This window comes from Benincasa hispida, chromosome 3 (genome assembly GCF_009727055.1).
Source record: "Benincasa hispida cultivar B227 chromosome 3, ASM972705v1, whole genome shotgun sequence".
Classification (NCBI taxonomy): Eukaryota; Viridiplantae; Streptophyta; class Magnoliopsida; order Cucurbitales; family Cucurbitaceae; genus Benincasa; species Benincasa hispida.
In genome coordinates this window covers 15,857,463-15,929,551 of record NC_052351.1, presented here as the reverse complement: position 1 = coordinate 15,929,551, position 72,089 = coordinate 15,857,463, and the positions used below count along the sequence as shown (strand labels likewise).

At 32.4% G+C, this 72,089-nt stretch overlaps 4 protein-coding genes across 4 annotated transcripts; 3 read left to right on the top strand and 1 right to left on the bottom strand.

Annotated features, from left to right (window-relative positions):
* The first annotated feature begins 35,966 nt into the window (after window positions 1–35,966).
* LOC120073777 (calcium-dependent protein kinase 28-like) lies at window positions 35,967–41,149 on the top strand. The gene is made up of 12 exons (XM_039026615.1): window positions 35,967–36,740; window positions 37,628–37,758; window positions 37,969–38,010; window positions 38,218–38,329; window positions 38,416–38,494; window positions 38,611–38,780; window positions 39,035–39,161; window positions 39,308–39,423; window positions 39,519–39,626; window positions 39,703–39,765; window positions 39,924–40,097; window positions 40,631–41,149. Exons 1-12 carry the CDS (start codon window positions 36,345–36,347, stop codon window positions 40,760–40,762), a joined length of 1,650 nt encoding a protein of 549 aa, XP_038882543.1. The 5' UTR covers window positions 35,967–36,344; the 3' UTR covers window positions 40,763–41,149.
* Window positions 41,150–44,563: 3,414 nt separating this feature from the next.
* Window positions 44,564–48,075, bottom strand: LOC120072846 (transcription factor bHLH121). The gene is made up of 5 exons (XM_039025366.1): window positions 47,597–48,075; window positions 46,543–46,664; window positions 45,821–45,948; window positions 45,271–45,738; window positions 44,564–45,194 (listed from the first exon to the last, which is right to left on the bottom strand). Exons 1-5 carry the CDS (start codon window positions 47,728–47,730, stop codon window positions 45,042–45,044), a joined length of 1,005 nt encoding a protein of 334 aa, XP_038881294.1. The 5' UTR covers window positions 47,731–48,075; the 3' UTR covers window positions 44,564–45,041.
* A 716-nt stretch (window positions 48,076–48,791) lies between these two features.
* Window positions 48,792–57,140, top strand: LOC120072845 (DNA-(apurinic or apyrimidinic site) endonuclease 2). The gene is made up of 10 exons (XM_039025365.1): window positions 48,792–49,162; window positions 49,237–49,348; window positions 49,604–49,822; window positions 50,075–50,160; window positions 50,285–50,400; window positions 50,531–50,611; window positions 51,090–51,290; window positions 52,473–52,624; window positions 55,709–56,406; window positions 56,858–57,140. Exons 1-10 carry the CDS (start codon window positions 49,055–49,057, stop codon window positions 56,927–56,929), a joined length of 1,845 nt encoding a protein of 614 aa, XP_038881293.1. The 5' UTR covers window positions 48,792–49,054; the 3' UTR covers window positions 56,930–57,140.
* Window positions 57,141–57,287: 147 nt separating this feature from the next.
* On the top strand, window positions 57,288–58,361 carry LOC120072847 (RING-H2 finger protein ATL79-like). The gene has a single exon (XM_039025367.1). It carries the CDS (start codon window positions 57,662–57,664, stop codon window positions 58,229–58,231), a length of 570 nt encoding a protein of 189 aa, XP_038881295.1. The 5' UTR covers window positions 57,288–57,661; the 3' UTR covers window positions 58,232–58,361.
* Window positions 58,362–72,089: the final 13,728 nt, after the last annotated feature.

The following is a 72,089-nucleotide window of genomic DNA, read 5'->3' as shown; positions in this document are numbered from 1 at the left end:
TTAAAAATTATAATAGCCCCAATTAGCCAATTTTGATAAAAAAAAAAAAAAAAAAAAATCTAAATCAGCACTAATTCAATTTAAAACTTTTCCTTTTCAACGACATACAAGTTAAACCTGAAAAGCATTAAAAAAGGGTTCAATTGTCGAGACACACTACAAGTCGGACAACCACATCTTATAGCATGATTTATTTGGGAAGGATTATACTAGGGCATACATGAATTTAGCCAAAAACAGTCTAGACCCTAAACATGCAATCCTAATACATGCAACTTAATCAATCAATTATGCACAGGCTATAATGATTTTGCATACAAGAAATTTAATAAATTAATTTGTCAAAAAAAAATTATCAAAATTTTATTAATAATAAATCAAATCCACCCAAAGGGTTCACAACCATTAAATAAATTAAACTAGTAAACTTCAAGAATTAAGACATGCAAACTATCCCAAGAAAGTTATCTAGCCTCTAAAAGGCATATTGGAATTACAATGATCAAAAGAGAGTCGAGGTTGACTATGGCGATGATCACCCGAAAATTTGGCTTCAATGGCTCCCAAAACCGAACTAAACTCTCAAAATTCACTCTATTCGGAAGTATTTTATTGTAGGAATGCGATATTGAGTCTCCTTTTTTCTACTTGCTGAAGGTTGAACCCCAACGCCTTATTTATAGGTTGTGTGCAGCGTCGCAACGCTGGAAAATAGCATTGCCACATTGCGGCGCATATTGGAAGGCATTGGGCAGGCGTTGCAACGATGCGTCCAACGCTTGCTTGCGCGCGTTGAACAAATTAATTTTTTTGACCAGAGACGACTGCCTTTCAAGTCGTATATCAGATAAGTACTTTCGTTTTAATTGCTAAACTCTTTATATAGTGAAGTTTTGTTCTACTGGGCACATAGTCCCCTAGACGCTGGTGATTTTACTCCAAACTGGATTACCGATCTCTGTATCATTATTTCTCTGTTTTCTTTCATGTTGCTCACTTATCATACATATTGTTTGTGACATCATGCTTGACATTGTATTCTATGTTAGATCCATCCTAAAATTTTCAATTGGTATCAGAGCAGGTTGTCTGTTATTCATTTAATATTTAATGGAGTCGATCAGTGAAGGTGGATCAACTACTCGTCCCCTCATGCTTGATGGAACTAACTACTCCTATTGGAAAGCCAAAATGACAGCTTTCCTTAAATTCATTAACAGTAAGACTTGAAAGGCAGTCGTCTCTGGATGGACACATCCTCAAGTTGCTGACAAAGATGGCAAAATCCCTCTCAAGCTCCCAATCCTTCTGGAGCTTGAGAGGGATTTTGCCATCTATGCCATAACGTAAGAACTACTCATGAATGTTTTATTGAATGAATGAGATGAATCTTAATTTTTACATCATATGAACTAAATTCTAACTTAGTCCACATCATACAGACTAAATTTATAATTTAATATAATTTTTTTAAAATTAAAAAAAAAAAAACAGAAATTGGTAGAAAATCCATCACATAATTCAAAATCCAACCAACAAATGCTCTGTCATGGTCCATTTTTCCCCTAGGTGTTTGCCTTAACTTTCGTCACCAAATTCATGTTTGTTTAACATGGTTACAAATTTTATACTGAAAAAAATGAAAAAGAAAAGAAAAAGGGGTGAAGTTCATTTAAATTTGGTGTACTGGCATGTACCCAAAAAAAGTTTGCCAAGTACACAGAAGCTTGTGAGTACAAGGAACTATTTGCCATCCTTTATTTCAGACTTACGTCTTATACCAATATATTGAGTTTTATTCCATTTTAGCACTTCCAATATATTTTAAATTTAGGAGTTAAAAGTTCAAGAATAATGTATTTTTTTAAAGTAACGACAAAAATAGGATACATAAAAAATAAATTACAAAAGTAAGGTAGAAGAGAAAAGTATTAACAAAAATAGGATAACAAAATCGTATATCCGGTACACGATTGTTGTTAAACCGAGTCATCATCGTAGGGGAGTCGGCGGACCCACGAACGATGGGAGATGGCGAGCGTATTGGGCTGGGAGAGAGAGAGTTGAGAGGGAGGAAGAAACTTATGGGAGAGGGTGGGTAGAATTTGGGACCAAGAAAATCGTGGACCCGATCCATGATATTCTTGTCAATGTAGCATGCTTGACATGTAGCTCGGTATTCGTGGACCTGCTCCACGATTTCACAACTCTATTTTTGTCAATACTTTCAAATCAATCTTATTTTTGTCAATAAATATTAAACTAATATTATTTTCTTAAAAAAATCCTCATCTTAAGTTTTTTTTATCGAAATTGGTTAAATGGTAATAATATTTTCATAAAAAAACATTATGTGAATGTATTTTCATAATTTATAAAGAAAATATTAATATTTTTTATATAAAAATATAAGTATTAAAATTGAATATTTCAAAATACATTGACAAAAAATAGAACTAAAAATAAAATCAGAGATCAGTATAATATATTGACTTGCACTATTTTTAAGAGTGTTTTTTAATTGAAAAGTGAGTGTTTGATTTCTGTTATACTGTTTGTACAAAATTAATTTATATGATCGAAATAAAGAAGTACTATTCATGCGAAGTATAGAGATTCAAAGACTAAAAATAATTAAATAATTAAGAAGAGGCCTAAGTATATGATTTAGGTTTTAAAATTTTATTTACTATTATTTAAAAATTTTCCATTCAATTTTTTTATATTCCAACATTTTCTAATTTAAGTCCATGATAATTGGTATGACCTTCATCTACCTAGTATTGTTATAGTAAAATATATATTTTTTTAATTTAGACTATTGCTACATATGAAAATTAAAACATAATATATAGTATATTAAATGAAATTTAAGAGATAAAAATGTTTTCGTATACCCTCCCAATTTCAATTAAAATTTTAGAAATTTGTATATGTATTTTTATATGTTAATTGTATGAACTTTTGTTATTGCACTCAAGAAGAGAACAAAGCAAACCATGATTAATTTTTATTCAAAGACTGGATTAATAATAGGCTAATACTTGGCTATCTTTATGCACAGATCCAAGATTTTATATGGAACACAAGTTCATATAAATATAATTTTAGTTACATCGATAAAATATTCAAATCACATAATATCGTCAAAGCGAGCATAGCTAATTGGCATACAAAAATGGTAGATCCAGAAGTTCATATTAGGGGACACAACTTTATATAAGGGCAAAAAATTTAGTTCATTAACTTCTAAGCTTATATCATATAAAGTTCTTAACTTTAAAAACTATATACTAGACCATTGACATCTCGCTTTTTGAGTCTAATACGTAGAATTATACATTTAAAAAAATAATGTAACTATTGGTTACAAAACCAAAAATTTGATATTCAATTAGAAACAAAAACATTTTTTTTATCTAATACAACGATTAATTTTTAATCACTTTTAATATTTTATAAGAGTTTTAGATACTAAATTGAAAATTTATATATCTATTAGACTTCTTTAGGAATTTAGTAGAGTTAAAGTTGAAAGTTTAGATATTTATTAATCATAATTTTAAAAATTAAAGATTAAACTTGTACTAACTTGAATGTTATTTTAAAATAATTGTAAAGTAAATAAAAAAAATATATAGGTAAAAATGGTATTTAAAGGTCTTGATTTTCAAAAATTCAAATTAATAATCAAATAATCATCAAACGAGCCTAAAATTTCAACAAATATTTGTACATGTACATATGTGAGAAAAGATAAAAATGGAACTAAAATTTTCTAAAACGTTGCAAGTGTATTAAAATTATATATATTTGATATTTTACAATAAATAGATTAATATAAAAAAAAAAACCTGCATTGCCGCAGTTCCGAAACTAAGACGTCTGTTGCTGAACAACATTTACCTTTACCACATGACGGCTGAAGCAAGTTACATTATTGTTACCTGACGGCACAATTAGTATATATTCTAATATATATATAACAAGACGAAGTGTGGGCACGCGCCTCCCCTATTCCTTTATAGATCCATCTCTATTTATGCATCTTCTCTCATCATTTATATAAATTTCAAAACAGAAAGAAGAAAATTTTACCATATAGTAAATTATATTTAGACAATTTGAAGGGATGCACAAACATAGATGCTGCCATGAGATGTACATAAGTATTTCTCTTTATAATAAGTTTTGAATAATATTTAGATGCATCAAGGGTGGCTCGAGATCATATGAGACCTTAGACAAACCTTTGATAGAGAGACCTTCATATAGAAAATATTATATAAAATTTATTTTTCTTACTTTTTGAGATGGAAAATTATGTATTAAATTTTGATAATCTAAGTTCATTAATATATTCTTTTTATTGAGATTTGAGTTTTGGATAAAATATTTCCTTATTTTATTAAAGTGTACAGGAGGCAAATATATACTTAGATACAGTTGAGTTAGAAACTAACTCTAGTTAAAATACAAAGAGTAAAACTAACCCTAATACTCCCCCTCAAGATGAAGTGAGGAAATTAACAACACCTATCTTGGACAGTGGAGGAAGAAAAATAGAAGGAGAAGGTGACTTTGTAAAAACATCAACTAGCTGGGAAGAAGACTGAATAGGCATGAGCTTCACAGTCCCTTTGGCAACATGATCACGAACAAAATGACAATCTAGTTCAATGTGATTCGTACGTTCTTGGAATATCAGGATAGTGGCAATGTGAATAGCAACATCATTATTACAAAAAATCAGAGTTGGCTGAGTTAAGGAGATTTGTAAATTGGACAGCAGCTGATGTAACCAAAGCAACTTACTAGTGGTGGCAACCAACACGCGATATTCTGCCTCAGCTGAAAATCGAGAGATAGTACTTTGCTTCTTGACTTCCCAAGAGACAAGAGACTCTCCAAGAAAAATGCAAAAACCTGTAGTGGACTTTCATGAATCAAGACACGAGGCCCAATCAACATCAGAAAAAGCTTTTAGTTGAAATGATGATGAAGCTTGTAAGAATATGCTTGTCCAGGAGATGACTCGAGATATCTCAAAAAAGTGTGAACAGCATTGAAATGCTGGCTTGGTTTAACAACGAACTGGCTAAGCTTATGGACAGCAAACGTGATATCTAAACGAGATATGGTCAAATATAAAAGCTTTCCAATCAGGCGACTGTATAAGCTTGGATCTTCCAGCAGTGTGCTTCCATCAGTACTCAATTTTACATTAGGATCAATAGGAACAGAAGAAGGCTTAGTTGCTAGGAAGCATGAATCTTCTAATAGATGTAGTGCATAGTTTCTTTGGGATAAAAAATATACCTTTTGTTGATCGAGCAATCTCTAATCCAAGGAAGTAGTGCAAGGATCCCAAGTCTTTCAACTTAAACTTGGCATTCAATAGTTGTTTTAAACGAGTGATCTCATTAGTAGAATAACTAGTGATGATAATATCATCTACATAGACCAAGAGTGCAAGAACGAAGTACCACTGCCACGAATAAAGAGAGAATAGTCACTTTTGGATTGCTTGAAGCCAAGTTGTAAAATAGCATGAGAAAACTTATCAAATCATTGGTGAGAAGCTTGTTTCAACCCGTAAATTGATTTATGAAGTTTGCATACAAGTTTCTCCCCCTTAGATGTAACATGATCATGCTTATAACCCAAAGGAATATCCATATATACCTATTCAAGAAGATCACCATGTAAGAATGCATTATTCACGTCGAGTTGGACTAAGGGCCAATTGAGTGAGGTAGCTATTGTTAGCAGGACTTTGATAGTCACAAACTTTGCCACTGGTGAAAAGGTTTCAATATAGTCAAGCCCCTCTTGTTGAGTATACCCTTTTGCAACTAAGCGAGCCTTATATCTTTCGATAGTTCTATCTGATTTAAACTTAAATTTGTAAGCCCATTTGCACCTAATAGAGTGTTTGTCAGTTGGTAGAGGAACTACAAACCAAGTATTGTTAATTTCCATGACTGTGAGTTCTTCATTCATTGTTTTGCGCCAATGTTCATGAGGAACAGCCTGATGGTAGAAATTAGGTTCAAAAACAGAGGAAATGAATAAGGCAATAATCAGGGGAAAGCTTGTCATACACTAAGTATTTATGTATGGGAAACTTAGTTGTTGAAGAGGTAATTGGTTGAGACTGTAAAAAACTGCAGTGATAGTCTTTTAGGTATGAAGGAGGATTGATAGTTTGGGTAGAACGTCTAAGGGTAGGTGGCTGGTTGTTGATAACTTGGGAGGAAATGTCTGGAGAGATGTGGTTTTGGTCAGGATATAAGGTTGTTGTTGGGGCAATAACAGGCTGTGTAGGAGAATGACTGTGATTTGAAGGAGAAGGATCATTCTGAATAGGAGATGGATGAGATTCATCCACATTGGAATTAAAAGAATGACTGGGACATGTTTCAACTGGATGATCATATTCATTAACTGTTGGAGTAAGAACTATATAAGTACCAGAAAAATCAAAAGAGGTAAGTAAAACAAGATCTGGAAATAATTCAATGACATGGTCTTGATGTGTGATCTTATGAAAGGGATATATAGTTTCATGGAATACCACATCTCTTGAGACAAAAAATTCTGATTCCAATATCATAAAGCTTGTATTCTTTCATGCTAGGAGGATATCCCAAAAAACTGATGGAATAGCTCGTGGGTGAAATTTAGATCTATGAGAAGGCAGAGATGTAGCAAAACAGAGATAACCAAACACTCGAAGCATGGAATAATCAACATTTGACTAGTTGAGACGAAAATAAGGAGTACGCCAATTCAATACAGGGAAAAGGATTTTGTTAATAAAAAAGGCAGTTGTCAGTAAGCATTCCCCCCAAAACTGAATGGGAACACGAGATTGAAACATCAAAGCCCTAGCCATATTTAATAAGTGTTGATGTTTCCTTTCGACCATTGAATTCTGTTCAGGAAGCTCTACACATGAAAACTGGTGAATAACTCCTTTGGATGAAAAGAAATCTTGAAAGGACAATTTAGAAGCATTATCTGATCGAAAAAATTTGATCTTGATTTCATATTGAGTTTCAACTAAAGCAAAGAATTGTGGAATAATTTTCAAGGCATCAGATTTGTTCTTCATTAAGAAAACCCAGGTATACCTTGAAAAATCATCAACAATAGTTAAGAAGTAATGATAGCCAGCATGTGTGGGAGAGGGATAGGGACCCCAAGTGACACAGTGAATCAATTCAAATATTTTATTTGCTAAATGCTGATTACAATGGAAACTCAAACGTTTTTTCTTTGCTAAAGGACAAATCAGACAAGGTTCATGTGCGAAAATTCTAAGAGGATCAACAGATATCAAGTTCTTTAAAGCAGTCAAATATTTATGAGAAGGATGTCCAAATCTATCATGCCAAATAGAAATTGAGCAATGAGATGTATTACAAACAATAGCATTTATGGGAACCTGTTTATTTTGATGTTCAATGTGAAATAGGTAAAGACCTTGCCACAAGCTAGCCTTGCTAATCATCTTCAAAGACAACTTGTCATGAATCATACAAGAAGATTCAACAAAATTGACAACAATAGGAAATTGTTTACTGAGAACATTGATAGAAATCAAATTGAATGAGAAATCAGATATGAACAAAACATCTTGAAGGATAAAGATGGAAGATAGCTTCACAGTTCCCATATATTGAACAATAATCTTAGATTGATTTGGTAAAGAAACTGAAGCATTAGTAATAAGCGTAAGGGATGTAAAGGCATCTTGTTGATAACATATGTGAGTTGTTGCTCTAGAATCTAAAAACCAAGCACTAGACGTAATATGAGAAGCAGCGGAATCAGGACAGATACCTGCAACATGTGAGGTAATGGCAGTTGAGTCAGTGTCAGTCTTGGACTTGGCCAAATGAGACTGTAACAAGGACAATAACCCCTGGCACTGTTCAGATATCAATGAAGAAAGTGAATCAGATGGAACTGCCTTCTCGAATGAAGGATTTTTTTGGTGAAGTTGATGACCTGGTGGATAGCCATGGAGCGTATAGCAACGATCAACATGTGTCCATGTATGTTACAATGTCAACAAATGGGCTTATCTTTCTTCTTGGACATATTTGAACAATTGGATGAGCCATTAGGAGTGCCACTGGTTGTGAAGAGTTCGACCGTGAGTGCAGTAGTGGAAGAAAGGGATAGCGTTAAGGTAGAAGATAGAATTGCATGTTATTCTGCTTCTTGAACAACCAAAGAAACCACTCGATTAATGGTAGGTTCAGGCTCCATTAGTAACAACTGAGCTCGGATTTGACTGAAAGAGTCATTGAGACCCATAAGGAAGGCCATTTCGTATTCGATTTGGAAATATTGAACAAGGTCTTTGACACCACCACGGGTACAATGACCACAAGAACATACTGGTTGGTAAAAAGCTAATTCATTCCAGAGAGGTTTCAATTTTACATAGTAAGCAAACACAAAGGTTTGATCTTGAGAAAGATTCAATAACTCAAGTCAAAGTTGGAAGACTCTTGGACGATTCTTGTGTCGATATCATTCTTAAAGATCAACCCAAATTTCACGAGCAGAATCAACGAAATTGATGCTTGCAGATATCTCCTTAGATAATGAATTGAGAATCCAGGCAGTGACTATATCATTGCAGATAATTCAAGAACTGAGCAAATCACCTGTTAGACATGGAATGGATCCATCAACAAATCCCAATTTGTTCTTCACAATGAGACCGATGACTTTGGCTTGACTACAAGATGTGTAATTCATTTCAATGAGTAAATTGGAGACAAGAACAAGATTGGTGCTATCGAAATGATGAAGAAAATAAGGATTGGTGTATTGTTCAAGAACAGTAGGATTAAGTGGCATTGATGGAGGAAACGACGAATCAAAGGTAGAAGAGGTAGTTGGGATGTTAGGGTTTCGTGGAGAAGGAAGGGGATCTTCATCGGCCATGGTAGAAGATTTCAAGAAAGAAGAGAAGAGGAGTAGGGCGCGGGAAGAAGGAACTCAAGAAAGAAGCGCGAAATTTTCATCTGATACCATATTGAGACTTGAGTTTTGGATAAAATATTTCCTCATTTTATTAAAGTGTACAGGAGGCAAATATATACTTAGATACAGTTGAGTTAGAAACTAACTCTAGTTAAAATACAAAGAATAAGACTAACTCTAATACTTTTCAATGGGTAATATTGCCAATCCATTTAATATTTCTTATAACAAAGTTGACCTTAAATAAGAGTTAATTAATTTTAATTTTGAAAAGCTTCTTTTTAGTAAATGCAACTGTTACTAATATTGTTAATAATATTCTATAAACAATATATGCATCTGAAAAAGCATTTACCTTTTTATATATAAATGTAATTTAATATTTTAACAGGACAATCAATTTCATTTTGCAAGACTTCTCTTAATATTTTTAATTCAAAAGATAAATCTAAACCATTAATGTCAGAAAATGTATCATATTTTAATGTACTTTCAAGATTAATACAATATCTTTTCAAATTATCATCATCTAATGACTTTAAAATTTTCATATCAAATAAGAAATTAAAGATAAATTCATATACTTGAAATTGTTCAAATCTATTTTTAAGTGAAGAAATTATTTGATCTATAATATAGTAAAAGTAATCGATTCTAAAAGAATCTTTAGGTGGTTGTGTTTCTTCATTGTCAACATTCTCATCAACTTGTTTTTTCTTTGAATCATTCTTTTTTCACGAAATTGGCGAATCTATTTTCTCTGTTATTTTCTAAAAATGAAACTAAACCTTCCAAGTGATCTAAAGCAACATCAATATGCATATCTTATATCTTTATGTTGTAAGACTTTACTCACATAATTTACAGCAAATAAGATATTATACCATATAGTCATGCCTAACAAGAATTCAAAATTTTCAAATTCATTAGTTAAACAATTAGCTTCGCTTCTCACTTTAGGATCTTCACTAGTTTCTCCTAATTTTAATGAAGTGTCCCTTATTTGAGGCGTTTGAAATCTTATTGCTTTAACACTTTCAATTCTACTTTCCCATCGTTTTGTAACAATGGTTTGATAGTCAAGTTAGTTATGTGATCTTGCAAAAGTTTACACTGCTTTGTAGACGAATAAAATAAAGAATAAATACGTTGCACAACTCCAAAAATAGCATAGTTGTATGACATGAGCTAGCCATGTCAGAAAATACTAGATTTAGATTATGACAACCACAAGGTATATAAAATATTCTATGATTTATTTCTAGTAATCTTTTTTGTACACCTTATTGTTTTCCTTTCATATTAGACCTATTGTCATATCTTTGTCCTTTTATATTCGATATATCAAGTTTAAGATTCTTAATGGATACTATATATATATATATATAATGGAACCATCTTTTTTTAGCCTCCTTTCACACACGAAAACAAACCTCAAACATATTTTTAACCAAAAAGACAAAAAGAAATTAAAAAAAAAAAAAAATCACGTGGCAAACGTGGTTAAATAATTTTATTGGCTACAAAAAGATTTCAGGATGCATCAAAATAAAAAAGAAAAGAAAAAGCCCTAACTATTATAAATACTATAATAATAATAATATATACTCATTAGTGTCATGCTTAGTGTCCAATGCCAAGTGACATTTTTTCATTACCACGTGTATTGGCCATGTGTCATTAACCACCTATGCATACTGGCCAAGTGTCACTTTCTACTTGCCAAAATTCTCTATAAATAAGTGGTCATTTATGGATTTTGTAGATACACATATATTGGTTGAAATTCCATGAAATTTGAAGAAAGTGGAGATTTTTTGAAGAATTTTCTATTTTTTTATAATTTTTCTTATTTATTCCAGATTTAGTTATTTTATTTTATTTATTTTAATATTATATTTTCTCGATATCTATGTTTCCATTGTGCCTCGTTTTTCTCCTTAAATTCACAACACGTTATCAGCACGAGCTCCTATCGTTTTCCCCACTAAAGGTAGGTCATAAAGATATGTCAGTTTTTTCCTCTTCATTATAATTAATAAATTTGATGTTATTTTGCATATATAATATCTATTAAATTTCTAATATAAATACAATATTTTAGGATAGTGCTACCATGACAAATCTCATAAAATTAGAATTTGTCGCCCTTGATATTAACAGCAATAATTATTTATCATGGATGCTTGATGTCGAAATCCACCCGGATGCTATGAATCTTGGAGAGACTATTAAAGAAGAAAATATGACATCCCATCAGAACAAAGCAAAAGCTATGATTTTCTTTCGTTGTGATCTCCACGAGGGATTGAAAATAGAGTATCTTACAATAAAAGATCCCTGTATCTTGTGGATAAATTTGAAAGAGAAGTATGATTATTAAAAAAACAGTTATTCTTCCTAAAGCTCGCTATGAGTGGATGCATTTGAAGATACAAAATTTCATATCAATAAGTGATTACGACTTCGTATTATTTAAAATCAGTTCGAAATTGTTATTATATGGAGAGAAAGTTGATATGTTAGAAAAGATATTTTCTACATTTCATATCTCGAATATGCTCCTGCAATAGTAATATCGAGAGAAGGGTTTTAAATAATATTCTGAACTAAGTTTGTCTTCTCGTGGCTGAACAAAGTAATGAGTTGCTGATGAAAAATCATGAATCTCGACCAACCGAAACGACACCATTTCCTGAAGTGAATGCTATGAATTTTAATAATAATCGTGATCGAGGTCGTGGTCGTGGTTGAGATCATGACCATGGCGGAGGAAGAAATAATTCTTATTTTCGTGGTAATCTTTCTAATCATTCCAATTTCAAAAGAACCACACAAAATGATGATCACAAAGGAAAAACTTCACAAGATAAGAGTTCAAAAAGTGTTGAAAATAAATGCTTCCGATGCAGAATGACTGGCATTGGTCACGTACCTGTCGTACGTCAAAACAATTAGTTGATCTCTATTAAACCTCCTTGAAGGAAAAAGAGAAAAATGTGGAAGCAAATTTTTCATACAAAGATAATGACATATTTGACCCATCCCATATGAAAATTTTGGATGTGACGGACTTCTTTAAATCTTCTGAAGAGAAAATCGGTAGAATTGATGGAACATCAAGTATTTCATTTGACTTTGAAAATATCTAGATTTAATGTTGTTGTTTTTTCATCTTCATGTTTTTTTTCTTCTCTTAGTTGATGTTAACCTTTGTATATTCCAAATATTGTTTTTCTTATTGTAATTATTTTCTTTTAATGAAAAAACCTGGATCATTTTCATATGTTAGGTGACTAAAAAATGAGTAAAGAATATCTATGTCTGGCAGACAGTGCAACTATATATACAATACTTACAAGTAGAAAATATTTTTCCAAATTGACAATATTGGAAGCAAAACGATATCAAGTTCTGCAAACTTGATTGAAGGCTTTGGAAAAGTAAATATTATTTTACTTAGAGGAACAAAATTTACAATTGACAATGCATTGTTCTCTAGTTAATCAAAGAGAAATCTATTTAGTTTTAAAGATATACATTGCAATGGTTATCATATTGAGACTAATAAGAATGATGTGGAATATCTATATACCATATTTACTATCTCAAATGAAAAATGTATACTAGAAGAGTTGTCTGCTTTATCTTATAGATTATATTATACTCATATACGAGTAATTGAAACATATGCAATAATGAACCTGAAGTTCATGAATCCAGACATATTTACAATTTGGCATGACCGATTGGGTCATCCAAGATCTATGATGATGAGAAGAATTATTGAGAATTCAACTGAACATCCATTGAAGAGCCAGAAGATTCTTTAATCTAAAGTGGGGTTTGAATCACCTGCATTTTTAGAACGAATTCATTGTGATATATGTGGACTTATTGACCCACTAAGTGGACCATTTAAATATTTTATGGTATTAATAGATGCATCCAGCAAATGGTCACACATGTGCTTATTATCAAGTCGAAATCTTGCATTTGCAAGATTACTTGCTCAAATAATTAAGTCAAGAGCACAATTTCCTAATTATACAATTAATACCATTCATCTTAATAATGCTGGTGAATTTACATCCCAAGCTTTTCATAATTGTTGTATGTCAATTGGGATAAGTGTTGAACATTCTGTAGCTCATGTTCATACACAAAATGGTTTAGCAAAATCATTCATAAAACGTTTGCAGTTAATTGCTAGACCATTGCTTATGAGAGCTAAGCTTCCTACATCTGTATAGGGACATGCTATTTTGCATGCAACGTCACTTATATGCATTAGGTTAGTATCTTATCATAAGTACTTACCATTACAAATAGCTTATGATCATGAGCCAAATATTTTCCATCTGAGATTTTGTTTTGATGTGTAGTATATGTTCCAATTGCTCCACCACGATGTACTAAGATGGGTCCTCAAAGGAGGTTATGAATATATATTAGATATGATTCCCCATCAATTATCAAATATCTTGAACCCCTAACGAGTGATGTATTTACTGCATGATTTGCTGATTTTCATTTTAATGAGGAAAATTTTCCAACATTAAGGGGAGGAATTAAGAAGTTGGAAAAAGAAATTATATGGAATGCATCGTTATTGTCTCATTTAGATCTCTGTACAGATCAATGTGAACTTGAAGTTCAAAAGATAATTCATTTGCAAAATATAGCAAATCAGTTATCAGATGCATTTATAGATGCAAAGAAAGTAACTAAGCCACATATACCAACTGCAAATGATCCATAAAAAATTGACATCCCAACACAGCAAGTTGTCACTATTGAGTCTAGAACACGCCAGAAGCATGGTAGACTAATAGGTTCCAAAGATAAAAATCCTCGAAAAGAACAATAATCAATAGTCAAGAAGACGTGGTTGAGGATGTAAATACCCATGAAAATCATCGACATGACTAGTGAGGAAGGTGAAATACCTAAAGATAATAATGAGATTTCAATAAACTATGTCATGACAGGATAAAGATTGAACTAAACTAATATAGTTATTGACAATATTTTTGCGTATAATGTTGCTCTTGATATTATATATGAAAATGAAGATTTTGAACCAAAATATGTTGAAGAATATCGACATAGAAAAATATTGGCTTCAGTGGAAAGAAGCAATCAAGTCAGAATTAAACTCACTTTAAAAACATCAATTTTTTTTTACCAATAGTCCAAACACCAGAAGGTGTCAAACCAGTGGGATGCAAATGAGTATTTAGGAAGAAAAAAATAAAAATAATGAGGTCATAAGATATAAAGCAAGACTACTTGCACAAAGTTTTTCACAAAGATCTGGTACTGATTATAAGGAGACGTATTCTCCGGTGGTGGATGCAATTACATTAAGATATTTAATTGGTTTGACTATGTATAAAAATCTAGGCATGCATCTTATGGATGTAGTCACAGCATATTTATATGGATCTCTTGATAATGATATTTATATAAGAATCCCAGAAGGATTTAAGATGCCCGAAACATATAAATCAAATTCCCAGAAATTGTATTCATTAAAGTTACATAGATCGCTATATGGATTGAAACAATCATGGCAAATGTGGTATAATCGCTTGAGTGGATATTTGTTGAAAGAAGTGTTGGGTATGTCCTAAAACTTGCAGTTTGTAAACATTAAACATATTATATTCACAATAAAGTTGTTGTTGAAGTATTTATCAACAAAAATGTTATTGAATTACATTCTTTTATAAAATCTAATAAATGAACCCATGGCTATAACATGAATACTTAAATTTTATGTAGAGACATAAAAGATGATCAAGTTTTAATATATAGCCAAAAAGGTCTATAAGTATATGGATGAGATTGTGTACCTTATCCTGGGGACACTATGGATGCGATCCACTATGTATATTGATACAAACGATGTGATTCCAAAATCGTTCATATGGAGACATGCGAGTGGGGGCGTCCTATGCAAAAGATGTTTGTATAAGATCGAACCACGAAATAGTCACTTTTCTTTATAACAATTGTTTACTGTAAAACTGACTATTTTAAATTGACGACCTAAGGTAACTCGATCTTAATCTTCAGCTAACTATGAACTTCTATTTATTCAGGATTATCCTTTAATCTGCATAGGTGAGAGTGGTTCAACATTGCCGCTCAATAAGCCTCCCATTTTAGGGGTAAGACGATATAGATAGCTGGGGACATAATCCTGCAAGAAGGAATTCACTCCTACCCATCTTAGGGTTAGTAGATAGATTGTTCCCTTAAGTAATTACTCCTGGTCTTCAACAAGAGGCCATGCCCTCTCATGATAGAGAGAGATTTGGTTTAGTGGTTAGATCATAAATCAATTGTTCAATAGAGGATCAGTAGAGACTTAAGGAACAAAATATATTATAGGGATAAAACAGTAATTTTGACCTAATTGTAAATATGAATGACCTGTGAAGGATCGACTTACTGATTATGGTTAAATCAAATGGACAAAAATATATCTACAGTGAGAAGAGTGCAACTACTGAGCTATAGTGGTATGTCTTAGTAGTTAACGAATATTGATTAATTCGGTTTAGAGAGTTTAGCCAATTAATCTCAAATCGTTGGAGCTCATGATCTGTAAGTCAATTAGGTCCCTCTACTAGCTCGTAAAAGGATTAAACCTTAAATTAGAATATGAAGTGAATTTGAAATGTTCAAAATTCAAATTAGGGTTTGGATAATTATATTTGATATAATTAATGTTTAAATTTATTAAAATTAAATGTATTTAGAGAGTTCAATATATTTAAATAAATATTTAAATATTAATTATGAAGGAAATCTAACATGAGGATTGCCATGAGCAATGGAATGATCCTACCAAATTCCATTCGAAATTAAACTCTAACAATTACAGTCAAGAAATGGAAACTTACAGGTCATGCACAATACGAAATTACAACATGCTTTAAGATCATCAAGGGATAGAATATCATACCTTTGAAGACTCATTCTTCAAACTCCCTCAATCACGAATGCTCTTCAGTCTCCAAGACAGCAACACATGAACGCTCGAACACAACGACCGCAAGACAGCACAATCAACAGCGAACACCACACGAGCAACGTGAACACACAACGAACAGCCTCCAAAACCTTGAACTCAATCAAGCTGAGTGAAGACACCACCACAATGGCTACCTTGGTATTCTCAATGTGAGAATCCAGAAGTGTGGGCTCTGTGTGGACTTGGTTAGAGGAAGAGACCGGAGGAATAACAATCGTGTAGATGATTGAGCAAGTGGGAGATGAAAAGAGTATATCGTATAAATGAATGCTCAATCGTGTAGAAGATGGCAACCTATCGTATATATTATTGGGATTGGTGTCCTAATTCTCCCGGAGTCTCGTAGTTTGTAATATGTACACATTGTTATGAATAAAATAAAAGTTATTTTATTTGGCATTTACTCATATCCAATAAACAAAGCTTCATGGTTATTGTATGTAAATTTAAGCATGTATATGAGATATACAAGTGGATCATGCCTTAAATGATAACTTAAACAGGTCTGTAGTATAAGAATTAAGGAGGGATACCTGATCCTGGTGACACTACAGATACGACCCGCTTTGTAGAGGTTTACAAGTGTTGTGAACTACTACAGATGGTATATCCTGACCATTCATGTGGAGATATGTGAGCGGGGTATCCTATACAAAAAGTTTGTATAAGACCGAACCACGAGATGATTCGTTTCTGTATATAACACCGTTGATACTAGAGACTTACATCTCACCTAAACAACCATAGAGGACATGACCTAAATCCTGAGTGTTTTAGGAACTCTTGCATTTGAGGGCGGTCTTTTGATTAGTATGGGTGAGAGTGGCGAGATTGCCAACTCAACATGCCTACCTTTTTTGGGATTTGTCTAATTTAGGAGCTGGGAATTTAGTTACACAAGATGGAATTCACTCTTTCCCCAAAGCAGGGGTAAGTAGATAGATTGCTCTCTTAAAGACTGATTCCAATTCTTGAACATAATGGCCATGACTTCTCTTTGGAAGAGAGGACTAAGTTATAGTAGGACTATGGCTTATGTTCATTAGAAGGATCAGTGGTACTTAAGAAGTTAGATGTAACTACAAGGGCATAACAGTTATTGGCTCAACTGTACTTACGAGCGATTTGTGAAGGGTTATCGCACTATTGAATGGTTGATATGGACACATAATATATCTGTAGTAAGAAGAATTCAACTGTCGATCTTTAGTGAAGTGCCTAGCAGTTAACGGATGGTGGATCCCGTGACTAAAGAGTTTAGTCAGTTATTCACGTACCATTGGGGCTTCGAGCTACAGGTTCATAAGGTCCCCTTGGTAGCTCAATGGATTCAAGTTGAGAATCAGTTCTCGGTGTTGATTTGAAATATTCAAATTGGCAAAAGGAAATTCGATTATATACGATATGATCAATAAGGTGTATGAGATACATCAATTGGAGGATTAATGTAAATCGGATTTACATTAAGTACCATGAAATTGAAAAAGAACTATGGTTTATATGTTTCATGAGATGAAATATTAAAACTATAGGTTATAAATATAATATGGTAAGTTGGTTATCATATTTATTTATAATAATATTAACTATTGGATAATTATATCTTTTTCTCTAATAACCAATTGAGTGAAGGTTATTGGCGGTTTCATGGTAACCGTGAGATAAAAGAAAAAATGTTTTCCTAAATTTAGAATATCAAAGCAACCTGGCTCTGATACCAATTGAAGGAAATCTGACATGAGGATTTTCATGAGCAGTGGAATGATCGTTCCAAATTCTATTCGAAATTGAACTCTAACAATTATAGCCAAAAAACGAAAACTTACAGGTCATGCACAATACGAAATTACAGCATGCTTTAAAATCATCAAGGGATAGAATATCATACCTTTGAAGACTCATTCTTCAGAATTCATTGATCACGAACACTCGTTCAGTCTCCAAGATAGCAACACACGAACGCTCGAACACAATGATCGCAACACAGCACGATCAACAACGAACACCACACGAGCAACGCGAACACACAACGAACGGCCTCCAAAACCTTGAACTCAGTTGAGTTGAGTGAGGACACCACCACAATGGCTACCTTGGTATTCTCGGTGTGAGAATCAAGAAGTGTGGGCTCTNTACCTTGGTATTCTCGGTGTGAGAATCAAGAAGTGTGGGCTCTATGTGGACTTGGTTAAAGGAAGAGACTAGAGGAACAACAATCGTGTAGACGATTGAGCAAGTGAGAGATGAGAAGAGTCTATCGTATAGACGAATGCTCAATCGTGTAGAAGATGACAATCCATCGTATAGATAATGCCCTGTGATCGTTTAGTTATGACCAACTGAGTGAACTATCGTATAGTGGCACTCCACGATCGATTAGTCTCTCTTTCAGCTATCGTTTAGTGAAACCAATTCACTTGACAGCATTCCGTGAGTTCTTTCCGAGAATAGCAACTCTCTTATAAATTTAGGAAAACATTTTTCTTTTTATCTCACGGTTACCATAAAACCACCAATAACCTCTCACTCAATTGGTTATTAGAGAAAAAGATATAATTATCCAATAATTAATATTATTATAAATATATATGATAACCAACTTACCATATTATATTTATAGCCTATAGTTTTAATATTTTATCTCATGAAACATATAAACCATAGTTCTTTTTCTATTTTATGGCACTTAATGTAAATCACATTTACATTAATCCTCCACTTGATGTATCTCATACATCACACCCATCATATCATATATAATTGAATTTTCTTTAGTCAATTTGTACATTTCAAATCAACACCAATAACTGATTCTCAACTTGAATCCATTGAGCTACCAAGGGGGCCTTATGGACCTGTAGCTTGAAGCTCCAACGGTACGTGAATAACTGACTAAACTCTTTAGCCACGGGATCCACCATCTGTTAACTGTTGGGCACTCCACTAAAGACCGGCAGCTGTACTCTCCTTACTATAGATATATTTTGTGTCCATATCAACCAATCAACAGTGTGATATCCTTCATAGATCGCTCGTAAATACAGCTGGGCCAATTAACCGTTATGCCCCTGTAGTTACATCTAATTCCTTAAGTACCACTGATCCCTCTAATGAACATAAGTCATAATCCTACTATGACTGAATCCTCTCTTCCAAATAGAGTCTGTGGCCACTATGTTCAAGACCCGGCATCAACCCTTAAGGGAGCAATCTATATACTTACCCCTGCTTCGGAGAAGGAGTGGATTCCATCTTCCAAATCAGGCAAATCTCCAAAAAGGTAGGCATGTTGAGTTGGCAATCTGGCCACTCTCACCCATACTAATCAAAGGACCGCCCTTAAAGGCAGGAGTTCCCAAAATACTCAGGATTAAAGTCATGTCACCTATGGTTGTTTAGAGGCCCTCAAAGACAGGAGTTCCCAAAACACTCAGGATTAAGGTCATGTCACCTATGGTTATTTAGGGGAGATGTAAGTCTCAAATATCAACGATGTTATATAAAGAGACTATTCATCTTGTGGTCCAGTCTTATACAAACTCTTTGTATAAGACACCCCTGCTCGCATATCTCCACATGAATGGTCAGGATCTACCATTTTTAGTAGTTCACAACACTTGTAAACCTCTACAAAGCTGGTCGTATCCGTAGTGTCACCAGGATCAGCTATCCCTCATAAATCCTTATACTACAGACCTTTTTAGGTTATCACTTAAGGCATGATCCACTTGTATATCTCATAAACATACTTAGGTTTACATACAATAACCATGGAGTAATGTGAGTGGAATCATTGACATATCATATACATCTCATCCTCCCACTGAGTATTTTACAACCTAGGGTTTAGTTTGTGGAATCATTGACATATCATATACATCTCTTCCTCCCATTGAGTATTTTACAACCTAGTGTTTAGTTTACTTAGAAAAAAACACGGCTAAGGATTTTAACTAAGTGACTTTTTAGGTTTTCCCAAGAGTAACTTTTTCCTTGGATAGTTAAACAACTTTTGATCATCATCCATTAAACTCTTTAACAGAGTCTTTGACCAATTGTCGCATGCTTATAGAAAATCTATCTAATTCACCTTTCTAGGTAGGTTCCCAGGTAGAGGTGTTCCATTTCCATCAGCTTAAGTACCCCAACATAGACAAAACCTACCTTAGACAAAAGGACCTTTATAGATAGATTTAAAACAAATTTAATCTTTTATGCCAATCAATTTAATCCTATTAAACTGATTTTAAAAGATTAATCTAGGTTATTAGTGTCATGCTCAATGCATTGTTCATTCATTGCTACTTCTTTTATATAACGCTTATACAAAACAGAAATGAAACAAGCAAAACATGTTTTCATACACCCTTATACTATAATGCTTATAATATAAAGATGATGCACGATAATGCTCACTGCATGCACAAATATAACCCTTATATTTTCATGATGCATACGTATGCTTTCAAGTAATTTCTTCATGCTAGATTATAACTTTTATAATATATGATGCATGAATAATTGCACAACCTAAAGTGGGTTTCAAACTATATGTCAAACACGTTTCCATATAAACACCATACATCACATGTATAATAAACAAATGTTGATGAACCGGGTAAAATTGCCTCAAATCCTCAAAACAAAAGCTAACTATTACAAAACCAAGGAATCTTCAGTTCAAAAAGGCGAACCGGGTCTTGAACCGTCCGGGCAAAGCAACGCATCTCCATTCATCGTGTACTAAACACCCGCGGTCGTCTACACGAAAGAACAAACGCTTTGCTTAATCGATCGTTTAGCAACGCTCGTATACCTTTTTCAATGCAATGAAGCACGAGGTACGCAATCGTCTAGCGCGCTGTGCACAACGCAAGCCTTATACATCGTTTAAATGACAACGATACGATGAAGCATGATCGTATAAACGATCACTGAGCAAGCGCCTTTGTATCATATATCGTGTGATCGTGTAGTCAGTGACTATGTGATGAGCATGCTAACTACACGATCATTTAACGCGTGCCTTTTACTAAACGATGAGCATCAAATGCTCCCATTCGATCGTCTACCTCCAGCATCTACGCAATCGAGCAACCAACGCTACGCGATAGAGTAAATGATTTACCCCATCATTTAGCATTAGCTAAACGATCGTTTAGTAAATACTAAACAACCATATAAAGAAAGCTACACGATCGTTTAGATAAATCCCAATAATCGTTTACCTGAGGCTACACGACACGACCAACTCTTGAGAACCGCATCTCCGTGCTTTGAAACTTCATCACGAACGACTCGACTAACTCAAACTCTTTGAATTACAGACTCAATTGCATGTTAGTTATGCCCAAAAACATAGGGGCCCTTACAAATTAACACTTTGTAATTTAAAGAAAGCTTTAAACAGAGGCAATTAAACCCGTAAACATCCATTAACTCCATCCATAAAAGCATTTAAAAATTAAACACAAATGCAGAAAACCCACCATGACTGTAAAAAAAAGTTCAAAACAGAAGTGAAATTTGGAATAGCAGAACAACCTGGCTTTGATACCAATTGAAAGAAATTGGACACGAGGATTTCCATGAGCAGTGGAAGGATCTTTCCAAATTTCAATCATATATGAACATACACAATTACAGTCATAAACGAAAACAATAGGCTATGCGCAAAACAGAAATTACAGCATGTTTCTCTAAAGATCAAGGGAAGGAATTAACATACCTTTGAAGACTCATCTTCAAGATCCCTCGATCACGAACGCTCGTTCACAACAAGAAGGCAACCACGAACGCTTGAACAACACAACCGCTACACTGCACGATCATAGCGAACTCGAACAAAGAAATCACCAAGGTCACAAACACTCCGAACACTAGGAACGGCCTCCACAAAACCTCGACTGTATCGAGTTGAGTATGACACCACCAAAAAGGTTACCTCGGTATTCTCAGTGTGAGAATCTAGAGTGTGGACTCTATGTGGACTTGGTTAGAATATGAGACCAGAGGAGGACAATCGTGTAAACGATTGAGCAAGTAAGAGATGTCAACGCCTATCGTATAGGTCGATGCCCAATCGTTTATCAAAAGCTATGAGATCGTCTAGTTAAAGCTATGCAATCGTTTAGCTCATCGGCTAGCTGAGTGTCTATCGTGTAGGAACACTCCATGATCGTCTAGTCTCTCCAAGCTGTCGTTTAGTAAATCTTATTTACTTGACAACCTCTTTCGTGAGAACTTTTCGAGAATGGAAATCTCAAATCAACATTTTTAATAAATTTAGGAAAATATTTTTCCTTTTATCTCACAGTTACCAACTTACTATAATATATTTATAACCTATAGTTTTAATATTTCATCTCATGAAACATATAAACCATAGCTCTTTTTCTATTCCATGGCACTTAATGTAAATCTCATTTACATTAACCCTCCATTAGATGTATCTCATACATCAAACCGATCATATCATAGATAATCGAATTACCTCTTGTCAATTTGAACATTTCAAATCAACACCAAGAACTGATCCTCAACTTGAATCCATTAAGCTACCAAGGGGAGCTTTTGGACCTGTAGCTCGAAGCTTCAACGGTACGTGAATAACTGACTAAACTCTTTAGTGACGGGATCCACCATCCGTTAAACTGTCTGGCACTCTACTAAAGACCGACAACTGAACTCTTCTTACTACAAATATATTATGTGTCCATTTTAACCAATCAACAGTGCGATAACCCTTCACAGATCACTCGTAAGTACAGTTGGGCCAATTAACCGTTATGCCCCTGTAGTTATATTCAACTCCTTAAGTACCACCAATCCCTCTAATGAACATAAGTCATAGTCCTACTATGACTAAGTTCTCTCTTCAAAAGAGAAGTTGTGGCACTATATTCAAGATCCGAAATCAACCTTTAAGGGAGCAATCTATCTACTTACCCCTGCTTCGGGGAAGGAGTGAATTCCATCTTGTGTAATTGAGTTCCCAGCTCCAAAATCAGACAAGTCCGCAGAAAGGTAGGCATGTTAAGTTGGCAATCTGGCCATTCTCACCCATACTAATCAAAGAACCACCCTCAAAGGCAGGAGCTCCCAAAATACTCAGAATTGAGGACATGTCACCTATGGTTGTTTAAGTAAGATGTAAGTCTCTAGTACCAACGGTGTTATATATAAAGATGAATCATCTCGTGGTCCGGTCTTATACAATCTCTTTGTATAAGACACCACCGCTCGCATGTCTCTACATGAATGGTCAAGATCTACCATCTATAGTAGTTTACAACAATTGCAAACCCTACAAAGCGAGTCGTATCTGTAGTGTCACCAGGATCAGGAATGCCTCATTAATATTTATACTATATACCTATTTAGGTTATCAATTAAGGCATGATCCACTTGTATATCTCATATACATGCTTAAGTTTACATACAATAACCATGGAGCTGTGTTTATTGGATATGAGTAAATGCCAAAATAAAATAATGTTTATTTTAGTCATAAACAATGTGTATAATTACAAACAACGAGACTCCAGAAGAATTAGAACACCAATCCAAACATATGAGATATGGAAAATGGACGTCAAGACTGCCTTTCTTAATGGTAATCTTGAGAAGACCATCTACATGGCTCAACCAAAGGGGTTCCTAGTTCCAGATCAAGAGCAAAGAGTTTGCAAGATTAATAGGTACATTTATTGGCCAAAATAAGCATCTCGATCGTGGAACATTAGATTTGACAGTGCGGTCAAGTCGTTTGGCTTTAATTAGAATGTCCATGAGCCTTGTGTTTAGAAGAAGATCATCAACAACTTAGTAGCTTTCCTCGTACTGTATGTGGATGATATCCTACTTATTGGGAATGATGTAGGGTTTCTGACTGACATTAAGAAGTGGCTAGCTGCCCAGTTCCAAATGAAAGATTTGGGTGAGGCACAGTATGTTCTAGGGAACCAGATCATTCGATCTAAGAACAAGAGGTTAGCCTTGTCTCAGGCATCGTACATCAATCAGGTACATGATGCAAGATTCCAAAAGGAGTTTATTACCCTTCAGGCATGGAATCGTTTTGTCTAAGGATCAATGTCCTAAGACACCTCAAGAAGTTGAGGAGATGAGACGGATTCCTATGCTTCAGCCATAAGAAGCTCAATGTATGCAATGTTGTGTACCAGACCTGACATGCTATATAGTAGGGATTGTCAGTCGTTATCAGTCCAATCCAGGATTTGATCATTAGACGGCGGTTAAGACGATCCTCAAGTATCTTCGGAGAATGAGGGACTACATGCTCATGTATGGAGAGATAAGATCTGATCCTTATAGGATACACAGACTCTGACTTTCAGACCGATAGAGATTCTCGTAAATTTTCATCGAGATAGAGACTCTGAGTGGGAGGTTATTGGTAGTTTCTTGGTAACCGTGAGATAAAAGAAAAAATGTTTTCCTAAATTTAGGAATGTTGATTTCATAATTCAATTCTCGAAAAGTTCTCACGAAAAAGTTGTCAAGTAAATAAGATTTACTAAACGATAGCTTGGGGAGACTAGACGATCGTGAAGTGTTCTACACGGTAGACATTCAGCTGACCGATGAGCAAAACGATCCATACTTTAGCTAGAACGATCGCATAGCTTTTGTTAAACGATTGGCATCGTCCTATACAATAGGCTTTGACATCTCCCACTTGCTCAATCGTTTACACGATTGTTCTCCTCTAATCTTATCCTGTAACCAAGTCCACACAGAGCCCACACTCTGGACTCTCACACCGAGAATACCAAGGTAACCTTTATGGTGGTGTCATACTTAACTCGACACTAGTCGAGGTTCTGTGGAGGCTATTCATTGTGTTCACTGTGTTCGTGATCTGGGTGATCATTGTGTTCAAGATTGTTGTGGATCGTGCAGTGTAGCAGTTGAATTTTTGGAGCGTTTGTGGTTACCGTCGTGCTGTAAACAAGCGTTCGTGATCAAGGGAGTTGAATATGAGTCTTCAAAGGTACGTTAATTATTTCCCTTAATCATGTTGTAATTTCTATTTTGCGCATAGCCTGTTGTTTCCGTTTGTGACTATAATGTTGTTGTTCATATACGAATGAAATTTAGAACGATTATTCCGCTGCTCATAGAAATCCTTAGTTCCGATTTCCTTCATAAACCACATACATCTCATGTATATGAAACAAACTTTGATGAACTGGGATAATTAGCCTCAAATCCTCAAAACTAAAGCTAACTATTACAAAAGCAAAGAGTCACCGGTTCAAACAGGCGAACCGGGTCATCGTCCAGTCAAAGTCTGCGTCTTCACTGATCGTGTACCAAAATCCTTGCTATCATCTACACGAAAGAGTAAACGCTTTACTCAATCGTTTACCAACGCTTCCAAAGCTAAAATATCTTTTAGAACCGATCGTATACCTTTTACTATGTGATGAAGCATGAGGTACGCGATCGTGCAACACGCAACGCATAACACAAACCTCAAACGATCGTCTAAACGACAACGATGCGGTGAAGCACAATCAACGATCGCTGAGCGAGCGCCTAAGTATCGTATATCACGTGATCATGTAGTCAGTGACTATGCGATGAGGCATGCTAACTACACGATCGTTTAGTGCGCATGTCTTTTATTAAACGATGAGCATCAAATACTCCCACTTGATCGTTTACCTCCAGCGTCCACGCAATCGGGCAACCAACGCTATGCGATAGAGCAAACACTTTACCCCATCATTTAACATTAGTTAAACTATCGTTTAGCAAATACTACACGATCGTTTACCTTAGGCTACATGATACGACTAAATCTTGGTCTTCTTCCTCACTGAGAACTGCAACTCCATGCTTCGAAACTTCATCACGAACGACTCGACCAACTCAAACACTTTGAATTATAGACTCGATTGCTTGTTAATTATGCCAAAAAACAGAGGGGCCCTTAGAAATTAACACTTTATAATCAAAAGAAAACTTTAAACAGAGGCAATTAACCCGTAAACATTTATCAACATCCATCCACAAATGCATTTAACACTTAAACGCAAATGCAGAAAACCGACCACGACTGTAAAAGAAGTTCAAAACAGAAGTGAAATTTAGAATATCAAAGCAACCTGGCTCTGATACCAATTGAAGGAAATCTGACATGAGGATTTTCATGAGCAGCGGAATGATCGTTCCAAATTCTATTCAAAATTGAACTCTAACAATTATAGCCAAAAAACGAAAACTTACAGGTCATGCACAATACGAAATTACAGCATGCTTTAAAATCATCAAGGGATAGAATATCATACCTTTGAAGACTCATTCTTCAAAATTCATTGATCACGAACACTCGTTCAGTCTCCAAGATAGCAACACACGAACGCTCGAACACAATGATCGCAACACAGCACGATCAACAACGAACACCACACGAGCAACGCGAACACACAACGAACGGCCTCCAAAACCTTGAACTCAGTTGAGTTGAGTGAGGACACCACCACAATGGCTACCTTGGTATTCTCGGTGTGAGAATCAAGAAGTGTGGGCTCTGTGTGGACTTTGGTTAAAGGAAGAGACTAGAGGAACAACAATCGTGTAGACGATTGAGCAAGTGAGAGATGAGAAGAGTCTATCGTATGACGAATGCTCAATCGTGCAGAAGATGACAAACCATCGTATAATAATGCCCTGTGATCGTTTAGCTATGACCAACTGAGTGAACTATCGTATAGTGGCACTCCACGATCGATTAGTCTCTCTTTCAGCTATCGTTTAGTGAAACCAATTCACTTGACAGCATTCCGTGAGTTCTTTCCGAGAATAGCAACTCTCTTATAAATTTAGGAAAACATTTTTCTTTTTATCTCACGGTTACCATAAAACCACCAATAACCTCTCACTCAATTGGTTATTAGAGAAAAAGATATAATTATCCAATAATTAATATTATTATAAATATATATGATAACCAACTTACCATATTATATTTATAGCCTATAGTTTTAATATTTTATCTCATGAAACATATAAACCATAGTTCTTTTTCTATTTTATGGCACTTAATGTAAATCACATTTACATTAATCCTCCACTTGATGTATCTCATACATCACACCCATCATATCATATATAATTGAATTTTCTTTAGTCAATTTGTACATTTCAAATCAACACCAATAACTGATTCTCAACTTGAATCCATTGAGCTACCAAGGGGGCCTTATGGACCTGTAGCTTGAAGCTCCAACGGTACGTGAATAACTGACTAAACTCTTTAGCCACGGGATCCACCATCTGTTAACTGTTGGGCACTCCACTAAAGACCGGCAGCTGTACTCTCCTTACTATAGATATATTTTGTGTCCATATCAACCAATCAACAGTGTGATATCCTTCATAGATCGCTCGTAAATACAGCTGGGCCAATTAACCGTTATGCCCCTGTAGTTACATCTAATTCCTTAAGTACCACTGATCCCTCTAATGAACATAAGTCATAATCCTACTATGACTGAATCCTCTCTTCCAAATAGAGTCTGTGGCCACTATGTTCAAGACCCGGCATCAACCCTTAAGGGAGCAATCTATATACTTACCCCTGCTTCGGAGAAGGAGTGGATTCCATCTTCCAAATCAGGCAAATCTCCAAAAAGGTAGGCATGTTGAGTTGGCAATCTGGCCACTCTCACCCATACTAATCAAAGGACCGCCCTTAAAGGCAGGAGTTCCCAAAATACTCAGGATTAAAGTCATGTCACCTATGGTTGTTTAGAGGCCCTCAAAGACAGGAGTTCCCAAAACACTCAGGATTAAGGTCATGTCACCTATGGTTATTTAGGGGAGATGTAAGTCTCAAATATCAACAACGTTATATAAAGAGACTATTCATCTTGTGGTCCAGTCTTATACAAACTCTTTGTATAGGACACCCCTGCTCGCATATCTCCACATGAATGGTCAGAATCTACCATTTTTAGTAGTTCACAACACTTGTGAACCTCTACAAAGCTGGTCGTATCCGTAATGTCACCAGGATCAGCTATCCCTCCTTAATCCTTATACTACAGACCTTTTTAGGTTATCACTTAAGGCATGATCCACTGGTATATCTCATAAACATGCTTAAGTTTACATACAATAACCATGGAGCTTTGTTTATTAGATATGAGTAAATGCCAAATAAAATGACTCTTATTTTATTCATAACAATGTGTACAGTTTTACAAACTACGAGACTCTGGGAGAATTAGGACACCAATCCCAACAAATTACATGAATAGATATTCACGTTTGAATTAGGTGTTTTTATCAATTTAATATTTGATATTAATTATTATTATTTAATTAATTAAACTTGTTTAATTGATTATTTAATAAATTAAATCAATTCAATTTTAAAATTTTCAATTTCATAAATTGAATTTAGATTTTATTTAATTGAATTTTGTTTGTAAATTAAATTGAATAAAATTAAAATTGAAAATTTTGAAAAATTGTTTTAAATCCATAGTGGATTTTTCCCAAAATGAACACCTAGCCCACTTATTTAGTGATATTTGAAGTATCAAATAGTTAATTAATTGATTTTGCATGTTCAATTTGATTAAATAGCTCAGAATTCATTTGAATTTTGGCATGCAAAGGAAATTCTGAAATTTTTCTGTAGAGAACTTGGTTTTCTATCTAACCCTCCATTCCAATCCAAATTTCCTCTCAATTGGAGTTCCACCATCCAATCCAAGACTAAGATTAGTATAGAAGACTTTTGTGGAGGTCTACTACAAAACTTGAAAGAGAATTTCGTGGAGAAAACAAGGAATTTGTGGAAATCATCAAAGGTATTCAACTTGAAACCCTAATGAAAAAATTGTGAACTTGCATGCTTGTTTCTCAAATTAATGGAATTAGAGTGCTTAATGATTCTATTTTCTTTCGTGTTATGCATGTTTACTCTATCAAGAAGGATGTCAAAACAATCCAATATATCCATTTGTTTTTATAAAGAAATCACTGTCATGATTTGCTATTATAACTGTATATGTTGATGATTTAAATATAATTAGAACTCATGGAGAGCTTTCAAAGTAATAGAATATCTTAAGAAAGAATTTGAGATAAAAAATCTCGGAAAAACAAAATTTTACCTTGGCTTACAAATTGAGCATTTAGCAGATGAGATATTTGTTCATCGGTCAACTTATACAGGAAAAGTTTTGAAAAGATTTTATATGAACAAAGCACATCTATTGAACATTCCAATGGAAGTTCATTTACTAAATGTGAAGAAAGATTTTGACCTTTAGATGATAATGAAGAACTTCTTGGTCCTGAAGTACCATATCTTAGTGCAATTGGTACACTTATGTATTTTGCTAATAAGATAAGACCAGATATTATATTTTCAGTAAAATTATTAGCAAGATACAATTTTTCTCCAATTAAAAGATATTAGAATGGAATTAAGTATATACTTCGTCTAAGGAACGATTGATATGAGTTTGTTTTATTCAAATAAACCAAATTTTGATCTAGTTGATTATGCAGATTCCAGATATTTATCTGATCCACACAAAACTAGATCTCAAATAGGTTATTTGTTCACGTGTGGAGGAATTGCTATATCATGACGATCAGTGAAACAGACCATAACAGTCACTTCCTTAAATCATGTTGAAATTCTTGCAATTCACGAGTCTAATCGAGAATGTGTATGGCTAAGATCAATGACTCAGCACATTCGTGAAATATGTGGTTTGTCTTCTAGTAAAAAGTCTTTCAAGGATATTATACGAAGATAACACAACATGCGTATCACAAATCAAAGGAGGATATGTTAAAAGAGATAGAATAAAACATATTTCACTGAAGCTTTTTTACACTCATGATCTTCAAGAAAATGACGGCATCACTGTACAACAAATTTGTTTGAAAGATAACTTGACAGACTTATTTACAAAAACATTATCTACCACAACCTTTGAAAAATATGTGCACAACATCGAAATACAGCAACTCAGAGATCTGAAGTGATGTTTTCATGAGTGTGAGCAAATATATTTATTAAAAAGTATAAATTATATGAAATATATACTCTTTTCCCTTCACTAGGATTTTTTCATTTTAATGGGGTATATTTTATATATATAATAGACATATAAAGGGGAGTATTATAAATATTATAATAATAATAATAGATGTCTATTAGTGTCATGTTTAGTGTCCAATACCAAGTGTCATGTTTTCATTAGCACATGTGTTGGTCATGTGTTATTCAACCACCTATGCATAGTGTCCAAGTGTACCACTTCCTACCTGCAAAATTTTCTATAAATAAGTAGTCATTTATGAATTTTGTAGATACACATACATTGATTGAAATTCCATGAATTTTGGAGAAAATAGAGATTTTTGGAGGAATTTTCTATTTTCTATAATTTTCTTTATTTATTCTAAATTTAGTTATTTAGTTATTTTTATTTATTTATTTATAAAATTATATTTTTTCGATACTATGTTTCCATTGCGTATCATTTTTCTCTTCAAATTCACAACACTAACAACTATCATTGATTCATTCGTATATATTTAGCCTAAAAAAGAAATTGAAAAAAAAAATCCACCGTCAGGAATTACTTTGAAGCTTGGAAAAGCCAAGACTATGTTCACGCGGAAAATATGATGACGTGAAGTGTCCAAACCAATCCTTTGATATACAAAAAAGAAGAAAAGCCCCTTTGTCCTCTTTAGTCTTTTCACCTTTTGGCTTTCTGTCACACTGACACACGGATTACTTGCCAAGTTAACCGACATGACATGTCAGCTTCTAGTTAGAGTCAATAAAGACACCTTTTTTGTTCAAACTTCAAACCAAACGTCCACACTTACTCCTCCACACCGCCTCCATTTTGTTTTTTTACTTCTTTCAACTTCTACCATTTATCCATAATTAAGGTCGTGTTTGTTAAGCCCATTTGATAATCATATAATTGGTGTAATCAAATTATTATTCTTTAATTAAATAATAATTTATTAGTTTAATCTATATATTCTAAAATTTGTAACAAATTAATTTATATCATAAATTTTCTTTTATCAAAATCAAGTATTAATTATTATTATTATTATTATTATGATGTAATAACTTATTATTTAGTTTATAACAAAATTTGTTCTCGAATCGTTTTATTGATCTATCTGTATAAAAAAAATTACTATATCATAAAATAAATCATAATATACTAAGTTGTTACAAATTAAAAAGTACAGTAATTAAATTGTTATTTAAATTTAATGATTAACTTATAACAAATTTGAAAGAACATTGACTAAATGGTTACCCAACTAAAATTTATTGACTAAATTGTTATTTTCATGAAAGTTCGAAACTAGAAGTGTTTTTAGCCTCTTCTAACTTCAATATTTTAAAGTAGTTATATTTATGTCATTTGTATATTCAAAATTCTTCCTAGTTGAAACTAGATAACTTAAATTTGTATTGAGCAATTTTTAAAAACTAAATGAGTTGTTTGGAGTGCTGAGATGATATAGGATGTGAGAAATTCTGATGTCTAGAGAGTTTTGATGTATGAGAAGTTCTGATAGAGTATGAACGATCGAGTATGTTCAAGCACTGAGATGATATACGATACACAGAAAGAAAATGACGGTGAGATACAAAACACGTTTCGAAAATAGACCCACAAACAACTAAAATCGGTGAAATAGGATAATGAGCCTCCAAACACTGTGATGATATAGAATGTGGGAATATATAATATCATGTTGGATCCCAAACCGCCCCAAATAGATTTTCAAATTCATTTTGAATTATTTCAAGGAGTCAACCACGTTATTTGCACTATTAAATTTGTATGAAGATTTGATTTCAATGCTGGTAATTATTGTCCTAAAGAAAATCATGTTTACTTGTAACACTATTTAATAATTTTATATTTTATTATAGAAGTAAATGGCAATTTAAGTTCAAATAGTGAGTTTTAAATATTTGTTCCCCTTCCCGAGTGTTTACACATGTTTTTTATTGGGTAAACATCTAACCATTTACATTCAAACACGTTTTTATTAAATTATTAGAAGGTTAGTTTGGGGTGGAAGAAATCAAAGTTGGGAAGAGTGTTGGGTGGGGAATCTTATGGCTCTATTTCTTTTAATTAATTAATTAATTAATTAACTTTGTATAGAATTATAGTTAAGCTGCAAAATCAAGAAAGTGGAGCTGTGATGATGAGTTGAAAAATGAAATTGAGTTGGCTGATGATGATCAAAGGCAGTGGAGAAAAGGAAGCAAGAAATTAAAAGTATTAGGTCTCAATTGATATGAGTTTATGGATGAATAGGGTTGTTAATTAAAGAAGGAAAATAAAAAAACCCCTTTTCCCCCTTAGGTTTTGAATATAGTTTTTATTTGTTTGATAAACTTTGAAATGTTATACTTTTAATTTTAGTCATTGGATTTTGAGTTTGATTTCAATTTGATCCCTAGTTTTCAAGATTTATATTTTTTAACCTCGATATTTCATTGAATAGTCACTATCAACATTTAGTATTAATGTATACTAATTAACTTTTAAAAACTATAATTAATTAAATTTCAATATTTTCTCATCACTACTAAAGTTTAGCTTTAAAATTATTTAAAGATTAAGGATTAAAATGGTAACATTTTGAAACCTAAAAACCAAATGGGAGGACCAAAAATGTATTTTTTTTTCCTTGAGTAAAAAATTTCCATATTTTTCTAGGTTTTCCTTTAGTTTATTCACATATAAAATTAGTCAATGGTATGTACTTTAACAAGTTGAGCTACATTTATGGTGATTAGATGAAGAGATTAAAAAATGAATTATCACTAAATAGATTTTCCATTTTTTTAGATTTTTCAAAATCTGGATTGAAAGTCATCATCCATGGACATATTCTATCCTCCTCACTGCTTTATCTTCTAAATCTTTCTTTTTTTTTTCTTCTACCGTACTAAAAAAAGACAATAAAAATTTATGTCTTATATATGCATTAATGTAAGAAAACATTAAATATGTCAGTGACCGATAGGACATAAAATTTGAAAATTCAGAAACATGTTAAACACTTTTAAAAATGTTAAAAAGAGAAAGTAAACGTGTAATTTAACATTAAATTTGCTTAACCCACAACCTTATGGCTTAAACCATGCAAGTCCATTGAGTGAAACATTAGTGACATCCTCTGGAGATTCAAGTTCCTATCTTCATTAGTCTCATTTGGTAATAATTATTTGTCCTTGTTTGACAAACATCTACTTTTATTTGTGGAAAGTATTACAAAGATCAAGGGAAAAAAAAAACAAATAAACAGCAATATGTATATAAAATACTATAAAAGACTTGAAATTTGACTAGAATAATGAAAAATGAGGAGCAAAAGAGAGAGAAGAAAGAAGACCAAGTCAGCATTAGACCAAAAAAAATCCAGCTTTGAGCTTTGGACATTGACTACCAAAGAAACATCCAAGCAAACTCCTTTTAGTTCCGGTGGGTGTTTAGAGCAATTTTTCCCTCTTACTCTTTTCACCCACCCTCCACGAAAAAAAAAATTCAAAAATATTATTAGAAAATGAAAAAGAAAATTTATCACCTAACAAATTATAGTTGAAAGATCGAGCGAGATGAGGTAATATAACTAACTACGTTTCTTTTTTTAAATAGCTCTTTTCAAGTCCGACATATTTCTTTATTTAGACTGAATTTCATTCTTTTTTTTTTTTTTCTCTCTAAAAAATTGTTTCTGCCAGCCTCAATCTCATAGACCAGCCTATTCTAAGGTTAGATTTTTTTAACTAATTAATTAATTATTTAGTTAATGCATTTTATTCTTTTTTTCGCAAAAATCCATTTTTATTTTGAGAAAAAGAAAGAATGATGAGTAAGAGCAAGAACGTTTATTTTTAATTAAAGTCTAGATTTTTCTGTTTCTTTTTTTTTCCATAATATTTCTAATAATAATTTTAATAAAAAGAATGGTAGGTTAATGTACTATTTTAGTCTTCATATTTTAGTTCATATAATTGAAAGTTAAACCACTCAAAGCAAATGTGAAGTTATTTTCGAAATTTATAGAAAAAAATGGTAATAAATAACAAATAGTTTATTTCTTTTTTAAAGAATAAACAATAAGCTAATAGTGGGGCCAAATTTAAAAATTTATAAAATATATAGAGAGAGACTAAACTTTGGCCATTAAAAATATATACTAAAGTTGAACAAATTTTAAAATATAGAGTCAAAATCTATGAAGCATAGATATTTCATGTGAGGCAAAGAATCAGTATCAGACATGTATCAGATACCGATACTTTCCAGATATGTATCTGACACGCGATTTGATGTATCTATTTCTACGTGTACTTTTTCTTAAAGAAAAAAGGCAAGCAACTCATTTAATGTTTTCTAATCTAAAACGAGGCAACCTATTTAAAAAGCTCACTACTCGAGTCCAAAACTAAAAAGAAAAATAAATAAATAAATAACGGACCAAACCCTAAACTAAAATCATCTAATCTCCATCTTCACATTTGAGTCCCCACAAAATCCACCAAAATATAAACTATTTGGATATCTTTAACAATTCAATGAAGAAGTTCTTCATTTATCTTCATACTTCTCCCTCCAATCTTCTTCTTCTTCTTTGCAATATGAGCCACTTTTCTAATGCATTTTATTAACTATTGTACTTCAACATCTTAGATATTGATTCTTTTGTATTACATTTCAGTGTTTATATTCTATTTTGTGCTATTGTTATTAACTTGTATGCTAAATTTATTTATATCCTAGATTTTTTTAAAGAAAAATAAAATGTATATTCAATGTATCAGTATCCTCGTTTTTTAGAAATATATATTAAAAATAATATAAAAAATGTCGCATCCTTAGACGTATCCGTATCTTAGTTTTTTAGAAATTATGAATCTCCGTATCCGATTGTATCCGTATAGTATAGTCGTATCTGTATCTATGTTTCATAGGTCAAAATGATATTAAAACTTAACAGTAATAAATTTAAAAATGATATTAAAACGGAAAGTTATTTTAAATGACAAAACTGTTGAAAATATTTACAAACATAGCAAAATTTCACAGTCTATCAACGATAGACTACTATATTGTTAAATATTTGGGTCCATTTTGTTATATTTGAAGACTCATGTTAAAACCTACTAATAATAATAACCATGTATTAAAAAAGCAGTGAGGGATAATTTTGAGTCCACTAGATGGATGACCAAAAAACTAGGTGAAAGAAAACAATGCAATGATTCAATTTTTTAAGAAAATGTCGAATGACCCTTTGCGACGTCAAATTCAGGTGAAATTACCGCACGTGTAAAAGCAATTCGCTCTTACTCACTTACTCACAAATCACTATGTCTCTCGCTGTCAGTCGTCTCACTCTCTCTTCTTTTTTCATTCACAAAGTACTATGTCTCTCGCTCGTCTTGCTCTCTCTTTGTTTCCTCACAAAATCACTCCTTTCTCTCGTTCTTGTTCATCGAGGTTGATCGCGTCGGAGCTGCTCGAGTGGACTTGTTATGCCAGCAAAGAAGAAGAAGAAGTGCAAAGGAAGATTTCTCACATCGAAAAAGAAGAAAAAGAAAAAGAAAAAGAAGACAATACCGTAACTTCATATGGTCATGACATCAACAAACTTATCATTTGACCATTTTTTAAAAACTTGAGTCATTTATCATGTAAGACGTTTAGAATTGGTCTTTTGGAGAATAATGTCGGTAATTTTCTTTTCCCATTTAGATTGTGAATTGATCCTTATTTTTGTAAGAACATTGCCTGCTAGGGTTCAAATTTGCTCCCGTTCTTTCCAACACATTGGGAAAGAAGGGGAGGGAAGGAGGGGGAATCAGATAACATTTACAGCTGAGTTGTGAAAATTGATTCTTAATATAAATTGAAAATGGTTGAGAATGATGATGAATTTTGATTCTTCCTTTTTCTGTTCTTAACCTTTCCCAGTTTGTTTTTTCCTTTCTTTTTTCTTCTTTTTTACCTTTCTTCAAAGAAACGAGGAAAAAGAGAAATTAATCTCATTGACCATCACCTTCATCCCTCTCTTTCTTCTCTCCTTCCTGCTGTCTGCCCAAAACTTTCCTCCTCAATATCCATTCTTCATCTCTCTGTCACTGATTACGACTATTTATTCAACTCCAATGGCTTCTTTCCCTGAAACCTTTTGATTCCCCCGCAATATTTTTGGGTAAGGGAAAATAATGGGTATTTGTTTTTCTGCCTCCAAAGTCAGTGGTTCCAATAGCAACACCAATACCACCGCCGCCAACCACCACCGGAGAGGGAGCACCGCCAACCCTCAATCGAGCACAACCAATACTAAACAAGATGCTTCCAGAAATCAAAATCAGAAGAAACCCAATGACAATCCCAAGCGGAACAGTCAACAGCTTAAGATTAAGGAGAAAAACGCTTCGCGGCGGCAAAGCGGGGTGATTCCTTGTGGGAAACGCACCGATTTTGGGTATGATAAGAATTTTGATGAACGGTACACGATCGGGAAATTGCTTGGACACGGTCAATTTGGTTATACGTATGTAGCAATTGATAAAGCAAATGGGGATCGAGTTGCTGTTAAGAAAATTGAGAAGAATAAGGTATTGTTTCTTATAACTTACCACGTATGTTTTTCTCCCTCTTAGTTTGTTCTTCGTTTTTGTGATTCTACGACCTTAATTTAGGCTTGCTTTTTTATCTGCATTCTGGGTTGAATGTCCCCTACAATATCGTTTGGAAGAGGGGTTTGAATTGAAATTGCGAGCTCGCCAGGTTTAATTTGTTAATTGAACGATTTTTCAGAGTAATGGAGCAGGAAAGCAAGAACTTCCTCTGATGGAGGTTTTGAATTTACCAATTTGGTATATGTTTTCTCTGTGTGGGGTTCGATACCGATTCATCGTCTCCCAACATTTGCCTGACTTTATAGCAAGGGCAGCCTTAACCCTGTCATCGCCATGGCCATAAAGAAAGTAGTTGCAGAATTACCAGTTTTGCAAGATCACGACTTATGTTGCGAGGAACCAATTTTCGGATCCTTGAAAATTAATCTGACTTACTTGGATTGGATAGACTTCTTCGCACAAAAGATTGAGCTGTTCTAATTGGATGCAGCCTCTGTCTGAATCTAAGAGTCATGGTTTTCTTTGTTTATAGCTGAGGATCAGACTCTTCTTATCATCGTTAGTTCAATAGTTCTTCCTTAAAGATGCAGCTGTATGTTTCACTGACGGGTGATTTCTGAAGAAGAAAGGAACATATTTGTTTCCATTGAAAATTCTTCATTCGGGTTAATTAGGCAAGATTCAGAATGCTTGTGCTCATAACTGTGTACCTAGTTTGCAACCTTTTAGAACTGTATGGTCAAGAATAGGAGTTCAGCTGCAAATAGCTTTTGGGTCAGAGAGTAGTCAACTTTTAGTTCAAAGTGCTTCTTATGCTGTTTTCGGGTAGTGTTTGATAAGGAAACTTCCTTATGTTGTTGCAGATGATTCTTCCCATTGCTGTCGAGGATGTTAAGAGGGAGGTCAGGATCTTGCAAGAACTTACTGGCCATGAGAATGTGGTTCAGTTCCATAATGCATTCGAGGATGACTCATATGTTTATATTGTGATGGAGTAAGCCTTTTCTTTTGGTCTTTCTTTCGTCTTAAAAAGCACCATATTTTCGTTGGAGAACTCAACGTCCATCCTTGTTGTGTCCACTCTTGATCTTTATTTCTTATCGGTGGTTTCTAGGGAAAAACAGAATCTGTCTGGAAAATGTATTTGCTGTAGTTCCTAATGATTTACATGTTCATCAATGCCCTTTTTGACATTCTCTATCAGGTTATGTGAAGGCGGTGAATTGTTGGATCGGATATTGTCCAAGTAAGAAATGTCTAGCTTTATCGTAATTTTTCATATGCATTTCAGCTGATGATTTTTTTGTTCCAAAGTAAAAATAAACTTTAGTTCCCACATGTCCAGTTGCAAAATACTTCACAATTGTCAACTTCATTTTTTTCTTTGTTTCTGTTTTTGCTCATCATTGCTTGTTCAATTAACTTTCATATCTAAAGAAAGTGCTTGAAGCAGGAAAGATAGCCGTTATACCGAGAAAGATGCAGCTGTAGTTGTTAGGCAAATGCTGAAAGTTGCAGCGGAGTGTCATTTACATGGCTTGGTACACAGAGACATGAAACCAGAGGTAAAATAGACCGCATTCATAATTACAACCATGCTATTTGTATCCTTCGTGAACTTAGTTCTCACCTGTGACTTTCTTATATGTAGAACTTTCTTTTTAAGTCAGCCAAAGAGGACTCCCATCTGAAAGCCACCGATTTTGGCTTGTCAGACTTCATCAAACCTGGTAGGAATGAGAATCTGATGAGATGTTCAGTATCCTATAAGTATATGTACACTCCAAAGTTCAAAAAGAAAAAAGATATCTTCTATGCTTCCTCTTATTTTTGGTATAATATGCAGGGAAGAAATTTCATGACATTGTCGGTAGTGCATACTATGTCGCCCCTGAAGTTTTGAAAAGGAAGTCAGGGCCAGAATCAGATGTCTGGAGTATAGGGGTGATCACATATATTTTACTTTGTGGGAGGCGCCCTTTCTGGGATAAGACAGAGGATGGCATATTTAAGGAGGTATGGTGCATTTTATAATCTGGTTCCTACAATTAGTTTTATTTTTCAGATGTCTTGTTTTCTTCAGAACAAGATGAAATAGCTTGTGGAATTAGCAATGTTCTCTTGTTTTAGTTGGAACCAATGAGATGATTTTGGATTCTGCCATTATTCAACTAGCTTTTCAGCTGGATTATCTGTGGAACCTTGAGGATGAAGTGGTCTAGAATTCACCCATAAAAAATTAACTCATCGTGCCTGTATTTTTCTAATAGGTGTTGCGAAACAAGCCTGATTTTCGGCGGAAGCCATGGCCAAGCATCAGCCCTAGTGCTAAAGATTTTATAAAGAAGTTGCTTGTAAAGGATCCCCGCGCAAGATTAACTGCTGCTCAGGCACTATGTAGGTCTCACATTCCCTTGCTAAGCCCTATATAAATTATTTTCTGTCTGTATTTTAGTTGCTTGAGTTGTGTATGTTATTATTCTCCTCTTCCTTATGAGATAAAATCGTTTGGATTGAGTATCTGATTTTATTTAACTTTCCAGCTCACCGATGGGTTAGAGAGGGTGGCGATGCATCAGAGATCCCTATTGATATATCCGTTCTGAGTAACATGAGACAATTTGTGAAGTACAGTCGTTTGAAACAATTTGCTCTGAGGGTAAGGCAATGCTTCTTTGTAGGCATCTTTTAAAACAGAAAACTACTTGGTCTCTTTGCATCCATTTCTCCTTCTAATGATTATTTATTGTGAAGGCATTGGCTAGCACAATCGGTGAAGAAGAGCTTGCTGATCTGCGTGATCAGTTTGATGCAATCGATGTGGATAAGAATGGTTCAATCAGTCTTGAGGAAATGAGACAGGTAAGATAGTAAATTTAGTCACACAAACACGAGTTCTTTCTTTTCTCTAACATAATTGGTGATCGTCTATGTGCAGGCTCTTGCTAAAGATCTCCCATGGAAATTGAAAGAATCTCGTGTTCTAGAAATTCTTCAAGCAGTAAGTATACATTTACCATTTCTCACCACCATTCTATGAGAGTGATGAGAAAACTTTGTTAGCTTTTTGTTACCATTGGGTTGCTTGCTTGGTATATCTTCCCCGTCTCTTCTCATAATTGAAGCATGCAACTTAAGTAGTTTATATGGTTGATGCAGATCGATGTCAATACCGATGGCCTTGTCGATTTCACAGAATTTGTTGCAGCTACATTACACGTCCATCAATTAGAGGAACATGACTCTGTAAAGTGGCAGCAGCGATCACAGGCAGCTTTTGAGAAATTTGACATAGATAAAGATGGATTTATAACTCCAGAGGAACTAAGAATGGTATGTTCTAACTCTTCTCCCCCACTTTCTTCTGGTTTGATTCCCACATTCTAGTCTTAAGTTTCCCTTCCTAAGCAACTGGTTGTTTAAAATGAATTGGTGGTCACCTGTCTTCACATTGGGAAGGTCACGATGGCCTTTAAACAATGCACAGATTGTCTGTAAACAGATTCTTCAGCATACCCTCAGCCCGGATGGAGTTCTTTGCATCTGATTTTACGCCACATAACATTTTTTCGGGAATTAAGTACTTTGACACAACCATTGGCCTTCTATGTCTAAAGTTTAAACCGTTCTCCATAGTGCAACGAAACGAAAACCTGTCATCTCATGAGAGCAATGACCTCAAGAATCTGGTTTTAGATAAAAGTTTGCTTCATTTTAGTTGTGTGATAAATCCAACACAAATAGTCTAGCTTGTGGCATTATTGTAAGCCAACATAGTTCCCATACTGAGCTCTTTCTGCTTCTCTCGTACAAACTTTTTGTCTTGTTTTTGCAATGTTCAAACATAATCTTCTTGCTTTTTGCAGCATACGGGCTTAAAGGGTTCCATTGATCCACTGCTTGAGGAAGCAGATATTGACAAAGATGGTAAGATAAGCTTATCAGAATTCAGAAGACTTTTAAGAACTGCGAGTATTAGTTCAAGACCTCATATTTAGAGCTTCTAGTCCCCAAAAGTCCCCGAAGATGTAGATAAGAATGCAAAGTTGGGAAAATATTGGAAAGAGGGGGATCAAATAAGGCAAATTTCAGTCATCTTTAAGAATTTTTACTTGCTGAGAGACCTCAGGAGCTCGTTTGACCGTCTCTTCTACGAAGTTATCGATGCCGAGCTTATACTCCAACGGTTTTTTTTAGGACTGTGAATACGTTTTATATGGATATAGAGTTACCTTGGATCTGCTCCAGTTGGTGTGGAATGTATTGTAGTCCTTTGTGTTGCTGGGGTTTCTTGGTTTGTGCAATGGAAATGGCTTATCTGATTACAAACTCTTAAAAAGAAGAATTTGATGGAATGAATTTCCTTGATACCAGTTTGCCCACAACCATCTTTTTGGAAAAGGAATTGTGTCTATTTGTACCTGTGGTTTTGCTATTGTATTATCAAGGACTTGTTTTTTAAAAAAATAGATTTTAACATATATTCTTATTTAATTTCTCTAATTTATTGTAAAGATCCAATTACTTTTGAAGGTTCTTTATTTTTTACTATTTTAGGTATTGAAATTTTAGATCATTTGAAGAAAGAATAATTTTATTTTTAAAAGAAAACAATCATGTATGAAAATACTATACTGGATTAAGCTAATACCAACATTTAACCTGCAAATTTAGCTTCTAATAAACTATCTTATGAAGATTTATCTTTTAGAAAAAAGATTGTTAAATTACAATTTGGTCCATATAGTCTTGAAAAAGAATTGCCCCTGTTTTATAATTAGGTTTAACAAAAAAATTATAAATATTTTTTTAGAAAATTTTCATACAGAAAAAATGTCAAACTATTTAAAAAATAGTAAAAAAAAAAAAAAAAAAAAAAAACAAAACACTGTTAATCAGCCTTTAGAGAAGATTAGTTTTACTATTTGTATAAATAGTTTTCTTTATTTTTTTTTTAAAAATCTGGATGAAATTTCAAAATGCTTCTGATGTGAGCTAACTATTCAATAAATAATTTTGTACCTTGATTAAATTTGATTTTTTTTTTTTTTGTGAAACTTGATGGGAAAATTAAAAGGATATTGTCCTTTTAGAAACTATTTAGGAAAGTATTGTTGTTTTCAAACTATTCGTAAAAATATTGTTGTTTTTCTAATTATTTGTAAAAATATTGTTGTTTTCAAACTATTTGTAAAAAATTGTTGTTTTTTTTAAAAAAATAAGTTGAGAGTTCAAAATTCGACTTAGATTAGATCGAACTTTGAACCCTCAACCTTGCCCTTCAATATTATTATTTTGAGTCTGTTTAATTATCGACCGAAGACCTTCCTCTATCAAAAGATCGTATTTCTAAATTTTCATAACGTCTCATGGAATTCCTTCCAAAGCTTGTTGAATAATTTTTACGGATTCTGTAATCTCAACAAGTCTGACTAAATAACGAGCTAATGAATCTCCTTCTTTTTGCCACTGAACTTCCAAATCAAATTCGTCATAACACTCATTTGATGTGTTAAAAAAAAAATATGTATTGGAAGAGAAGTAAGAAAGAGGAAGAGTAAGAGAGAGAGTGAGATTATGAGAGAGAACGAGATTTGAGAAAGAGCGAGATTTTGAGAGAGCGAGATTATGCGAGAGCGAGATAGCGAGATTTATAGAGAGCGAGAAGTATCCCGTACAAATTTTTCTTTTTTTTTCTTTTTTAATTATTACACATTCCACTTTCTTCTTTCTTTCTTCTTCTTTTTTTTTAAAAAAATTTTCCATTTTAATAAAACAATTTCTAAAAATATTTTATTATTTTATTTAAACTCTAAAAAGAATAAATTAAAAAAAAAAATATCTCATAAAAAATAAAAAATGATTATTAGCTTTTTTTCTCATTGGTCATATATATATATATATATATTTAATAAGAAAGTAAATAAAGTGAAGACAATTATGAGTGAGATCCTCCTCATGAGCGAGATCCATTTCTTTGACAAACTGTCTTCCTAGCGATACTCACGAGATTCAGTCCACATTTCTAGCAAGATCCTCAACCATTTTTTAACAAACTGTGATGCTCACGAGATTCAACCCACATTGTTAGTGAGATTCCCTTCTAGAGCGAGATCCTCATCACAAAATTAGCTTCACCCACCTATCTTCCTTGTTGAGGGTTGACGTTTCGACAACCCTAGTTTTTCTTTGTTTTTCGAGTTCTCAACGTTCGACCTCTACATTAATCGAATCCTCAACCCTCAACTTCTAGCCTTGAACTCCCAATATAACAATATTTTTCTAGTAAGTTTCAAAACAACAATATTTCTCTAATAAGTTTTGAAAACAACAATATAAATATTAAAGGTCTGAAACTTGATCACCATATATTTATTAATTAATGAATTATTGATGACTCATCTCTCCACGTAGGAAAGGTACTTTGAATCTATGATTCAAGAAATTTATTCAATTCGTAACCACTACGTGGGCGACTGCGTGTGGCCTGTGGTTAAATAGTGTCATAATAAATGCAATAATCAATGATGATAATAAACAAAAATGTAAACAGTGATTTACCGATATAAATTCTAGATATGGCTGTACTCTAAATTGACGTTTGTTTTCTCCACTATTTTCAACTCACAATTTTAATTAATTTGCATTAAAAAGGTATGACATTGTACTTTTATATTCATTTTGTCAAAATGGAATAGTATGAAAATTTAAGTTTGAATAAACCATATTTGGTCTATGAGTAATAATTTTAAAAATTAGTGTATAATATTAAAAAACAAAATCACAATTGAAAGATTTGGATATTCATAATTCTTTTTCCAAATATTGTTAGTTCTCTCTAACCGTATATATTAGCATGAAATAAACGTATTACATGTGTTACAACAAAAGTTCGAAATATCAATATCTATTCTATATAGATGCCAATTTTATGAAAATATGGTGGAAATATCGATATCAATGAAATTTCAAGAAAAAAATATAAAAATTGGTTGAAATTATTATAATTAATTGATGAAACTTCGATCGTGACTTAATTAGACTATAATTGACCATTTTTAATCACAATTTCTATAAGGCAAGACCACATTTAGATGTTTATTGTAAATGTTCGTGTAAATGTTGATGCGATAATAGAATTTTAAAAATAAATGAAAAATAATTACAAAATAATATAAAGTTTAAGAATATGTGTGGGGTGAAATGATGTAAAAATTATGAAAGTTTTGGATGGTTAAAGATACATGTTATTTTTTTGTGATTTTTCAAATTCAATATCTTTAAAGATGAAAGTTTTGGATAAAAAATAAAGTTAAAAATTGAAAAAAAATTAGGAATTAAAAAAAGTAATACACAAAAAGGAGTTAATCCTTTATCGAAAATGACATTGATGTATGAAACTATAAAATTGTGCATAATCATGACCATAAAATTGAAAAACTTGAACAAACCTAAAGTAGTTAACTTTTTTAAAAAATAAAAAATTTCTATTTCTTTTTTCAAAATGTCGAAATTTCTTGAACTTTTCTCAAAATTTCGTTGAAATAGGAAGAATTGGAATATACTTGAAATCTCAAAATGTTCTTGAAAGAAATTTCCAAATTTCATCGAAAATGGGGGAATATAAAATTTTGGAGGCCATCAAAATCTCAAAATTTCGAGATTTTGAAGGAAAATTTTAAACCATAGTTATAACTCCATGACTATATTGACAACTCAAAACATTGTTTTAAAAGTAGTTTTAGCATATTCTAAAGTGATTAAATCACTATTGTCATGTTCAAGATCATTTCAAAACATGTTTTTAACCCATCGTAATCAATTTCAATGGAAATGGAAACGGAAACGGAAGCATTTTCCAGCTTCACTTAGAAAGCTTTTGGGCCTTTTCCATCATGAATGGCCTCTGCAATAGTCTCATAACAAGCAGTACAGGGGCACATGGACAATTATTTACAAGTAGATATTTCACTGAACCACTCCCTAAATGTAGGGTCTGCACCGGAAAAATGATGTCAATTTCAGCCTATAACAATATCATTTCGATATGGTAAGCTTCGTTAAATTAGACATCGATAACCGCCGCAATATCTCGCCCATCGATGGCCATAGTTAGGTAAGGCAAGAAGTTACGGAATGGGAAATGACTGCTCGCATCTTTTCATGCGGGAGCTAAAGCTAAAGCTTCGAACCTAAATTCCTCAACTCAATATTTGGTTGGAGAAGGAAGAAACAACCATGAATTTAATCACTTTAATGAGGATAGTAACCTTGAATTCAGTTGTTCTGTTTCGGGATGTCGCCAACGCTGTTAGAGGAGCTATCTTGAAGAACTTGGGATGAAGAAAACCTACTCGAAGAACTACAATCTGTTGCACTTTTTTCTTTCCTTTGCGACTGCTTACCTTTCTTACTTCCAGAGGATGCATCCTGAAAACATACTCGATTATGTTCTTATTTGATCTACAAATATTCATGTGGGGGGTTTTGAAAGCAATAAACTCACCTGCTGTGTCGAAGATCCAGGCATCTTAAGTTCAAGGTCCGTTGCTACATCGTTGGATTCGTCACATCTTTCTGCATTACTACACCTGTGCTGATCTGATGATTTACTTCTGGAATCTTGTTTGCTAGATATATGTGAATTGGAAGCATATTGGGCAGAGGGCTGATCAAGCGGATGATTGGCTGCAGCAGTATATGGGACAAATGTGGAACAGGGGTTGGGAATAGCACCGGGATTCTGATTTCCAAAGAAGGTGAAGGGCTGCAATGATGGATGCATGGGAATCGGTCCAGGGGGAACGGGAACGGGAACTGGGTAGGAATATGGGGGCCCCATGATCACCGCAGGATCCATTGTGGCCCAGGGAAACATGACCCTCAGTCTTTGTTGATACTGAGCATTTAGATTTTCAATATCTGATTTTAGTGAAGCCTTCTCTTCTCTAAGCTCATTCTTTTCCTGGGTTAGCTGTGGAATACCAGATGAGATGAGCACACAAAAGGCCCCGAACCTTAGAAATTGAAAAATTGTAAAAGAATTAGATATCAACCTCACGTGATTCTTCAGAAAGAGCTTCATAGTCAGCCTTTAATCTATTGACTTCAGCAGTTAAATCCTTCAGCATTTGGATAGTGTCTGTAAGGATGGTAGCCTTGTCATTTTTAGGCCTATCTGGATCTGCAATAAAATGAATAGCAACGATGTCATTTCAATCTAGATACAAAAAACCCAATACGAGCCAGTCAAACAAAATAACACAGCCAGAGAAGTCCGCAGCATTATGATAAACTATAAGTGAGGCCTACAGCCTAATATGATAATTATAAGAAAAGGGAACGCCCATACATGTATTAGTTATCATTATACTGCCAAATAGAATATAGAAATGTCAAATCAAATCAGTGAATTGCATCCCACAAAGAAGGACGTTGCCAAGAGGAGCTATATGAATCAGTTGAACGAAACTTGTACCCAGGAAACATTGAGCAAGAGCAAGAACTTTCTGGATGTTCAAAATCAATGCAAGTTCTCCTTGCACTAAAAATTCATTCTCGAGATCTTGTTAGGCTCTGCAGAACACTAGAGCCCGTTGTTCTAGGTTACTAGATGCAAATAAATATAAAGGGAATCACCCAACTAAAAGTGTGTTGAGAAGCACACAATGACATAAGCCCTTTCTTGAGTAATCTTTAGGCGAAATTTTACTACAATAAAGAGGAAAGGAGGAAAAAAGAAGTCATAGGCTTCATATGACATACACTTTAACTTTACCTAATGTGTTTCCTAGCTCAAGAAAGTGTTCATTCAGTCTGTCTCTCCTCAATTTTTCACGATCTGCCTTTTGAATTTTTCTCACTGCTATTGGATCTTTTACTTCCGCATCTGTTCTTAACCTGAGGAATGCCCCCAAAAAAAAGGATGAAGAGTGAGTGAGATGAAAACCATGACTGAGACTTTAGAAAAGTGTCAAAATCCTACAACATGAAGAATGAGAGATGTCCATCAGCAAACCAATTGCTAACATGCTTGCAATTCATGTTCGTTCGATCAGTCCATGTCATTTACAAGGACTGCTTCCCTTTCCTCATTTAAATGAAACCCTTCCAAAACTATCCCTTAGTTAAATGTTGAAACAGTCAAGTTTCTGGATTCATATAGCTCATTTTGCTGGCCCAGTATCTTACTATCTTTTCAACTGACTAACATTTTTCTCCCTTTTTTTTTTAACTTATGTACTCACTTTATTTGTTTTACTTTGTAATCTACTTCAACTTTCGATAACTGCACACTTTTTTTTTTCTTGATGTTGTTTTTGAAACTTGGTAGATTCAAAAGTGTTTCTTAGAAAGGTGACAAAAAGGAAATAGTGACTCAATTCGCTTAGTTTATAGAAACAAATAAAAACTAAACGGGGCTTCTTAATGATAAATTCGAAGAATTGGAATGTCCAGCCAAGGTTGTTCTGTATCATTCCGTTCCTTAGAATTCATATTTTGAAACGCACCAATTGAATCGTGGGGTATCGTTCTCACTAATACAATACCACTGAAAAATATGAAAAGTGTCAAAATCAAACACCGTTATTCTTCAAGCAACAAGACGACAAACCGCTGAGAATTTCAACTGAGCTGGATTCAACAAGACTAGGTCAATAGAAAGAAAAACTCATCCTTACCCCAAGGAAGATCGACTATCAGAATTGCACAATACAAGATATGAAAACAAGCATTTAACTCAACCTATAAAACCATCCAAAACACTTAATTCCGGATTCAAAACAACACATAAGCTTGATACTAATCAAAATCCACAATCCAGCACAAACCTGGATTCAGTAAGCTGGTTGTTATGGTGGCGAGTCGAGGACGCAGCGAGAGGCTGAGGCTGAAGAGACGAGGAAGGAACTAAATCAGCTGGTATAATAGATTGAGAGAAATCTCCCGTCTTCCACTGTTCCATAAGGATCCCAAAAGGGTCTTTAAACAGAGTAAATCTCAGAATTGAATTCCTCTGAATCCTCCTCCAACAGAGAAAGAGGAAGATAAAGGAAAATCTGGAAAACGAAAGGGTTGAAGGCAATCTGGGATGAAAATTCAGCGCCGGAAAGATGAAATTGAGAGGTAAAGGAAAGGGGGAAAGAGGAAGAGAAATGCGCTTACGCTAACACCTCCACTATAATACGAAACGATACCACAAAATCCAGCATCAGATCGTGCACTCCACGAGCCACGACCACGAGGATGCCCCGCGCCCCAACCAATCTAGATTATAACAAAAGGGAGTTTTTCAGTGCTCCCGTTACTACTCAAATCATTTACCTTTTTCTTTTCTTTTCTTTTTTTTCTTCTAATTATGAGTATTATTATTTATGTAAATTTAGTCAACTTTCTTTAAAAAAAAAAAAATGTTTAGTCAATATTCAAAGTTCGTGTCTTCCACCTTACACGCCCAAAGTTGATATCAAGGGTGTGTTTGGGTTTATTTGAAAAAAAAAAAAAAAATTAAAAAATTCATTTTTATTTAAACACTTTTGATAAAAATTTATTAAAATATATTTAAAAATTTATTTTGAATAATTGTCCGATATCTTCGATGGCTTATTTTTTAAATTAAACACATAAAAATATATTCTAAACACTCTATATTAATAGATTTATGAAATTTTAATTTTACTCTAATTGATCTTTGAAAGATATAGAAAATCAACTAATACAGTTTTTTAATAAAATCCTAAACTGTTAAATTCTAAAAAAATATGTTGATTAAGAGGATGGCTTATTAAACATAAAATTTAAAAATTTATGTTCAACTTTAATAAGGTATGTACTAAAAATTGGGTTCTTAAAAGTAATTTTTGAAATGTTCATGAAAATTAAGCATACTCTATGTCAAATGAGAATAGAAAATTTGAATTAGATCAAGTGTATACTAACATATTCTTTTACCAGTTGAAGTTGAGTTATATTTTTGTTTGTTTTTCTTTATTCTCGGAAGAAAGAAAAGGAAATTATATTTTTGGCATTAATCATAACGTTTTTATAATTAAAAAGAGAAAAATGGACCCCAAGAAGGACAGAATCCTCGCCGCGAGAACGTTACGCGCCACGACGCAAGCCGACGTTTCCTCCTACCAACGTCGTTTTTCCATCTTCCGGTGGTCGGTTGTTCGCCGGCGCTGCAGCCGCAGACTGTTTGCCTAGCTTTTCAGGACAAATCATTATCCATCTCTGTTCAGAGAGAGGAAGATAGTTTACATTGAAATGAAAAAGCAACGAATTACAAGATGAAGATAGTTACTTACAACGTGAATGGTCTTAGGCCACGCATCGCACAGTTTGGTTCACTTCTTAAACTGCTCGATTCCTTCGATGCCGATATCATTTGCATTCAGGTCTGTTGTCCTGTCATCTTTGATTAAGTACTGTCAGTCTGGTTCAGTTTTCGTGATTTATTTATCCAATTTAGGAAACGAAACTAAGAAGGCAGGAATTGAGAGCGGATTTAATCATTGCTGATGGTTACGAATCATTTGTTTCTTGCACTCGTACCTCTGAGAAAGGTCGAACAGGCTACTCAGGTTAGCGAGTCTTTTCTGTTGAACCGCCTCAATTAGGCGTACTATGAGTTTGTTGTAACTCGATGAAATTTTGTTTATCCGATTCCTAATCTTGAGAGTTGGTTTATTGTTCAAATTGACTATCCTTTGACTATGCCTTGATTCTCTTAGATATGAAATTGAATTTAAATGTCAGTTATCTTTAGTCATCGGGCATCCTAGTGTAGATGAAAGGTTAGCCGTGTTAGGATTAGCTTATTTGCTGAAGTTCTGCAGGGGTTGCTACGTTTTGCCGTGTTAAGTCAGCATTTTCGAGTAATGAAGTAGCATTGCCAGTTCGGGCGGAGGAAGGCTTCACAGGTCTTCTAGAAAGCTCGCAGGATGGAAAAGGCACGATGGCTGTAGTTGCAGAAGGGATTGAGGAATTTTCGAAAGAGGAGCTCCTTAAATTAGACAGTGAAGGGCGCTGTATTGTCACAGATCATGGTCATTTTGGTAAGTTAATAGACTATGGTTTACTGGTCTATAAGTTTGTCATCCAAGTAGTACCTTATTGTATCGAGTGAACTTTAGTGAAACACGATTTAGGTTGCATCATTGAGTCCGCTCGTTCTTCAAGAATGCGCATGCCGACTTTTTTCTTGTGCTCACACTTCTGAAAATGCTAACAGTCTGAGTTGTTTTTTTCCCTGCTTTCCCTTTCTTTCCTAAATATGTATTTTGATGGAATTGGATTTTACTGGTTAGTTCTCTTCAACATTTATGGGCCTCGAGCTGAAAGTGATGATTCAGAAAGGGTTCTATTCAAGTTAAAATTTTTCAATGTGCTACAGGTGATTATCTTTCTGCTGTACCCTAGATGTGATATATATGAGCGTTATATAATTTTCAGGCAGCATGCATATAGAGTTTTAGTTTTTTTTACCCTTTCACTAATCTTGGATATTTCACTTGTAGAAAAGATGGGAGCATCTTCTGCATCTAGGAAAAAGGATATTTGTCGTTGGTGATCTTAACATTGCACCTACTTCAATGGATCGCTGTGATGCAGGACCAGATTTTGAGAATAATGAGTAAGAATATCTGATTTTCTAAATGTCGGCGATCTTATTCTCTTGCCTAATTTTACTTCTCTTTAACTCTTAAGCACTATAATTTGGTATGTCAACTTTATTGTGGAACATATCTGGTCTGTCTTTTAAGGTTTCGGAGATGGCTGAGATCTTTACTGGTGGCATATGGTGGCCATTTCATTGACATTTTCAGAGCAAAACATCCTGATCGGTAGGGTTGTCTTTTGGATTTGAAGTTTATGATTCCTCTTATACTGTAGGAATATGTTTATTGCCATCAATAAAATGAAAATAATTGATTCTTTCTAGTTAGGTCTGTTTGTGGTATTAGCTATTGAGATGGAATTGTTGTTTGATAATGTTATACTGCCCACCAATACAGGCATTTTGAATGAGTGACATAATAGATGATACCGTTGTGCACTTGTGCTATTATCATCGTGTCTCAAGTACCAGGGGTGGTCATTTCAATTTTGGATATTGTGATGTCTGTTAACACTTCGTTCAATTGCAGTTAATATTGTAGCATGTTGTATATGCTATCTACCTCCTTTCATCACCACCTTTCAATCTGCTCCTGTTCCTTGGTTTATGGACAGACTGGAAACAACATTTTTTACTGTGTAAATAGATTTGAGACTAATTCACTTACAATCAAATTTAGTAGTCTAATAGTTTTGTTTTTGCAGAAGAGATGCATATACATGCTGGCCTCAAAGTACAGGTGCCGAGGTATTCAATTATGGGACGAGGATCGACCATATATTGTGTGCAGGACCATGCCTACATCATGACAGCAACCTGCCAGGCCATAATATTGTAGCTTGTCATATTATGGAATGTGACATACTGTCACAGTACAAACGCTGGAAAGATGGAAATTCTTTTAGGTACACAATTAAATCAAATTGGATGTCAGGTGTTTTTTTTTCTTCACAAAATGAATGATAAAATTGATTATGAAGTCTTGGGATTACTATAGTATTATATGTAGTCACACATTTCAGCTATTTATTTTTTTGTTTGTTTGTTCACGAATTTCATCTATTGGATTCTTCTTTTTAATGTTTGATCCTGAATTTATTCTGAGAATCAATTATTTGGTTATATTTATAGCGGGTCATAATATCTCTGCTTAAAAACTTTCTTCAATTTATTTAGCCATTCTCAATGTGAAATATTGGGTCAGGGTGTCATCCAAATCCTGCTATAACATATAATACTTAAAATGATTTTAATAATAGTGTTACAGTTTTGTTGGTGTCATCATAGTATCATTAGCGAATTTCAATTTAAGACAGTTCAAGATATAATAGAGTTGTGGTAAAAAATTTTGGGAAACAGGGATATAATGGAGTTCAAGACATCTTTTCTTATGGGGTGATTACAAATTCAACCGAGAAGCTTGGATGTGTTAGGGGGTGGACAATATAGGATAAGAACTAGGGCTGGAATAAATTCTAGTGTGATTCCTTTCCTCATCGAGTTAGGTTTATATTTCTTTAAGTACGATTTCTGTAAGAATTTTCCAGCAGATTAAAACCAGGTTTTATTAGCTTTGCACAATATGACTAGGTTTATGACTCAAGTCCAAGATCCTAAATAGATTCACAAGATGCTACATTTTCTCTCTTATTTTGTTCTTTTCTGCCTGAATGATTCTGATTTTAGATACAACAGCCACCGGAACTTTCTAAAAGCTCCAGATGCTTAGACTTAACCTTGAAAAGTATTTGCATAAAATTCATAAATGCTATCCTAGACCATGTTAGTCCCTGATGATTGCTTTCAATTGAACTGTAAAAGTTTAAGCACGACCGTTTGTTAAGGTGAAGAACAATGACAATGATAATGAAATATGGCGATGATCTCAACTTCATAAAACCAAGTGCTCTGACTGTTGCTTGATGCGAAACAGGTCTTACTTCTTGCAGATGGATAACATAAATTATTTGTAGTTTCTTTTAGAAAGCTCTTTAAAAATATTCAAATTACTGCTTATGAAGTTATACGCACTGTATTTCATTTCATGTGAAGGAGGGTCCTGCAATATCACTCTGTCTGTTATATAGGTGGAAGGGAGAGCGGACTGTTAAACTAGAAGGTTCTGATCATGCACCGGTTTATGCAAGTCTACTGGAAATCCCTGATACTCCTCAACATAGTACTCCATCTTTATCTGCAAGATACAATCCCAAGATTCACGGGCTTCAGCAAACTCTTGGTAGGAAAGATTTCCTCATATTTGCTTGGTCGCTTTGTTCAGTATTGAAAAATATTTGTATGCAATGTTATATACGTGTAGGAATTGCACTTTCTCTTGACTGCACTTTTTGCACTGATGCATTATATTTACATTTTGCATGTGTATTGACATGCTTTCATCAATGATATAGCTTATTTATGTGATTATATAGATAATTTTCTTCCAAAAAGTAATGGAAGGAAAATTTATTGTGTACAACGAGTGGTTTACATTCGTTCGATATTAGAAAATCACAACTTGAAATCCATCCCTGTAGAAACTTGAACGTAGAAAAATGTGTATGATGGATCCAAAATTATATATGTAATGATTAGGCAAAATAGCCCTGGGAGTTCGAGGTCTCCCCCTTTTTCAAGTTGCTCAAAATGAGCTACAAAACATGAAATGCCAAAAGATGAAAAATAAACTCCCACCCTCAGCCTCTTAAGGCTTCTTCTCTAGCCAACTGAATCTCACTATGGCCCCACCCAATCACCCATGAGTAACAACTCTCATTCCTCACCAATTACATCATTTTCCCCATCATGTTTCTCCCTCCTATTGTTTTTGGGTATAGACCTTAGTAAATCGGGGTCTATTAGCATATCATTTGATGTAGCCTAAAGGAGATAAAAGGAGAATTCTCTCTAAGAATCAAATCAAGAAATTTTTTATTAATGAGAATGTATCCTAATACAAGGAGACTCTTTCTATTTGTAGAGAATTATAAGAGTCCCAAAAGGACAACTTAAAGAGATTAAAACTAAATTAGTAATTAAAATATAATTAATTAAAGATTAACCAAGATTAACTTGATTTTATCAAAATATCCTTATTCTATTACATCATATTCTATCTCTCCCAAAAGAAACTCGTCCTTTGAGTTTTAAAACGGAAATGAAGATAAAAATAAAAAAGTAAGCCACTCAAAAAGAAACACCTTGGAACAACCAATATCAATAACATCTAAATTTCTTGAGCTCAATTAATAGGTGAAATATTTATCTTTTCCCTGCAAATCCAATTAATAGATAGTATATTTATCTTTTCCCTGTAAATTCTTTGTAAGATCTCCAACAATAATCTTCCGGTGATATGATCCTCAATTGGTGAAAATAAATCCTTTGATAATGTGAAATCCTTATAAAAAATTTGAAAATTGTTTATCTTTAGGCGTGGGCAGAAAATGGAAGATGCAAATTCTTTATGTAATTCTTTTGGTATGCTTTGGTGACACGTGCAGGTTGGGTCAACTGGGTAATGGGTCAAATCTTTTGAATCGTGTCATACAACAGATAGGTCAATCTCATCTTCTTCCTCACATGAGTCACCTTTGCAACTTTCAATTCGACCTCTTGTATGTTGTCATCTATTCCACTCGAAAACCCAATTTTTTTAAATTTCGAACATATCATCTTCCACGTTGTTTCGTGGTCGGCTGCAATTAGGGTTTCAAACCTTTTCGAATTAGGACGGCCATGACTATTGTTTTCTTCTGCTTCTGTCGTGTCTTTGCTTTCAACGTCCCCACCATCAATTTCATTAATCGACCATTCCTCCTCGTTCGGTTCATGTTGTGCAATCTTAGAGTTAATCTCATTGATTTTTTTAACCTTGTTGTCAACAATTTCTTCAATTTTCTTTTTGTATGGTTGGTCTTCATTTTTGCAATGGATTTCTTTTCCATTCGTTTGTTGCCCGATTTCACAGCCCCATTGGATGGATTCTTGATTTTCTTGCATTAATTATCTTTTAAGTTCTTGCAAATGTTCATAAAGGTGCTCCACGTTTTGAGTCATCTCTCCCAACAAACGTTGGATTTTCTTGGTTCCCTTCTTTATTTCCTTCAATACTTGGGATTGATGTACAAATTGGGTGTTCTTGAATAAGTTTCTTCATCAAAATTGTTGTAGGACCAATTCTTGAATTTTCTCGAACTATGTTTTGAACTTTCTTGGCCATTCTTCGTAGCATGAATAGTAATTCCTATCTCAAAATGCATTAGATCTTCTATAAAATTCCATTCTTAGATGATTCTTCAAGCTTCTTCTCAATTTTCTTGAATTTAAAGGGTTCCCCCTAGTTAGGTGTGTGTTGTTTGGTAACAAGCACAACTCACGACGCTCCCTCTTGCAATCGGCGTCACCAAGAGTTTCCCGGACTTCCACCGGCGGCAATTAGTTTGGCCCAGATTGGCCGCTCTGATACCAATTTGATGTAGCCTAAAGGAGATAAAAGGAGAATTCTCTCCTAGAATCAAATCAAGAGTCTTAATTAATGAGAATGTGTTCTAATACAATGAGGCTCTCTCTATTTATAGACAATTACAAGAGTCCCAAAAGGATAACTAAAAGAGATTAAAACTAAATTAGTAATTAAAATGTAATTAATCAAGGATTAACCAAGATTAACTTGATTTTATCAAAATATCCCTATCCTATTACATCACTATTGAACATATCTATAAAACCTCTTCATTTTCTTTCAAATTGTTAAGGAAATACTATAATATGAGAAGTGGTTTCAGTGTAATTCTTCTCAATTTTAAAGTTCGACATAGAGCTTATAGTTTATTGCACTGCCAACTTCTCTGTTAGGCTTCCGGTTAAGAAAGTTTATTCTAGGAGGGGCAAGAAATGTATTTCACCCCAGACAGCCGTGGTTCAGCTATGTAGCAATGTTGGTTGAGAGGGAATGTCGTTATATTGTTGGGAATGGGTGTAAGGGGTCGTTATCTGGAATTAGTGGGAAAAGGATTGTGATAGTCTTTTGGGAGCAATGCCAGCCCTCTTGAATTGGCTGGGGTTATCTTTATTCTTCTCATTATCTTTAATTTTGTTCTAGGGAAGGATAGTCTGTAAGTCCGTTTGGAACTTGTGATCGTTGCTGTAATTTTGGAATTATCATAGTAAGGAGCATCCTTACGTGCATAATTGAATCATGTGTTTTAATCCTTGCGTGCATAACTGAATCATATGTTTTAATTGGAAGTCTGATTTGTAAGCTGTCTTCTTGCTTTGTATATTCTCATCTTGAGTCTACTGTGACCATAAACATATGCAGTGTCGATGCTTCTGAAAAGACAAGCTGCTGAAGATTCAGCACCGTGCAAAATATCAAATTCATTTTCACGTGGGAACATCATCTTAGGGAATTGTTCTCAGGGACTTAATGGATCATTTGATAATCGTGACCAATCAGGCTTTCTTCCTAATGAATCTTGCTCATCGACAAACCTAGAAGCAGAAGATTCTCTATTAAAAACAGAAGACTGTTCTGGTGGAAGTTATGCCGAGGAGGCTGCATGCAACACCTTAATTACGCATGAGTTTCTACATACGAAAGCATTACCTGAGAATGAAACTAGGAAAAGAGTTAGAAGGTGTTCCCAGATGTCATTAAAGTCGTTCTTCCAGAAAAATTCAGTTGTTAGCAACAATAATGACAGCTCTAATGCAGATTCTTCAATTAACAAAGCAGATACCTCCGAATCTAATCCTATTGAAATTCCTAGATCAAATACTCAAATTAGTGATTCAGGCCAACATTTAGAACCATGTGAGGGTCAGTCTCAGATTAATGCCTCTTCTGTAGAGAAAGAAAAGAGTGATGTTGCCTTGTTGGAGTGGCGGAGGATACAGCAGGTTATGCAGAATAGCATACCTCTTTGCAAGGGCCATAAGGAGACTTGTGTTGCTCGAGTAGTTAAGAAACAAGGTCCTAATAATGGGCGCAGATTTTATGTTTGTGCTCGTGCGGAGGTAACCCTATTATTTTCTCGGTTATGCATTTAAAGTGTTGATGAGAAGATAAATTTACCATAACAATTCAGTTTAAGATTTTTGGTTAAATAGTGCTTTAGCGTGGTATCAAAAGCAGAAAGTCCTATTTTCTAACCTAACCACGAGTTGAGCTTCTTACAGATTACCAAATCCACAAGTGAGGAGTTGTATTCAAGTATTAATAAAGATTGAATTTATAACTTGAGCTTTTGTGCATTCCCTGGTGATTTAACTCATTTAATTTTTATTGATACATGTCTTGTAGTCAAGTATTGATGAGGATTGAATTTATAATAATTCATTAACTTGAGCCTGTTGGACGTTCCCTGGTGATTTAACTCATTTAATTGTTATTGGTACATGTCTTGTAGCCAAAGTCGTAGTTGACTTAAACACCTTTGCTAACTGAAAATTTCTTTTACTTCACCAGGGTCCCGCATCTAATCCTGAAGCAAATTGTGGTTACTTTAAATGGGCGGCTTCCAAATCTCGGCATAAATGAGGATGGTAATTGCTGGTGTCATAATACATAGTTGGCCAAATTCATTCCTTATCTTCCGCTTTCCACCAGCATTCAATTCTGTGTCTCTGGATGGGTGCTGACTCGCTGACCATCAACTCTGTAAGAGTTATTGCCTTTTCCCTCTCACTTTTAGCGCCTGTATATATGAAATCCAATCATTTAGCTAGTTGGAATCAACTCCATTTAGTAACGTCACATGCATATAAAATTATCATTTATTTTTCTTAATGGCAAAATGAATGAGAAACCACTTTGTTTTTTTTTTAAAACATACGCACACCAAACCAACTTTTTGCTCAGATGGAAAAGAAAGATCACCTGAATCGTGATCCAACTAACCTGGCTTCGGAATGGTTGGTTAAAAAACGGTGATTTAACTTATCTGCAATTAGCTTAGTGATGATTATTTGTAATATGGGATCCTTCCCAAGCTCTTCGAACAAAGTTGCAGGATAGTTTGCTGATAAAAAGTGTCAAGGAAAGCTAAAAAGGTATGACAACGAACTGCTGTTTCACCATTAACCATATTGCTGAGCTTCATTTTTTAACATAATAATCCAAGCATGATTAACGACCCTTCAATGCTCTGATATTTCTTTTTATTTGCTTGTACACTTGCTGCACTAAACTAGGAACCTTTTATATATTCTGTTCAAAACCTAACTGAAGAGAAAACCTTCAAACATTCCTCCTTCCCCTCTTCACCCAACCATGAATTCAGTGGACTATCTCGGTTACAGTTACAGACGCCTGCTTAAAGATTCCTTATTCGAACATCCATTTGGAAATCGAGAAAGAATTGTTACCATATGTGCAACATCTGTCATTGCAGCTATGTTTGTAATCTCTTTGTTCATCTCCCTCTTCACCTGCTTTCGGCATCAACTGAACTCTCCTTCCTCTAAACCTCCCCCATCCACAAGTAGCAGCCAACTCACTACCATGCCTGTATATATCTATGGCGATGTGTCTTCAAGTCCTTCATCGTCTTACTGTTTTACGTCATCGTTTGAGCCCAGGAACTGTGTCATATGTTTGGCGGAGTTCAAGCATGGAGACGAGCTTCGTGTTCTGCCTAACTGCAAGCATGCATTTCATAAAGGTTGCATTGATCAGTGGCTTCTGTTGAGGTCGTTGCTTTGCCCGCTTTGCCGAGACCATACGACCGAGGAGATTGGAACAATGAGGAGACCCATTTGTTCGAATTATTGGGCCCGAAATCCGGCCTTCATATTGGCCTTTGGCCTTGGTAGTAATGTCCCATTGCCCTCTCAATTGTAATTTGGATATTGGGTAATTGCAAAACTAGCCTAATTTATCTAAACAAGAATAGCAGCTAAAAAGGTTACAACTACAAGAACTCAAAACATACAATTTAATTGATATATGGGTTAGTAAGTATTTAGAATAATTATAGTTAATTGATTTAGAATTTAATCGCTGTTATACTAAGAATATAGTCAATTGATTTTTAGGTTAATCACTGATATGTTAATATTAAGACTGCTTTTCTCCAAAAAAGAAAAAACTAATATCGAGGTTAATTAGGAGTATTATTATATCGATTTTTTTTTATTTTCACGAAATTGCTATATTTATGAATTGTCGGTACGTAAATATTTACATTAATTAAGCAGTATTTGCTGATATTTATTCTCTTTTTCGTTTTTTCTTTAAAAAAAAAGACAGAAATCTGAATATAGATTAATTTAATATTATAATTACTCAATAATTATTTATCTAAACTATGTATAAAATGAATTAGTGGGTCGACTTTGAAGAAAATTAGTGTACTTTCTTTCCCTTAAGGGAAGACTTGAGATTATTACAGGGTGAAAATCCCTATTTATAATTATTATGCTTTTGTTTTTTATAATTATTCTTATGCTTAAGTGGTAAAACAGAGTGATTTTAGAAACAATTTGCAAAAAAAAATAAGTTGTGCAAATTTAGTTTTTACAAAAGATTGAACTATAAATACAAAAATATATAGATATTTTAGTTCAGTCTTTTCTAAAGACTGAAAAGTGAAAACACTATTTTTTTTTTTTTCCTTTTAGTTGACGAGACAAATAACAAATTAGCAAATATTTTTAAAATATCCCTACACACTAAAATTGATAAAACCAAACATTACCAACTAAAATAAATCCAAAAAAATGCAAATACACTGTACTATTATGTTAATATTCTATATTGTTGCATTACACTAAATCGAATGGTGTTAAACACCCCTTTCTCGATAGCAGCTAAAACTTCTATCAAACTCCAAAACAGTCCCTAATTTAATTGAAGTCAACTCTATCACAGAAAACTAAAATTTTAACAATAACTCACAAAACAACTCTGATACTCACTTAAATATTGTTGGCCGATTACTCTGACGACCACACAACGATAATAGCGATGGTATATGGTAAATAGTAGTGAAAAAGATATAAAAAAAAAAAAGAGAGAATGAACAAAAGAGGAAGATTCATGACAGTTATCTACGCTACTTTTTACTATGGAGGTAGTCTTGACACAAACGGGAGCATCAGGCAGTCGATGAATATCCCCGAAATGGCTTAAGTTCGCAGAGGAAGAGAAGGGGCAGCTTTGTGCGGCACAGTAGAAACTTAGGTTTCTTTATTTCCCTTTAATTTCCTTTTTAAAATCTTGTTTTAAATTACAAAATCTTAATTAAATATAATTTTTTAAATATATATCTTGGGGCAGTAACCTAAAACTTAAGCTTTTTTTTTTAATGTTATTTTAACTCAACTTTTATATATATGTGAAAATTTTCTTTTCCATCTTAAATTCCAAATATCTGGATATATTTTTTATATCTCTTATAAAATAATTATCTTCTCTATTAAATTTAAGTTTCACTCTAAAAATTCGAAAACAAAAAAAAATACATTAAGTTTCCAAAATTACGAAACTTACATTCAAAATTTTGAAAATAAAAATATTTTAATTTAGTCTATTGTAAATCTAATTTATTAGATCGTAAATATCCATTAAACCCAAATTAAGTTAAAATTTGATTTTATCCAACTCATGACTTATAAAACAAGTTACAAAGACAACATCCATAATTAAAATTTGAATGGATAGAAAATAACTAACCAACTTTATATTACAATTACATTGTATGAGTAAATATATATTAATTAAATTTCATAGCTTTTTCTATTTATAGTCTAATTTTCTTTAGAATTAAATAATTTTTCTAATTTTATGTTAAAAATTAAATGTTTTTTTTTTTTTTTACAAAATTTAGAATTTAACATATTTATAAATTTAAAAGACATTTGAATCACTTAGATATAATCCTAAAATTTTAAATATAAAATATGAAATTGAACTAAATGTCTTTCCAAGAAGATGTTCTAAACGTTGTTCGTTCAAAAAAATAGATCAATTGTAAATTTGTATTTTGAGAAAAAATAGACCAAGTGCCACAAAAAAATGAAACTCGGTGTGACAGTTCACACAATGCTCAAATCAAACATTTGTACACTACCTTAGCTTAGCTTGAACTACTATTTTTTCCAAAATTGTAAATTTATCATTGATCTAATTTTTTTTGGCACGAACAACATACATTACATCTTCTTAGGAAGACATCCAATTCATGTTTATAATTTATAATTAAAATTTAACTTTGTATTTGAGTGACTCAAGTGTCTTTCTATAAAATTGTTAATTCTAAATTTTGTAAAAACTATATTTATTTTTTAGTCCAAATGCCATAAGAAATTGAGATCTAATGTGGCGACTCACACAATGTTCAAAATCAGACACTTGTACACTACCATTGCTTGAGCTACTATTTTTCCCAAAAATGTAAATTTATGGTTGATCAAATCTTTTGGCACGAACGACATTCATAACATCTTCTTGGAAAAACATTCAATTGATGTTTATAATTTATAATTAAAACTTTAACTTTGTATTTGAGTGATTTGAGTGTCTTTGCATCTAAAAATGGTTAAATTCTAAATTTTGTAAAGACTAAATATATTTATTTTTTACCATAAAATTATAAAATTAATTTAACATCTTAAAATCAATTATAACATTAATTTAAAAGTAATTCTTATAAATAAAAAAATATTTACGATCTATTAGCAAAAAAAATTGTCAAAGAAAGCGAAGTTTTCCCTTCTTTTTTTTTCAAAATTCTTAAAATATCCTTGCGATTTGAAATCCACGTATCCTCACCTACGGCTTCTTCCTCAGCATTCTTCATCATCGATGTCTGCTTTCTCGGCCTTCTTCCTCATCGACGACGTCTTCTTCCTCGACGTTCTTCTTCATCGAAGACATTCTTTCTCGACCATAGTACGACTTCTTTCTCAATTCTCTTCTTTGATTTTCTACACGCATCCATCTATGGCTTCTTCTTCGTCCACGACGTCATGGTTCATCGACCACGCTATTTGTCTCATGAAGTTACTTCATGAGATGAAAGACAGAAATAACATGAAGTTGAGTTCGTTCATGAGACAAAAGATAGAAATGACGTGAAGTTGAGTTCATTAATGAGATGCATCTAATTACTTTTTTATAGTTTGTATTATATCTAATGAGATGCATATTGTTATCCATAAATTCTTGTTCTGGTCTTGCATTATTGTTTGATATTCATGTTTCCTTTCCACCTATTTAAACATATAACTATCAATCTATATTCTATCATTGACCATCACTCACTATTATCATTCAATGAACATTGGTAGACTTCTATCACTATCTATCAACACCTCTTTAAGCATACAATTATCAGTCTATATTCTATCATTGATTATCACTCATTATTATCATTCAATGAACACTGGTAAACTTCTATCACTATCTATTAGCGATATACACTGTCTATTGCAAACTATGAAATGTGATAGACAGTGATAGTATCTATCACTGCCTATCAAGTACTTATTTATATACTAAAGCATGACATCAAGTGTAAGTAATCTATGAATGATAAAAACACCACTGTAAAAGAAATATCAAAACACCAATCTTAAGTAGCCCCCAACTAAATATATCTAAGAAAACATATGTATACATTGGTAGTGGTATGAATGATAGATAATATAGAACACTTAATGTCACATGTAGACACTAATAGTAGTCTATTATTAGTGTCTATTTGTAATAGACATAGATAGACTTATAGACACTAATAATATACTTCTATCACTTTCTATGTACTTTTTTTTATGTCACAACATGACTAAACCATGAAGTGGGTCCTATAAGCAAACTAAGCTGAAAATAAAACAAATATCAAAACATATATAATCCAATAAATAGCCCCTATCCAAACAATCAAATATCAAAACATATACAATCATGCCAAACATATATGAGAAAATGTTTCATCACTTTATATCACTGATAGACAGTAATACACCACTATCAATATCTATCATAGGTTTGTTTATACCTCCAGTTTTAGTTTCCCTTATTCTCCTTTTTGAGTTTTTATCTTCTTTTTTTTTTATGATTCTTCTTCTTTAACTGTTTTCCTTTTGATGTTGCTTACCATCTGTACACAAAATTAAAGGTTATTACCACTAACAAGAAACTAGAATTGGGCTTAATAACTATAATCATTCATAAATTGATAAGAAGAAAAAAAAAGTTATACCTTTTGAAGTTTATTAATTACTGATGTAGTGGTAGAAGAAAGATGTGGTAAGAAGCAACAACAGAAGAAGGATTAACAAGAAGAAGAAGAGAACCAAGAAGTAGCGGACGGGGATGGAAATGAAGCAGCGGACGGAGATGGAAATGAAGCAGCGGACTGAAAAGGACATAAATAGGGGGAAAAAAAGAAGAAGAAGGTGACGTAATGTCGATGGAAGAATAAGAAGAAAAAGAATAAATTGATTTTGAGAGAACGATGAAATGGAGAGGATTGGAGGAGATGAAGCATCGTTCGTTGGAGAAAAAAATCCTCGGAGAAAACCATGTCAATTAATTGTGGTTGGGTCAAGTTCCGAGTTGGGTCACCATTTTTTCTCCCTTTTTTTTTACGTTGGGCTTTTTCGGTATTTTACATCCTATCTATTTGGGTTTTGTTGGTCTGTAACCGTTTTTTTTTTTTTTTTCTATAAATTGTAAATACTTTGACCCCTTTCTATATATAAAAATTCCTCTTAATTTAATATTTTAAAATTTTTATTAAAAAAAATGTTTTACTATCCTAAATAAAGAAAAAGTAGGAAAAAATTATTTAACTGAAGATACAAAATAAATGGAAAAAATGTCAAAAGAAAAAGGAAAGAACTTGATACGTATAAACAATTTTAATTTTTTTAAAACAATTTGAACAAACTTAATTAATGGGTTGCCCAAAGAACTCATATAAATAATAATTGAAAAGAAAAACGGTAAGTTTCAGTCTTCTCTAGAGATTGAACTTGAAAAATTAATGAAATATTTATATTTTAGTTTATTCTATTTTTTTTAAAAAAATTATATATTTAATTGTTAACATAAAATTAGAAAGCCAATTTAAAATTTTAGTGTTAATTTTAAATCTTAAAAAAATTTCAATGTCCTAAATAAAAAGTAGAAAAAGCTATTTAAATCTAAAGAAAAATGGATTATAAAGAAAAAAAATTTGAACAAATCACAAACTGTCACATCATTTACTAAATTAATGACGAAATTTACAAATAATTGAATTTGGGACTAATTAAAAGTTGACACATGTCCCAAATTGAAATTGAAGACATAAATTGACAAATCCTCATGAAGTCAGGTGTTTTCGTCACGATCATTGGATTGAATCAGTTTAATTTAATTCAATAAGTTGAGCCCAAGGGTTGAGTCCACAAACTAATCAAATCCAAGCCTACAAAGCCCACTTGAGAATCAGGAGTCATCTTCATGTGTGAGGGTCAACAATTTTACACTCCAGAGAACCCAAAGAGAATTCTCAATGAGAAACTCCTTAACACCTTTTAAGACTGAACTATTCCTTAAAGCTCAAATTCTGAACATACAAAGATTCTTCCAAGATTGCAACTTCAAGAACATCATGCATTTCGCTTCCTCAAGTCAAACATACGCATTCAACCGAAAGAAATCAGAGGATCAAGTATTAGAGATCGAATCACATCCCATCAAATCAACACAAATACATGTTCAACTCCCTGAAGCAAGTTTATCCGATAACCTCTACGAACATATATATATATATATATAAACTTAGTAGGTTGCAAAACCCACAAAAGCTATAATAAATTTTGTTTTTTTTTTTTTAGAAAAAAAAAAAAAGTGTTTTCAGGCTTTAAAAAGATTGAACTAAAAAAAAGTAATAAAATATTTATAATTCAGTATCTTGTAAACACTAAAATTCTATTTTTACAAATAGTTTCGACACAATTTGTTTTTTTCAAATGATATTCAAAATCACTCTATTTCTACGAGTGACAAGACAAGCAATTTTAGCTTAATTGGAATATTTTGGCATATTTGTACATTTTTGTAATTTTGGGTGAGGTACTCCACTTGAATTTAATAAAAATTTCCTAAAATTCATGGGGGCATTAAATTGATTTTTCTTTTCTTTTCTTTTTAAATTCAGTGCAAGCGTTAAATTTATTTGAAAATTGTCGGAGGGCGTCAAATTTGGATCTGAAAACTAACTTTTGCACTATGGATTAGTGAATAAAGTAAAACTGGTTTAACTTTTTGTCCATTCATGTCTTAATTAAATATTGTTTTGGCACATAATTTCCATCTAGTCTCTCAATTTTAAATGGTTACATTTTACTTATGAATTTTAAGTTTAATATTTATTTGATTATTGAGTTCAAAAAGACTATTATTTTTTCGTTTAATTTGTAAGTTTAAATACTTTATAATGTTTTCACTTCAGTCTTTCACGTTATTTTATATTAATATTAAATTAATTATGAACTGAGATGTGACATTTAATTTGATTGATGATGTAAAAATTAGTGAAAACTAAGATCTTGTTTCGTAACTATTTTGTTTTTTAAAATTAAGTTTATTTCATCTACATTTCTTACAATAATTTATATTTTTATTAAATACAATAATTGAATTTTTAACTAATTTCAAAAATAAAATAATTTTTTGAAAGCTACTTTTTTTAGTTCTTAAAATTTGACTTGATTTTTTAAATTATGGTGAAAAAAAGTAGTAAAAAAATGAAGAAATTTAAAAATAAAAATAGTAATAATTTAAAAAAAATAAAAAATAAAATAATTATCACATGGGTGAAAGAAATTCAAAATTAAACATTTTTGTAAGGAAGAAGATTGATCTATACCGAACTGTTCCACTAAAAAAAAAGAAAAGAAAAAAAAAACTACGAAGTCTCTCACTTTTTTTCTATTTACATGCAAAGTCTTCCACTTTAATAATTAATAATATACATAGTGGAACAATTATTTTGCCGGGTCGGATCCAGCATTCGAGAAGGGTTAAAATTGGAAAGATGAAGCCACATTTCCCTTCCTAAGAAAGATTAATATATATATATTAATATATATATATATTATATATATATTTTAAGTGCTCTTCTTCATTTTTTTTGTAAAGGAAAAATATGTCTTTTTCGTGTCTTGATTTTAGGTCTAATTTTCATCTAATTCTTTAGTTTCAAAATATTATACTTTTAGTTATTAAATTTTAAGTTTAATTTTAATTTAAATTCTAGGTTTCAAAATGCTACAACTTTATCTTTGAGGTTAAAATTTTATTTCAATCTGGTCTTTAAATTTAAAGATTTACTTTTAAAATCATTTTTTCACTAAATACTTATCTTTAATCTTTAGTATTTGTAACTATTAATGTATTTCGACACAAATAAATATTTAGAGAAAAATCGAAGTTAAAAATATAAATATTAAGATTTAGTGAATAAATTGAAACAAAAATCAAATGTCAAAAGTAAAGTTATAATATTTTGAAACTCCATAATTTTTAAAAGTCAATATTTCAAAATTTAGAGAGAGAATAAAAAAAAAAAAACTCAAAAGATATTTTCCCCTTTTTTAAAACATGAATAATAAAAAAGTACTCTTCTTTACTAGACAAAAAATGGTAGTGGCTATGGATTTTGGAGCAAAACGAAAGTACCAGCTGGGGCAGCTATAATATTGGCCCTACTACTATGCCTTTTTCATTTTTAAAATCTGCGCATTACTTTTATTTCCATTTTTTTAAAAAAATAATAAATTAAAAAACAATTACTTGATCTTTTCATAATGGAAACAGATTTTTTCCACTTAAAAATTTCATTTTGCTTACAATTATCATTCAATAAAATAATAAAAAGGAAGCACACGGGTAATTATTGATAACATTATAAATTTATAGAGGTCGAGGCTTTGTCTTAATCTACATGGAAAACATTAACTTTTTTTTAACGTTATTCACAATATTGTAAGAAAATTTTTGGTCATTGAATAATGAGGAATTTTTTATTTATTTTAAAAAATTTTAATATTTTAGCTCCATTGTCAAAGTAGGAAATTCTAAATTATAATTTATGATGTTTGCTGTTAATTGCGTGGGCAGGATTTTCGGGAAATTCTTATAAATAGAAAAATATTTAAAAATATTTAGACTTTATAACAAAACAAAAGTATAACATTCTCTAAATTTTTATTTTGCTAAAAAGTATAAATATTTTTAAATATCTTTTTATGCTTACACTTTTAGAATTTTTTATTATAAAGTGTAAATATTTTTAAATATTTTTTAATGTCTAAAAAGATTTTTTTTTCATATAAGGAAGGAAGGGAAGGATAATAGTTTAAATTTTTTTGATAAATATTTATTTTTTTAAGTTTGAATAGTACTTTTGTTTTTTTAGTTTTAATTCAAATTTTGGTTTTGTTTTCTAAGAAAAACTTGCACAAGAATAGATTAGGTTTGAGATTGATTTTTTTTTTTCAAACTATTCTAGAAAATTACAATCTTGTCTAGATATAATAAATGAGTAGTTCAGATTGATAGTAGAAAAACTCAAAAATTGATTTGTGTAAGAAAGAAACTTGAGTGTTTCCTCACAAAACTGAAAGATTCTAGATATTAAACCTTGACCAAGTCTTCTTCTTTTTTTTCTTTGGAACCATTGCAAATATAGATGTTAAATCTAAAATATTAGTAGATATAACATAATATAAAAAAATTGCAAATATGACCAAATTTAAATAGTTTATTAGTGATAGACCATATTATCGGTAGAAATATATCTGCGATAAACCATATCACTAGTAAGAAAATATAAATTATAGAAGTCTATCGCTGATAAACTTGTCTCTATTTGCATTTTTTTAAAAAAAATAATGTTATACATTTGATTATTATTCCTAAAAATGCTATCAATTGTAATTATTCTTTTCATTTTTTCATTTTTTTTTTTTGGATTCTTGCTAAGAAACTTGATGGATAATTTATTGACCATTCTAAAAATGGTTTCTCAAATTTGGAACTCAAGTTTTTTGTTTCTGAAAAGGTGGGAAAAAAAACACCACACAAGTTATCGTTGACAAAATATTTTAAAATTTTCTTTACAAAAATTGGGAAATAAAAAGAAAAACCGTTGCTTGTTGTAGAAAAAATCCAACAAAAAACACACAAATTCAAATTCTCCTGATCCTTTGAAAACCAATTTGAAAGAAAAACTAACCATAGGATAAAATATTGACTGTAAAATTGATAAGGTCTCGAGAAAAAAAAAAGTCAAACATATAAAATTTACTGGATAATTAATTGGTATTTAGTTAACATGATCTCAAACTTGATATACAACTTTAACCAAAATTCAAATCTCTTACCGAATTTTTTTTTTTTAAAAAAAAAAACTTTAGTGTTAGATTTAATAACTTTAAAACTTAGTTCATAATTTAATTAAAAAATATAGATAATTGGAATTATATTTAATGAGAAGGGGTTAATCCTTTTAAAAATAAATAAATAAAATTTATTTATATATAGAAATAAGCAATATTTGGAGATGACAAAGAACCCATTGGGTTTGATTTTAACGTCTTGACCATCAGAGAGTGAAAGAAAAGTTGGAATTTGCTTTGCTTTTCTTTTTTTTTTATTAATATTTATATCATGTTAATGATTTCTAGAAAATGTTAGATTGAATTTTAATGTTTTTTTAATATATATATAGTTAACTTTTTGTTCTTATCTTTATCTTCCACTTGGGGGTTTTTATTTGATTATCCTACACAAAGGATGTGACACATTTTCTCCTTATTACTGCATTTAGTTCGCAATTTTATTTTTAATACAAAGTTCTTATTTTATGCTGTTTTATTTTCACTAGTGGCTAATTATTAATGATAAAAATGATGGTTTATCGATATTTTTGATAGCTGTTGCTAAAGACTAAACTACAAAAGGAAAAAAAAAAAAAGAGAATGTGCGTTAAAATATATCCTACGTCCCATACACGTAAATGTTTTTTAAACATCTTTATAAAGAAAAGTTTATCGATAAGAAAAAACAGTTTTTTTTTAATAGCTTTATAAAGAAAAGTATATTAAAATATATCCTAGAGATATTTATGATTGGATTGGATTAGGTCGAATGACTTTTTAACTCAACTATCTCGATTGTGAATTTCAACTATCCAAATAACCTTTATTAAAAAAAATAAACTCAATTCAACCATAAAACTTTTGGGTTAGATTGGTTCGGATTGATCAGATCATTTATTAAAATTTTTATTCTGAAAATTAATAAATGTTAATACATAAAAATTTGATTGAATTATTTTCATATATTAAATTAAGATTAACACCTCAATTTCAATTTATATAATGAAAATTTTCTTTCCAAAATGCTAAAAAATTATTTTTAGGAACTTTTAGATTTGGAGAGTAAATGATCCAAGAAAATAATGAAATTAAATCAAACTAAAATAAAAATATATGTATATATAATTGCACCATAAGTAAAAATACATATATATATAAATTTTAAAGTTAATAATAAGTTTGCGTTGGTTTAGGTTTGGGATATTTTAGATAAACCCAGAAACCAACCTAACTCATAAAATTTTCATTTATTTTTAATCCAACCCAATTCAAATGAATTGATAACCCAACCCAAACAGCATGAGTTGTATTGGATTGTTCAGAGTTTTACAGATTATCGTATTTTTTAATATCCCTAATATATCAAATACACTTATTCCACTAGTTAGTCAATTAAAAGTTCTCACGTGATGAGAAATTTTGAGTTCTTTAAAAAATAAAAAAAACTTGTACCATTATTTTTATATCTAGATAATAATATACCTAATCGTTCTTCTTAATAGAAGGACAAAGACTATATTTTTTTTGTCCTAATAGAAAGAAAAAAAAAGGTAAATTTGGTTTAGGGTCGATTAAGTTTAAACTCAATAATTTTATCACTATGATTTATGAATTTGGTAGCTTTCTTGGTCATTCCATCATTGGTTTTGTTAATTATTTGATGAAAAGTTGTCGTCATACTTATCTTTTATTAATCTTTTTAAAAAATTACTATTTTAAATTATTTTTTTACCTTCTTATCTTTTTCATTCTTCCTGCCCTCTTCTTAACCCTTTTTTCTCATGCTGCAAATATTTTTAAATAATTTTTATATTTAAAAAGGTCCTGACAATCTTACCTATACTTATTCCCTATGCTTTTTTTTCTTACATAGTAAAAAAAAAAAAAAAAACAATTCAATTAAAAAATTACCCCACATCAATTTTTAAAATTGATCGACTAGGTAGACTACACAAAAATAAACAACCGCACCTAAATTTTTCTCCGAACTTAAATAATTATCAAAGTAAGCCTTTTAACTTTTTAAGTATTTTGTTTAACTACATAAACTTCATCTAAAAATTAATTTTCCTTGTTCTTCATTATTTTTATTACTTATTGTGTTTTCATGAATAAACTAAGTTTGTAATTACTAAGATCCCATTCGATAACCATTTAGTTTTTAAATAAATAAATAAGCATAATTCATCTACATTTCTTACAATGATTTGCATCTTTCTTAAGTACAATGGTTGAGTTCTTAGTCAAATTTCAAAAAAAAAAAAAAAACTTTTGGAAAGCTACTTTTTTTAGTTATTAAAATTTGACTTGGTTTTTTAAATCATTAGTGAAAAGTAGATAACAAATAAAAAAATTTGGATGTATTGATAGTATCTATAGAATTAATTTTCAAAAACAAAACGATTACCAAACGAACCTAAATTTTCAAATTTCATTTCATTTTTAGTCATACATTAGGATATTTTCTAAAAAAGCCAAAGATAGGCAGCTGTATTTCTACAACATGTGTTTGGGCTGGGGTTCTAGAAACATTATTTTTTAAAAATATAAAACACAATGTTAGATATATAAATATATAAAATATTTGTGCAATTGGTTTCAAAAGCTTCACTTTCATAAGTTTCAAAAGTCAAGGTAATTATTCAAAAAAATTCCTCAACTAGGGCCAAGATTAAAGGGTCACACTTAATATATATGAATATTCCAATATTAAAAGTTAGAAAGAATTTTCTAATAAAAAATTTAAAAATAAGATCAATAATTGTAATATAATCTACTTAGGATAGTGACAAGGAGGGCCACATTATTTTTTAATTAAAAAAATTTAGAATGTTAAATTGGCAGCCAATCAACATCTGAATCAGTCCAAGAAATTAGGGCTTTGTTAAGTCAACTAAGCTTTTTGTTAGGTCTTCTAAATGACGACGGACTTAAAATGGAAGACTTTATAATTTTTAATTAATTAATTTGTTTAATCCAACCAATTGAACAATGCTCTCTTTTGTTATTATATATATATATATATTTTGTCAGGAAGGTTTTTATACAATATGGGTGCACCTATTAAAGCAAGTTACCATTATTTTTATTTTATTAGATTTTGTCGTGGATGTTAACTTGTAATGATAGTGATGTTATCCATCGAGACATACTAATAAAATTTTGAGAAAAATTTAGATTGAAACATACTTTTAGGTTTGTGTACTCGATAATTTAATTAGTTTATTTAGTATAAGTATAATATGTCAATTCAAAATCTAGTTGAACTAGTTAAGATATATATAGAGCTTCGAATTTCTTATGAACACTTACTGTCATGTGCTAAAAAAGTATAATAATACGGGACAAGATAGACCTTTTTAAAAACGTTTAATAGATATATTTATCTATTAAGCTATTATATAGATTGAGTATTGATGGTTTAGGCTCCGAAATATTTAGTTTTTGAAGATAAAGTTGTAAATACCACTTTTCATTTCTAAATTTTTTACTTTATTATCTACTTTTTATCCATGTTAAAAAATATACCAGTCGAATTTTGAAAACTAAAAAATAGTAGTTTTAAAAAATATATTTTTGTTTTTTTAATTTGGCTAAATTTGTAAAACATTGTAAGAAATCTAAAAGATATAAACTTAATTTTTAAAAACTATATGATTACCAAATGAGATCTGAGTTATTTTATTTAGAAATCACATTCGAATTTTCAATTAGCCTAACCATATCTTCGTTAAAAATTACTTATTTCATTTACTTTGACTGTTCATATGTCTATTTTTTAATTAGATTTTTCATGAAAATTTTATTAAAAGTTCAGGAAAAAAAAAACTTTGTTAAAAAAATTTGTGGCGCTAAGATTTTTTTTTAATAGACAACAATATATTTCGACCTAGTTTTTTCCCCTAGAAATAGAACTTTCTCAACCATAAAAAATAAACCAAATTTCATCATTAAAAATAAATTAATAATTGAATCGGAATTTTTTTAAATATTGTGATTAGGAAAACTATTTAAGGAAATATAGTTGTTTTAAAACTATTTAGAAATCTATGGTTGTTTTGGAGATTTCGAGGCATGGATTTAGTTTAAAATATTTTGTCGAGGGTTCAACCCTCGACCCGTCGAAAATTAAAGAAGAAATCGAGAGTTTGACCCTCGACCTGAGAAGAGGACGAGGGTTCAACCCTCGACCTGTCGGAAATTAAAGAAGAGATCGAGGGTTTGACCCTCGACCTAAAGGAAATTGAGAAGAGGACGAGTGTTCAACCCTTGACCTGTCGAAAACCAAAGAAGATCTGTAAAGGAAGATGAGAAATTTTGAA

What these genes read in the sequence shown, in the direction of transcription:
- LOC120073777 (XM_039026615.1), top strand. Translation starts at nt 36,345, where the DNA reads ATGGGTATTTGTTTTTCTGCCTCCAAAGTCAGTGGTTCCAATAGCAAC. An exon ending in TTGGATCGGATATTGTCCAA is followed by an intron (nt 38,011 to 38,217) that starts GTAAGAAATGTC and finishes TGCTTGAAGCAG; the next exon opens with GAAAGATAGCCGTTATACCG. An exon ending in TGAAACAATTTGCTCTGAGG is followed by an intron (nt 39,424 to 39,518) that starts GTAAGGCAATGC and finishes TTTATTGTGAAG; the next exon opens with GCATTGGCTAGCACAATCGG.
- LOC120072846 (XM_039025366.1), bottom strand. Translation starts at nt 47,730, where the DNA reads ATGGAACAGTGGAAGACGGGAGATTTCTCTCAATCTATTATACCAGCT. An exon ending in AACCAGCTTACTGAATCCAG is followed by an intron (nt 46,665 to 47,596) that starts GTTTGTGCTGGA and finishes GGCATTCCTCAG; the next exon opens with GTTAAGAACAGATGCGGAAG. An exon ending in TGAGCTAGGAAACACATTAG is followed by an intron (nt 45,949 to 46,542) that starts GTAAAGTTAAAG and finishes ATTTTATTGCAG; the next exon opens with ATCCAGATAGGCCTAAAAAT.
- LOC120072845 (XM_039025365.1), top strand. Translation starts at nt 49,055, where the DNA reads ATGAAGATAGTTACTTACAACGTGAATGGTCTTAGGCCACGCATCGCA. An exon ending in AGGTCGAACAGGCTACTCAG is followed by an intron (nt 49,349 to 49,603) that starts GTTAGCGAGTCT and finishes GAAGTTCTGCAG; the next exon opens with GGGTTGCTACGTTTTGCCGT. An exon ending in ATGTTTGTGCTCGTGCGGAG is followed by an intron (nt 56,407 to 56,857) that starts GTAACCCTATTA and finishes TTACTTCACCAG; the next exon opens with GGTCCCGCATCTAATCCTGA.
- LOC120072847 (XM_039025367.1), top strand. Translation starts at nt 57,662, where the DNA reads ATGAATTCAGTGGACTATCTCGGTTACAGTTACAGACGCCTGCTTAAA.